This window comes from Orbicella franksi, chromosome 8 (assembly GCF_964199315.1).
Source record: "Orbicella franksi chromosome 8, jaOrbFran1.1, whole genome shotgun sequence".
NCBI classification, from domain to species: Eukaryota; Metazoa; Cnidaria; class Anthozoa; order Scleractinia; family Merulinidae; genus Orbicella; species Orbicella franksi.
In genome coordinates this window covers 10,205,412-10,269,645 of record NC_138152.1, presented here as the reverse complement: position 1 = coordinate 10,269,645, position 64,234 = coordinate 10,205,412, and the positions used below count along the sequence as shown (strand labels likewise).

The window sequence follows — 64,234 nt, the reverse complement described above, 5'->3', positions numbered from 1 at the left end:
CTCTTCATGTCTAAGGCTACTGTTATTATCTGCTTTACAGCTCTGAGATGTCCTTAAGATGTTTTTTGGGGGGCTTAGAACAGTATTCTCTTCTCCCATAATCACTCTAAATTTTCAGAGCGGCATGAGAGTAATACAACCAGTGACGTCACTAGGTTGTTTTGGTCGCGCCAAGATGGCCGCCAATTTTGGGCTTAACCAGCCAACTTTGAACGGCTGAAAAAGCAGTTTTCGCTTACCGTATGCGAAAAAAAAGCCTGCAGTGTTTCCAAGTAAGGTTGAAACTTTATTACTAAGCAAATATCTCACATACGAAAATTTCGTTTCAAAAAATTAAAAGCACAACTGTCGAGGTTACCTCTGCTGCACCCTGCCCCCCCCCCCCCCCCCGTTCCATATCCAGTACCCATTTATACATCTGGGTGAAGAGAGGCACTATGAGAGTATGAACACAATGCAATGATCGACTATAGGGGTCCATTGCACCAACCATTGGGTCATCGTGCTTCCTCCTCCATAGGGTCAGAGTGGAGTTTACCCTAACATGACAGTTACGAGTCCAATAGCCTTCTACAGGGGCAATTTGAGTGTGTTGAAACCTTTTTAACATTGCGTAACCGATAGCAACTTAAGGCAACTTTAGGCGACTTAGGGCGACTTAAGGTGACTTAGGGCGACTTAAGGCGGCTTTAGGAGACTTTAGGTCCCAGAGGAGGCCTATACAAAGTCATACACAGCCCTAGTCATACAAAGTCATACACAGCCCTAGTCATACAAAGTCATACACAGCCCTAGTCATGCAAAGTCATACACAGCCCTAGTAATACAAAGTCATACACAACCCTAGTCATACAAAGTCATACACAGTCCTAGTCATACAAAGTCACACACAGTCCTAGTCATACAAAGTCATACACAGCCCTAGTCATACAAAGTCATACACAGCCTCTACAACTATCTATACACGATATCCATACAGAGTCATAGATAGCCCCGCATATTTCCCCCCGCACGAGGCCATGCTATTAAATCTTTGCTGATGTAGTCGTTCTAGATACAACTTTACGTAAAGAAGGCGTCACGCTAGACTCAACTTGACTCAAAAAGATTAAAGAGGTAGTTAAACTTAGTGAGGCCTTATGCGTCCCATGGCGCCATGAGGACAGATGATGATGAAACTTAGTAAGTGGTGAACGTTTTAGTCCTTCTGGTGTAAATTGGAGGAGATTTTGCCTCTGAAAAACTGCAATATTTCCGCCCAAGAGCGTAAATGAGTTCATAAGTTAACTGTAAAATATTGAATCTTTAAAGCCGCATTACACAAAAACGAAGTATTTAATAGATCGCGTTCAAATGTCTCGAGTCAGTTAATTGTGCAATGATCTTTCAATATTCAGAGTAATACTTTTGCAGTTCGATCAGAAGCTGAAGGGCTTATCCTAATAATTCAAATATTATTTAAACAGAGATTCCTCTACAAAGCCTTTCATAACCACACAAAGCCACGAACAGCCCCATATAGCCATCCGTCAGCACACACACTACAGGCTGTTACCTAGTACTACACAGTCACATACATGGTCCTATATTACCACTCTAACCACAAAACTTTTATTTACCTCCAGATGCACCATCGTCTAGGTCATTAGAAGCCGTGTATAAAACGTAACGAAGTGTCCAAGTGGGTTACGCTCTCCTATCGCTATACCTATGTCTCAAACATAGCGTTCGCTATGGTTGAAATCTGCTGTCGAAGGACAACTCATACTTCATTTCCGGTGATCACAGTATTGCTATTCCTCCCGGAGACAGAATGCTAGTCCATCATAGCTTACTCCCTCCCCCAACTGCATTTTGTCAGATAATCTTAACAATTTACCGGGAACCATTTATACACCGGAGCGGAGAGAGGCCTTGTGAGAGTGAAGAGTCTAGCCTGCGTCGCAGACAGTCTGAACCGCCGGTATAGTCCGTCTGCGCAACGGCTCCCAAAAGCTTGTTCTGATATCCCGCAGTTTGTGTATCCATTTTTGATTGGCTAGTTTCTTACGCACTTTCTGATTGGATAATTCTTGCGAAAGCGATCACGTTACTGTCACGTAATGCTAAAAATAATTGTGTGCGGGTTTCCCAAGAACATTTGTACATCATTAAAGGTCAGATCTTCTTCGAGTTGGAAATAAGATGTCTGCAATAACAGAAGAAGATTGGCAAAAAGCGTTCAAATCCGTGAGAGAGCAGTTTGAAATCGATAATCTTCTACCTGAACGGGAAAACTCGCTTCGCGAATTTCTTGGAGTTCAAAATATTTTTGTAAATTTGCCGACGGGCTACGGTAAATCTTTGATTTTCCAGTGCCTTCCGATCGCTGCCGATGCTCTGTTCGAAAAGCCTCGTGGTTCCAGTGTTCACGTTGTAATATCGCCATTGCGATCGCTTATGGAAGACCATATTCTCTGGCGAAGCCGGACAGAGATAAATATGAAAACCGTGATAAGAAGCAGCATAACTTGCAACAGTTAATCACACAGCCGGGCCCGGCGTAATAATACAAAATGCAAGTAACCAACATGTTAGCGGAATATTTCAAACTTTGTCTCTCCAGAGCTAACATTTAGAGAGCTTAAAACATATCCTGCAGTACAAATGAGCCAAAAAAGACTAGCACGAAGCAAAAAACAGGTGTCAAACTCTTACAAATTACACGCGGATAACAGCGGAAACCACACAGACCTATGACCTCTAACGGCTCTACTCTTGCAACGTCCTCCTAAAAACACAGGATTATTGCTTAGCAAAATATTCAAAGATCCCCCTATCGTATCATACAAAAGGGGCAGATCCTTAGAGATATACTAGTTCGAGGAAAATTTTCAAAGCGGCTATTTATTAATACACGTGGATAGGAGTTTTGTAGGCCTGTCACTCTATTGTTAGCATTGCGTGATATATTTCGCAAGAATATGACCAATCACAAGGCGCGTAAGAAACTAGCCAATCAGAAACGGATACACAGATCCGTGTATCCATGCGGGATATCAGAATAAGCTTTTTGGGAGCCGTTTCACAGACGGACTATATCGGGGATCTTATGACACGTCCGGCTGCAACGCAGGCTAGAAGAGTCTTGCCCAAAAAAAACACAATGACTCCGGCCAGGCCTCGCACCAGGACCGCTCGATCCGAGTCCAGCACACTAGAGCTTCTCGTCACCTTTCCATACTCCGCCCGTTATCACTATAACACCACTGGACGTTCCATTAATATTTATTGTTTCTCTATGTAATCTTGAAGTGCCCATAACCTACTTTTTACCTTGCAACTTGAATCTACACTATAAATCAATTTAATTCACTAAGCTCCTGGAGCTGAAAGCTTCGGGTACAAAATCAAAGTTTACGTACTTCTAACTTTAGTAGCTTTAAGTATCACGGTAACACTCGACGTGCCCGGAAGATAACAGTCATCCGCGAATATTCCTGTTAATTCTTAGCGAATTCAAATTCTAAAAATGTTTCAGAGAATTAAAAAAAAATGTTCAAAAGGCGACACCTTTTCCAGGATTTCGGTTTATAAAAATCGTATCAATTTATTCATGGGTGAAGGTCCTGGGCGACCTTGACGATCGTTAAATGAATTGATCAGTCTTTCGATCAATTTACTTGGACACGTTCCTGCTCAAGTTTTACTTGTACTACAGGGTTAATTGGAGACTCCTACAAAAATTAAACAGGCTAAGTTTTAGGACATATTTACAGGTTAACTTTTTGAAGATATAAAATACCATACTGCTTCAAAATTTCTTTTCAAAAACTAATTTTATACTTGATTCTGTTTCTCACTTGGAGTAATATAATTGCCTTTTACATTATCACATGTAGGTCTTTTTTGAAAATGTTTGACCTTTTCCGAAACACTGAGTGTAAATTTAAATTCTTAGCGACAGCTACACTATACAATATATTCTTAAACTGAAAAGTATTAATACTTTGCGTGAAAAATATATTATCAAAGCACCCGTCTTTTGGAATGTTTTGCAAAGACTTTGTGTAGCACTGGAAGCTAAAACGGACTATTTAAAAAACTGGGAACCGTAAAACTGTAAGCTACTTCTGAAAGATAACATCTCAGCATTCCAAGACTGAGGTTATACAATGGAATCCCACTACTATCACTTCAACTACATAATAATGTGGTCGTATTCGAGGGATTCTTAAAAAAAAAAACAAAACAAACAAACAAACAAAAAAAAAAACAAGAAAATGACTGACTAAGCGTTTTCTTCTGGTCAAAAAAAGTGCCCGTAATAATGAGTTGATCGCACTGACGGAGAGGTCTTGAGGCGGGCTTCAACTGACGTTGATGTTAGAAGTTACGCTCAGTTTTAAACTAATTTCCTAGTTGTATAATACCTGTGCTACACAATGTGCATGTAAAGGTAACATAAAGTTCTTCAAACGCATTTTTCCTTCAGTTTTAAGAAGTTGCAACAGTTCATTGTTTCCTCAGGAGTTTCTTGAGTCATGTATCGCCACAGTGAAGCGGTCTAGCCTTGTTAACCTGTGAGAGAAAACAGTGTATGTAACAAATAAAGAAGTGGTAGAAAATATAAGTTACAACAAAGATTTGCCGCTAACGACCGTACATATTTTGTATAAAGAAGATTACATTTGAGCGGACGAATAACTTGTTGACAGTCCAAATTAAACCAAAACTTCTCAGCAATAATAAAGAAAAAGATACTGACCATCAGAACCGATACTGTTCACACAGGATTGGCAAATCTTTGATACAGGGAGTCGCTTGTAAAACGAGTGTTATCCCTAGATCGTTGAACTTTGCTTCCAGTTCAAGAAAAACTATGAAAAATGTTGATAACGGGGGCCAGTTGATCAAAGGGTAGATAACGCTATCCACCGGTTAAATCACTATCCAGTGGATAACTGTTGTTTATGTTGGTATTTTCAAATGAAAATTAACATAATCGTCTTCGTATATACAGAAAGTACATTGGACTTGTTTTCGTTCCTCTGATAAACGTTTCAGCACATTGGCGCCGGAAAACTAAGCGCCTCACATCTTCCACATAAATTTCTTTTCCACGACAAGACTTCTCCCACGTATGAAATTTATAACTTCTTTGCAGGAGTGGTGTAAATTATTTCCGGTTAACCTCTACATGCGACTACCCTTAAATGTCTTGTGTAAAATGAATTGATATTGGACCTTAAGAGCAAACTACGCCACCATTGAAAGTCTTACCATGAACTATTCGCCACATTTTTTGAACAAGAGCTTCGCACTGCTTCTCCCAGCTGAAAGTATCTTCGTAACTTGTTCGCAGTCTTTGAATCTCTTGCAGCCGCTCTGCTCCGTCTTTCAGGCGGACGGCTGTGATTGCCTTGGCCCACTCTTTAGGCTCGGCTGACTCCACCACAAATGGCTTGCCTAATGGTAACGAACGCAGTGCATCTCCAAAACCCGAGTTTCCACTCACAAGAATGGGAAGACCAGCAGACAAGGCTTCCAGCGCAGTCAGTCCAAAACCCTCCGTCCTGGACGGCATGATAGCAAGGTCGACCTCGCAAAACAACTCCTTCAATCTCTCCTTGCTTTGCACAAATTTCCTGACGACCAGTTGATCTTTAGAGATTCCACAGTGCAGCAAGTTGTCCGCGACGTCCTCCTCTTTTCCATCTGGTGCGCCCACAAATATCAAACGGTATGAGTTATCCTTCAGTTCAACTATTGCTTTAGCAGCAATGTCATATCCCTTGAGACTGAAGTCTTCTTGATCACCGCGGCCAAAGGTCAGCACCCTAAAGTTCTTGCTCTCCTCAGTGGTTTTCCTTGCGACTGAAAATTCTCTGAAAATACCAGGAGTCAGCTGAATGACATCTTGGTGTTCTTTGCAAGATCCCAGGTAAGCAGTGTAGGCGTCCTTCAACTTGGGTCCAACAGCTACAACAAGATTTGCTAACTTGCACAAGTCTACCTCTGTTCTGTGCTTCTCTTCACCTTTGGAAATCGCCTTTGAATAATTCTTATACATTCCCAGTTCTTCAGGTGCAGTATGCACTACCTGAACCCACTTACAACTGTGGGATTTTTTAATGACCTGGACTTGTTTACCAAGCTTCGCTCCATGACCCAGAACGATGTCAATGGCAAGGTCTTCTGGTGGGACAATCAAACATTCAAGGGAGTCGTAGCCCGCGACTCTCTCTGCTTCTCTAATGGCAATGTTGTGGCTCTTAGCGTCTATCCTTTCTTCCTCAGAGCAGGCTGACGGCGGGACCAATAGAGTGACTTCTACTTCCATGTGTTCTGCCAGCTGGAAGGCAAGCTTTCTGTTTACGGTTGACAAGCCTCCTTTTTTCGACCTCCACTCACTGCCTAAGAGAGTTACTTTTAAAACTCTCTCGGACGTCCCTGGATTATCTTGTGCTGGCTCGCCCTGAGATGTTCCGGTCACAGAGGAAAGACATAAATCCTGCAAGAAAATGAAAACGTCTTAATAAAAATGCATCGCAACCAATTGTCTCGGTATATATTGTAAGCGGACATGAAATGCACTTATCTTGCAATGTAAGTATGCATCACTTTTTTTTCAACTTGGTTTATTGGGCTGCGCGTCACGAAAACCAAAGAGAACACAAGGTAAAAGTTAACTGCGGAATTTTCACCGATGGTTTTATCCGTAGCTTGCCAGATGTGAAGAAGACAGGGAAATCCTACGACCGTTGATGGCGGTCTTAACAGATCTATAGCTGTTTGAATAAATTTCACATTCTTCCTTTCGAGTGCTGCGCTAATGGCAAGTAATGTTGACGACTATTAAGGACGGTGCCTACTCATAGCAAAGGTTTTTGCGCCAGGTTAAGACCACGCGGAAAAAGTAGATCTTTGCAAGGGCTATTGGAAACCACAAAGAAAAATTGGGGTAGCCACGCATTTTTTTTTTCCGAGATAATTAGCCTTGAATCTCAACAAAAATGCTGACATCAGCATTTCCTGAAAAAAGAACGAAAGGATACTTCTTCACAGATTTCCATAGAATTCGCCTTTACATACAGAAAAGCAAACACATTTAAAAAGATCTTTAAACTACATGGCAAATGGTAACAAAAAAACATTTTTGATATGTTTTTAATAACAAAATCGTTGCAAAAGCGCTTTTAGCGTGTGTGACAGCCTCCCTCTGGTTCAGCTAAAATACAGTCTAAATACCTTTTGTTCACAACCAGAAACTAATCACGTGTTGAACAGACTTGCCACTTCCATTTCACAACATAAAATGTGAGGGTAACCACGCGTTTTTTAAAGTTTTTTGAAAACTTTTACGGTGCCCGTTACATTTTTTTCCTGTCACCTCCTCAGTAAGTAAGAAATTTGCGTATCTCGCACTTGTTTTGCGCGCGCACTACGCCATCTGCAGGTACATGTTTACAGTTGAATTTCAGTGTAATTTTCGACAGATAAAAACTAGGTTTTCCGCTGGAAGACGTAAACACTTAGTGGTTAGCGATATGCTGCTATTCTGGTGTTCCTGGTTTAAGTACAGGTTCATTAAACTACACTTGGTCACAGCAGGAAAATTTTGCTTTCATTTTAGGCGTGTACGTGATAGCGTAGTTGATTGTGTCAATGTCAGCCCCAGCGCGCGCGTGGAGCTAAACCATGGCTTGGGTGATGCGCAGAACGTGTGCGCACTAAGAAAAGTAGGCACCGTCCTTAAACAATTATTCCACGAACGCGCGTTGGATATGAGATATTAGGCTGATTTAGGAACACGACGGGAACGTCAGATGACGACTGCAGGGCGCGCGAAATAACCTGGATTCTGTTCTAATTTGACCGTGTTTGGGTACTTGTACTGCGCACGACGTGGTAAAGTTACGGTCCCGTTCTCTTGCTAAATCAGCGTATTAGCCACGAGGCGCGTAGCGCCAAGTTGGCTATAATCGTTCCATATCCAGCAAGCGCGCGTGGATTAATTGATTTATTAGAAACGCCACCAAAATATAGAAAGCTTAAGTAAAATAAAAAACGCCCAAAAAATCCCGCGTACGCTTACCGTATTTGTAGAGCATGGTATAATAGCTTATAACTCATGATGGCGAAGCCAATAAAAACTCTCGAATTGAATTATCCAACGATCCAGTTTTTAATAATACCTGATATAGGTAGATAATACCTTTTGCGTTTAATTTGTAACACCCATGCTGAACTACGATGTCAACCACTGGTGTTATTACTTGTGAAATACATTACTTTTTATTCATAAATCATACCTGGCTTGTTCTCTGTGGGTACCACTTTTCCAAACCACGAACTGTGAGTACTTTGCCACTGACGCTTTTCATGCAGATCAAACGTCCTCCTTGTTTTATTTCAAGGAGATGCAAACAATCTTCGTGTGTGCACAAGGTTTGGCTGTGGTTTGCACAAACTTGACGTCCCTGCAGACAGTAGGGGCATGCAACACAGAACTCGTACCGCAGATTACCAAGGTACTGAAACTGCTTCAACAAATCTTGTAAAGTGTCTTCCATAAACGATCGCACACTTCTTGCTGTTTCTGGCGATGTCGAAACTGGAACTGCTTCCTCTTCAGCTCTTTGCTTGAGGGAAATCTTGATGAACTTCTTTTTGCAAATCAGAATCATATCATGTATTATTTGCCGACCAACAACAAGCCAAGCTCCATCTCGGTACAGGTTTGGGGGTTGTACGGATCCAATCTTGGAACACCAAGATATCGATCTTGAAACAAACTGAGAGAAGAATCCATGCGGAACAAAACCATCCACAAAGTGAAGATACAACGGGCAAGGATCGGTGCGCGATGGCTCCATTTTTGCAAGGTCTTCAGGTGGCGACTTAAGCTGAGCGGGTACAAAGTACTTCACATTACTTGACGAAGCTGAGAACTTGGCGATCAAACCAAATCGCTCCATCATGTGTAAGATGTCTTCCTTGACAAGGCCTTGCTGAATGAATTTGGAAAAGACACGATCGACAAGTTCCATACTGAGGACACCGCTTGTTTCTACCTCCAACCAGTGCTTAGATTCTACGGGATCCTAACAGCAAACAAAACACACTTACGTTGCACAATTCCTTTTGGATGAAGCAAAGGAAGCTTTGTAAAAACGAAGCTCAACATGTCACGAACATGTGACAAGAGAAAATCTGAGTCCCCGACGGCATTTGAACCCATTACCTCCCAGTTATCAGCTGAGTGCTATATATCTGACCTATGGCGAAACTCATGGTTAGCGAGGCCATAATTATACTAGAATTCTAAGGGATTATTTTTATAACCCTGCTGGACCTTGCGTTCTGTAATTTGTCTCATCTATGTTCACTAGCATCGGTAAAAGACCAAGAGAAAAGAAACGGAAATCGCCTCTCGTAAAGAGTTTCGTCACTGAGGTATGATGTATCTTAAGACTTCAGCCCGCATTTTACAGGTCCGTCTTTCATAATCTTCCTTAACTATCCCGGCAGCATTTTGGTTTTACCACGTCTAAGCTATTACTTTGAGACTTACTTTCTTTGAACGTAGTTTTAATCTATGGTAAATAGCTACTTTAGTAACTCACACCTCTAATGCCCTTGCCTTCGGCCAGAGGAACAGACCTCATTTAAAAGCTGTCCTCAATAAATATATACGTAGGTCCACATAACCAGGAGTTTGCTTGCATAATATGCTAGGCGTTTCGTATAGAAGATAGGCTTTTTAAATGCTAAGCATAACGTCTTCGTACCGCTTTGTTGAAGGGTGGTATGGTTATCAGCATCTTGAATAGCTCAATTAACCATTGCGCCTTCAGTATGACTGTGCTGCGGTGCTTTACAATCATTCCGAGGTCATGATAAAAATGTAGCATGGCGTAGAACTGGTCTTCATCCTCGATAAAGCACACTTCTTTGGCATACATTTGAAGTCGTTCCACATTCATATGATACACATTCTCAGCTACCAACGCTTCAACGACCTTTTCGAAGTTGAACCACCTAAAGAACAATCAAACAAAATAACTAATCAGCTTAAAACAGTATTCAAGTATTAAACATCTACCCCTTAAAATTTTTAAAAACAAAGTTAAACATAACATCTTACGACGACATTGCCAACATTCACCTGAAACTTACTAGTCACTTATTTATTGCTAATTTACTTTATTCCTAGGTATTTAGTGATTTAGTGATTTGTTCCCGCCGCTTACTTATTTATTTATATTTTTCATTTTCCCCTTATTTTGTCTCCTTACTGCCCCCCCTCACCCCCCTGAAGCTATAATGCCAACCAACTTCTTCATATAAAATAATTAATACTATTTCATTTCACTCAACTCGATTAGCTTTTAGTTATTCTGAGTCAATTTAACTAATTTTCTGTTTCAATCATCCTTTTTTTGTAACGAAGAGTTTTTATAGTCTGGTAATAAGGTGTATGCTGTATTGAAATCTCCTAACCGAAGAAAAAAGATGACATTCCAAAACATTAGAAAATTCCATGAATGGGATAATTGATAGTTCCCATAGGAAAATTTCACAGAAAAAAGCTTGGGAAATGCTATATGTTATCAAGATGACATACAAATGGAAAATTCCCATCGAAAGATTTTTACGGATATTTTCCCTGTAAAATTCGAAAGAAAGTACATGAAAAATCCCCAAGTAATACTTCATAGAAATTTTAAGTTTAATCAAATGTAAGACACTAAATTCATTGGAGGGTATTTTCTTGCTTCTCTCCACTTATATAGCCTAAATACTCTCCTCGATGTTTCAATGAATGCAGTTACAAATAAAGTATATACGTTCCAAAATCTCTTTCCAAGGATAGTATCATATTTTCTGTATTAAATGTTGGTTCTCTAAGATAGAGTTGTAAATAAGCCCTTCGAGCATTTATTTGAGGTGTAGTATTAGGTTAAGCTCTAATGGTCAAATATATGGCTGTCCAAAATGATAAACAAAAACCTTCGTTAATAAACTCAAGACTAAAAAAATGCAGTGAAAACTAAATGCCGGGTCTACGTACAAGGCCAAGTTTGAAATGATCGCCACAACGTTTAATCGAGAAAATACGGTCAGTACACAGTAATGAAAAGATTGAGGGAAAATGGAAACCCTAGTTGTGCTGATGTGATAAAATGACTGCAGACAGACAGACCCTAAATTTACTACACTAGCGATGTGTAGAACTATGAAGTGCACGAATTGGTATAAATGAAATACATAAAAAGAAAGAGACATTCGCAACCAATTTAGTTGCAAAGAAACCCAAAAAGGTCTCAATGGGAGACCATAGCAACTGAATCCTTTTTACAGGCCCCTTGTGCAACTGTTGTTATCGCAAAGGTCTGAATATCTCTTTCTCTTGCGATATCACTTTACTTGACTGGTATCTTCTTCCCCATGTATGGCTCCTTCATCAAAACATCCATGATTTTGGTCCGAAGAGCATGAATTCCATCATTACTAGCAACATCAGTGTCACTGCCTCGCCCTGTAAATTACAAATGGCAACAAGCTGTAAAGCATCCAAACGAAGTTAAGCGTCAAGTCCTAGGTGAATGGCAGTTGTTACAGATGAGCTCTTATTACCTGTCTCTTCTCTACACACGTTTGCTGATTTGTGCTACTTTCTGCTAGAATTCGAGAGCATGGCTCAGGAAAGATATCATTAAACAAACATACTCTAAAATTAATGGCTCCTTAAACGAAAACAAAAATAAACCTTTTGAGGTACCCTTGGCAGAGGATGTAAACAATGTGAATCTTTCCAGGGCTATCTGTACCGCAATACATATTCAAACTGCTCCCTCCATACAAAACAACGTCAATTCTAAGAAAGGCATGGCCAGTATTTGAAGAGATCTCGGTTTTACCAATTTGCTTTACTGATGGATTTCATGAATAAACCAAATGCAGACTTAAACCTGAGTTAGGTAATAGTCATGTATAAAATGTCTGTTCATTGTAAGCTGAAATGTTTTATTTCAATCAGTGATCCAGCACAAAAAAATCGTTTACCTGCTTGTCGTTTACGCCTTTGCGCAGGCTTGACAAACAAATTCTTCATCTTGCGTAACAATGACTTATCGCCCAGCGTGTTGTCAATCCTGAAGAATGGCCGGATAACATGCCTCTCGTATTCCTTACCAGATATTCCGTGCTGTATCTTTGATGTCGTAGCCTCGATATCCTCGAATGGTTTATCAGCATGTGTGCCTACAATGAACACTGGAGGTCGGAGATAGGGCAGCATGTCGCCTGAGTTGCCAACCATTTCCTCTTCTGTTGGTCTGATACTGTGGATTGTTACCAGCCATGAAAGCAAATTCTCCAGATTTGTTTCGTTGTTTGGGTTTTCCAAAATTTATCACGTGTTCCTTGTCGAACACAGGGCTGGGCTGGGGCGTCTAGTGCCTTGCTAAGGTTGTGCACCAGGAAATACACTGCTCGTGATGACAGGAACACAGGATAAGAAGCGTAGTACAGGTGCTGTCCGGCAAAATCCCACAAATCTACAGTAACTATGGTTTCTCTTTTGTCAGCAGCATTTTCAGCGTCACCATGCACACCTTCAAGCATGTCCTTCAACCGCTGATACGCATGTTTTGTGACGTCATCTGGAGGCGAGGTTGCATCCATCATTAATGTTGAATTTTTACTTGAACTTACACTGCTGTCATCTGGAGGGTCTTCAACGGTAGTCTTTGTTACAGCTTGCACTCGCATTTCACTCTCTGGCGGGGAAATGGTCGAGTTCTTGAGATTGCCAACATTTTCAGGAACCTAAAATGGAGTTTTTAAAAGAGGAAGCATTTTCGTTTCATTAGGACCTGCTTATTCCAGTATCTATAATTACATCTGAGAAATACTGTAGGAGTACTTAGAAAGAACTGTCACATTTTTGCCCACAAGGACTCACCTTGCATAATCTCGCCCCTCAAGACAAATTTTCTAGCCCAAGTTTATTCAAATATTTTTTGCACGCCACTTATTTTACTTTACCTCCTTTCGCTTGTATTTCTGCAGGAGTGTAATTGTAAGAAAATGCAGTGATGTTTGTGGGCTTATTTATTACGCATGCATGTTTGTCAGCTTATGCATTATGCGTGCATAAGGAGGACGAGGAGAAGGGGGAGGAGAAGGAGGAGGAGGAGGAGGAGGAGAAGATAGACAAAGACAATTTAAATGAGTCAGCTTTATCTATCTAATCTGACTACAATTCGATCAAAGCCCAAATATTGTGTATACTACCTCCTTTTCTACGTATCGTAATCCTATGTTTAAAAAATGCCTAGTTTTATGCTCTTAGAAGATAGGCACACGAGTCTCATGCTGTGGCGCCATACAACAGTTCAACCGTGCTATGTTGCCTGGGTGTGGAATCAAAGTAAGTGGCAAATAAGTCAAACAGGAAGTAGCTATCAGTCCTGTCTGGGACGTTACTCTTGGCCTGTCAGTGTTACTCAGTACTTTTATACACTGATCACTCCTTAAACTCGCACACGTAGCTACTAATAACCTCCAGCCACCAAAAGAGGTTATGTATGGTCACTTTTAGTGTCGTTATATATTAACATCGACAATACCATTCACTTTTAAACTGGAGTCGCCCCAGGCTTTAACATACAAACCTGATTCATGTCAGAGCTGTTTGTGCCCAGCTCCATTGTTGATTCTTCACCCGTCAGTTCTAGCTTTGATTCCATTCCGGAATCTTCCTTTACTTCATTGACTATCCAGTGATATTGTTTTTCAGCTAACATTCTTGATATGTCTTCAGAAAATTCCGCCAGACTTGGCTTATTCTCGCTAGTGGAATTCCAGTTTTTTACTTGTTCGACTTCAATCTCGCAGACTGAAGGATCAACTTCGATTCCCTCAGTGCTCTCTTCTTTAGGGTTAAATGGCAAACCTAAGAGAGACTTCTTCAAACTTGTTTTGCCAGCACGATCCTGGCCGACCAATAATACTCTACCACGGTAAACATTCACAGATCCATCCTTCAGCGCTTCTTCAAAGAGCAGCTTTGCAAAACCTCCTTTCGCTTGTATTTCTGCAGGAGTGTAATTGTAAGAAAATGCAGTGATGTTTGTGGGCTTATTTATTACGCATGCATGTTTGTCAGCTTATGCATTATGCGTGCATAAGGAGGACGAGGAGAAGGGGGAGGAGAAGGAGGAGGAGGAGAAGGAGGAGGTGGAGGAGGAGGAGGAGGAGAAGGAAGAGGAGGAGGAGGAGGAGGAGAAGGAGGAGGAGGAGGAGAAGGAGAAGGAGGAGGAGAAGGAGGAGGTGGAGGAGAAGGAGGAGGAGGAGAAGGAGGAGGAGGAGAAGGAGAAGGTGGAGGAGAAGGAGGAGAAGGAGGAGGAGGAGAAGGAGGAGGTGGAGGAGAAGGAGGAGGAGGAGGAGAAGGAGGAGGAGGAGCAGGAGGAGGAGAAGGAGGAGGAGGAGAAGGAGTAGGAGGAGAAGGAGGAGGAGGAGAAGGAGGAGGTGGAGGAGGAGGAGGAGGAGAAGGAGGAGGTGAAGGAGGAGGAGAAGGAGGAGGAGGAGGAGAAGGAGGAGGTGGAGGAGAAGGAGGAGGAGAAGGAGGAAGAGGAGAAGGAGGAGGTGGAGGAGAAAGAGGAGGAGGAGGAGGAGGAGAAGGAGGAGGTGGAAGAGAAGGAGAAGGAGGAGGAGGAGAAGGAGGAGGAGGAGAAGGAGGAGAAGGAGGAGAAGGAGGAGGAGGAGGAGGAGAAGGAGGAGGAGGAGAAGGAGGAGGAGGAGAAGGAGGAGGTGGAGGAGAAGGAGGAGGTGGAGGAGAAGGAGGAGGAGGAGGAGGTGGAGGAGGAGGAGGAGGAGAAGGGCGAGAAGGAGGAGGAGGAGGAGAAAGAGGAGGAGGAGGAGGAGGAGAAGGAGGAGGAGGAGGAGAAGGAGGAGGAGGAGGAGAAGGAGGAGGAGGAGAAGGAGGAGGAGAAGGAGGAGGAGGAGGAGAAGGAGGAGGAGAAGGAGGAGGAGGAGGAGGAGGAGAAGGAGGAGGAGGAGGAGAAGGAGGAGGAGGTGGAGGAGGAGGAGGAGGTGGAGGAGGAGGAGGAGAAGGAGGAGGAGGAGAAGGAGGAGGTGGAGGAGAAGGAGGAGGAGGAGGAGAAGGAGGAGGAGGAGAAGGAGGAGGTGGAGGAGAAGGAGGAGGAGGAGGAGGAGGAGGAGAAGGAGGAGGAGGAGAAGGAGGAGGTGGAGGAGAGGGAGAAGGAGGAGGAGGAGAAGGAGGAGGAGGAGGAGGAGGAGAAGGAGGAGGAGGAGGAGAAGGAGGAGAAGGAGGAGGAGGAGGAGGAGGATCGTTTCCCAAACTTTCTGTTCCCTATCACGTTTTGATCTGTAAGTATCAAAATACTTACAGTAAAAATGAAAGGTAAGTTGATGAAGTGAATCTTACTCTGTTGTTGGCGTGTATACTGGGTATGGCGTATACTACGGATATGGCCAGAGTTGATTAACAAATTTACTCAAACCCGCTATATACGCTTAAACCGGTATATACGCCAACAACAGAGAAAGATCATTGCAACAACTCATTAGCATGCAGTAGGCACATTTCACTCTGTACATGGCGTGTTTACCGGGTTTAGCGTATAAAGCGTATATGAGATGAATTAATTAACATCAACTACTACTACTACTACTACTACTACTACTAAATAAAATTAATTATTATTAGTAGTAGTAGTAGTAGTAGTAGTAGTAGTAATTGATGTTAATTAATTCATCTCATATACGCTTTATACGCTAAACCCGGTAAACACGCCATGTACAGAGTGAAATGTGCCTACTGCATGCTAATGAGTTGTTGCAATGATCTTTCTCTGTTGTTGGCGTATATACCGGTTTAAGCGTATATAGCGGGTTTGAGTAAATTTGTTAATCAACTCTGGCCATATCCGTAGTATACGCCATACCCAGTATACACGCCAACAACAGAGTAAGATTCACCTCATCAACTTATTATTGTTCATCACATCACATACGCATGAATACATTTGTTTAACTTTATCAGCTTTTTTCCGTTATTATTTTCAAAAGGAACTAACCACAAGAAATTTGTCAGAAATATCAAAGTTATTGATAGGTTACACAACGCTTATGTAATCTTTTCTTCATCAAATGTATTAAAGCATTAACTTGTTTTGGAGATTTGTATTGTGGAGTGTTTAGGTGAAAGCCATTATTTGTTTTTGAGCTCAACGAAAGAATTTAGAGAAAAAGAATATTGCAAAGCTATTGGTGGTGATCAAATGGAGTTCTCAATCTTTCACCTGTGATTTGCTCTGCTATTCTCTCCGGCGGGTTTGAGAATGAAAATTTGTTCATGTTTGTGACGGAACAGTATTCAAGGGTGGTCAGAACTTCAAACGGCTCAGTTCATGCTCATGTTCATGTGGCAAGATGAGCAAACCTTGCTCTCAGTTAAATAGCAAGGCAATAAGAGATAAGGCGGAGTGCGAGATAGTTGCGAGGGTTGAAAAGCTGTGTTCGGTTGTTGCTTTTAAGTGCGTTTGGCGGGTTAGCGACGCCGAAATAGAAAGAGCATGGAACTGGATATGCGAGAAACGCGACGAATGCGATTTAACCTTGTCAAAATTGGCGGAAATTTGCTTCTTTTTTTCGGCGATAAGTACGTCAACATTGGACAGCAAGAAGCGAAAAAGGCCACAATTGCAGGAGACCAGAGAGAGTGACGAATCGAATGACGAATCGCCCGTCAATGCGTCCCAGCTTTCATCGCCGGGAAAGCAAACATTCCCAGCCATATCTTACTGGGTGGCTTGCCAAACAAACAATGGCTGGGTCATTAATGCACTTAGAATCCAAAGAGCTGTCGCAAGTTGCGGTTTGGAATATTATGCATCAAGGGCGTCACGAAAGAAAAACTGCTGTCATAACCTGAATCAGCTGTGTCAAGTGTTTAAGGACCACAAAAACCTCTGCTTAATGCAACTAGTAGAGTCATCGTACCAGCATTGCCTCGGGTGAGTAGATTAATTTGACCAATTTATATTCTTTGAATTTCTGTTAAATTGCACGCTAATGAAAGTAAATATATAATAAACAAACATAAATAGTCAGAAAGGTAAAAAATGCTATTCATCATTGAAAAATCAAAGTAATCATGCTTCATTGCCCGGTGAAAAGAGACTGTTATTTGATTATCGATAATTGATCAATTTTTATCTTCTCATTTTCAAAACATCGCGAGTTTGATTTCAGCAGTTCACTTTCACAAAGTAATACCAGGGAGATATTGCATTGCCTTACGTAAGCAAAACCTTTTGTTTTGATTGGCAGGGCTCTGCAAGAGGAGCTTCATGGTGACTTCCACGAAGAATCCCAAGAGTCAGCGCCGACGGAAAATGTCGTTCGCCTTCGTGTCGTTCTTGAGAGTTTTCAAACGATGATGGCAGCATCCGTTTCGGAATTACGCCGAGCTGGTCTCGTGTTAGACACCTTTGGATTTGATAACAACCTGCAAAGTACATCGCAGACAGCACTACCAGATCCGCCGCACAAACCCCTATCCTGTCCAGTAACAGTCCTGTGCAACGATATACAAATTGTGATGAAAAAGCTGCAGTATGCTGTGTATCGCGGCGAGGTGTACAAGCTAGCGGCCAAATCGCAGTTCACGTTCCAGTATCTGTGTACCATGAAAACGTTCCTCCACAGCCTAATGGGAAACCAAGCGTTCAAAGACCGTCTGGTCCAGCATATTCAACGTGTTCTGCCCATACTAAGCGAGCCAGAAAGCTCTTTCATACGCCAAATTAAGATTGACAGAGACCTGATCGAAGTACAAGACGGGTGGTTTTGGAGCTTTTCCTCTGGGTCGTTCGTCCAAGGGATTATCTCAGAATCTCAGGTGAGAAGAATACACTGGACTGTTTTAACATTTAAATAAGAAGATACAATCAAATTTTCAAACCCAATCTTTACGATCTGTAGCACTGTCTGATGTGCTTTTGTTTTGGCTCTTTTCAACAGAAGGGTCTCACAACTCCACGCGCGTTTGTGGACTACGACCGACTCAAGGACCCGGAGCCAAGATATTTTGAGGCAATCCTAAGGAACAGCCTAACAGAAGATGAAATTCGGCAGTTTTGTGCAGATTTCCTGGCGTTGTTCCGTCCCAAAGAACACAAACAGCCTGTGCTGTGTGCTATTGGCTCAGCTGACAGCGGAAAGACCAGCCTCTTCTCACCTGTTTTTCAGATCATTCCCCTAAGCCGAATTGTTCGCGTCACGAAGCAAAAGAGTTTCAACAAGGCTATGATCGACAACCTGACAGAGGTTATCTTCCTAGACGAGGCATATGCCACCCTGCTCGACATAGATGACTGGAAAATCATATGTCAAGGGGGCTTCACGTCGCACGACGCGAAGTGGAAAAAGGCTCAAGGTTTCCATTGCACTGCGACCATGTACATAACTTGCCAGGTGGAAATGGATTTTGGTGCAGCTCACAATCAAGCTATGGACAAACGCCTGCGCAAGTACCACTTCAAGAGTCTTCCTCGTGTCGAACCTGAAGCAAACAAGTGGCTGAGGAAACATGCTATGGATTGCATTGTGTGGGCGCACAATATCGTAGGAGACAGCCCGAGCAGTCAGGCCAGTACAATGCCCACTGTGCACGAAAGTGGTATGCCTGAGGAGGAGTTGCGCAACATTTTGAGCGTTTCTTTAATAGACGAAGAAGTCGACGAAACCGCCCAGGGCGATTGTAGACGAGAACAGAGTTGCGGCCTTCTGACAGAACCGCAATCCCGAGAAGAAAGCTCTGAAGAGGACGCCATTGAAGATGTCGGCGATTCCGATGAAGACGAGACCCTGACGACCTTGAAAGCTAGGCTGGCACAATGCTCACCTGGCTCTCTACGTCACCGCCAACTGAGCCACACGTTAGAAAGTCATCTCGCTGAAAAGGAAAGGCTGAAAAGGGTTGAAGAAAGGTGCTATAAGAAGAGGCAACACTTCTTACAAACGAGGGGAGTGTCGGTGGAGCACGTGTCGTTGCTCCCGCACGACCATAATCAGCCGCTGCCCACACCGATTCGAAGGGACCTCGCTGCCTTTCAAGAAGATCAGGAACAGGTAAGGATCAGAACAGCATTTGGGAAGCCGTGGCTTTTAGCTATGGAGAAGGAAATGGCTGAGCAAAGCGAAAGAATGAAAGATCCAAGAGACGAAGAAGAACGAAGAGTGATGCAAAGTCTCCTGGAAATCAATTGCGAAAAACTGCGCTGTTATCACGAGCGTCATGGAACGCTGAAACTACCGGCTGCCCTGGCAGAACGCAAGAGGCTCTGCCTTAGCAACGAGCTGGTAGACCGTTCTTGCGTGAATTTCATACGAGACCTGTTCTCTCCGCTGCCAGTGAGAGTCTCCCCACCCAGCCAGCGTCCAGCAAATCTGCCTGCCAGAAGCAGGAGCTCAGACGAAGACGACGAAGAATGTTGGTCGGCGGCACCAAAGACACCAATGTACATTCCGAATGACGACGTGGAAGCTATCTGTCCACCGTCCCCAGGCATTGCTCGAGCTCACAACCCTGTAGCAGCTACGTCAGTGAAGAGGCCGCACTTTCAAAGCCAGGCGCATCCATCCAAGAAGCAAATGACGCTGACTCGTTTTATGCAGACTAGTACGCAACCGTAGATTGGTAGTTTCATGGGCTTGTAATAAGACAGCTTGCGTGCGACTTATTCTTTCTATGTTCATATTTGCACATGTATTAGTGTGTGCATTGTTAAGGAATACCACGTTGCGCTTATGCTACGTTTGACTATTTTGCACACGATGTGAATTAAAGGAAAAATATTATGGCTATTAGTTACATTAAGAGATTATAGTTCTTGAAAGCACTGTGAACTAGACAGTCGTTATGCTACAGTGATATTGACAGTGGCGATAGGCCAGTTCCAAAAGAATATAACATGTTTGTTGAGTTTGCTGTCATCTGGAGACAGGAAGATGCATTTACAATAAAGCAATTGATTTTTGTCTGTTTTGTGTACAACAAACTCTGCTTACACCCATCAGCTTTGCATTGAAAGTCAGTGTCCACACTTTTCCAGTCTCTTTATCAAACTAGCGACATTTTCATTCCGACCCTTTTCTTTAGCGAGTCCGCCGTTCTTCCGTCTTGAAATGCGAAATCGGAATCTCTCAAAATAGCTGTCCACTGTCCAAACCCGTGCTTAGTTATCCCTTCCTTCAGAAAATCATCCTCTTCTTTCGTGAATTTTAAAACATGACGAGTTTTCCTCTGAAGGTGCAAGTTTCTCTTAGGCAGGGTATCCTTTATGGGGGTCGAGCTGTTTTTATTCTGAGCTGTCTCAACTGAAGGCCCGGAGCTGGACGTTGAACCGCCAAGTCTTGCGTGTACGTCATCGTCTACCTCGGAACCCTTGGTACCTTGAAGTTTTTGAAGACACTCGTGACCCTTCAGGGCAACTTCTCGCGATCGTTGCTTTTGATAGTGAACTTTAGCAACCGCAGAACTGTGTTTCTGGTCCTCAGACAAAAACCTTTGCTCTTCGCTAGTGAGCTGATTGAGGCTTTGCGTTTCGACGATTTGGCGATAACGTGTGGGAGGAATGTATTTTCCAATTGCATCAAAAACCAGTTTGCTCATAGTTTCGCCCAGTTTGCCATGCTGACCTCCATTTCTGGTGACGAGAACGAAATCACACTGGGGCTTAAGCAACGGTCTAACGTTCGAGATGTAGCCGTTAAGAACGTGCATGTTTGCGTCGGTCAGAATCAAAGAATCGAAGCCATATTTTCCAGCCGTCTTGAACGTTTTCTGATCGATAAATCCACCGTTTTCCTTAGCTGTGGCAATCATGTCCACCGTCAAATATTGGTACGTCATGGGCCGCGATCCCTTCACCTTGATGAACAGATACATGGCTACAAATTTTGTGGCAAATGTTAGGTCTGAGGGGTTCACTTGGGCTGGACTGGTTTTGCACATTTTCACGGTATTTTCGTAACGCGGCAGATGAAATTTCACCACCTCCAATAACTCCTCCATTGTTGCCCAGTGCCCTCTTGCTTCCAGAGTCTCGATGTCTAAATCTCGTGTCCACTGCAATCTCATCATCTTTGCAACTGTTTTTCGGGCTCTCTTGAGGTACAACTCTGTCGTAGAGAACTTTCTTAGAACTGCTTCTGATGCGCCATGAAGTTTTCTGAAGTCGATCAATTCAGAAATAGCATCTATGTAGCCCAAACGCCCACCATGACCGAGCTTACATTCATCTTGTAAGTAGTCGATAAATTTAAACAACAGATTTGGAGAACACAAACTAAAGTCGACCACTTCAAACGTTAACTCCTCTTCATCTTCACAGCAAAATCTAAGAAACTTGAAGCACCTTGTCACTATCTGTTGAGCGGCACGATCTTTCTTACAACCGTCAGCACTTCCTGTCAACCATTTCGTGAATACTTCGCCAATGTTACATGATAATGGAAATGAAGAAAGTAACTTCACGTTGTGCTTTGTGGTCTCGCTTGTCTCATCTTCATTTCTTCCAATCGTCAGCGACTTTGTTACTTGTTTAGAATCGGGCCTTTCGTCAAAATAAAAGAACCAACTGTGTTTACTGCTAACGTGTTTTCTACAGCCTCTCTGACTTTGAAATCCATCGTGTTCACACTCTTGTATCGGGCAATGGTAAAAGCTGTCTGCTTCATTCTTTTCCAAGTGAAGCCGCTTTGGTTTGGGTGATGCTCCTTGGACATCTGACCAATTGACTTTGCACTTCTTGCTCATTTTTTCCCTTTAAACAACATGTGGCTAGCACAATCGCCTTTAAATCTTAGCCGAAACAAAAGGACGTTTCAACTTGCCAAAACATGCCCTTGCTTGCCCACACTCATTACTATTGTGTAAAATTCATGACAGTGAGATACAACCCAAACTTGCCCAGGCAGGTCTGTACACGCCTATTCAGTGACACAATACATAGTTAACGGATCGATAAATCGGAACAATAAAGTCCAAAACTTGTTCCTAATGACCAATTTCGGAACAATATATTCCATTCACAGATAGCAAAATCGGAATAACACAGTCTTTCTTTATTAATTTCGGAACAATGTGTTCCACGCACAAATAGGAACTCGGAACAAAACAGACCTAATTTATCAAGTTAGGAACAATGTGTTCCATGCACAAATAGGAACTCGGAACAATACAGACCCAATTTATCAAGTTAGGAACAATGTGTTTCATGCACAAATAGGAACTCGGAACAAAACAGACCCAATTTATCAAGTTAGGAACAATGTGTTTCATGCACAAATAGGAACTCGGAACAAAACAGTCCTAATTTATCAAGTTAGGAACAATGTGTTCCATGCACAAATAGGAACTCGGAACAAAACAGACCCAATTTATCAAGTTAGGAACAATGTGTTCCATGTAAAAAAAGGAACTCGGAACAAAACAGTCCTAAATCACTCATTTGGGAACAATTTGTTCCACTTGCAGTTGACAACTCGGAACAAAATGTTCTTGTCTTACCTTACAGTGAACGCTATGTTCCTACTCTGTAAAAAGCTGGTCCTCTTAAGGTTAATAGGAACACAAAAATGAGGAACACTCGATCCCAGAGGAACGTTCCTTTACAAATATCGGAACAGCCGAAAAAACTTAAAATTTGTGAAAAATAAACCAACAAGTTCAGCTTTAAAGCTAAAAAAGCATCTATTAAACGTTTAGGTAAAATAGAACCAAGCTTCAAAATCTAGAGCACTTTGATGTTCTCGAAGGCAGTAAAATAAACCCTGTAAAAATTTTGGGAAATGTGGAGGAGGAGGAGGAGGAGGAAATGCCCACACCAGGATTTGCACCGCAAACCCTTTCATCCGACTTCCAATTCCCTGGCTGAATCCTTACCACTGCGCCACCCTGTTATAATTCATCAATTGTGAGGGAATAGTGTCGTAAGTTAAAGAGAAAAAAGAAAATAAGTAAAAAGAGTTGAACTCATAGCCTCCCGCTCACAAGGCAGATATCGTCTCCACTGCGCCACACTGACAACTATAATATTATGGCGAAAATATTGAATTAATCGTTTTTTACCGAAGCTCTGGGTAGTTAAAACAGCAGGCTCAATTACGTTCCTAGCACAAACCTCATTTATTCTTATACTTTTATTTTTCTAGTAATTGCCTAATCGTAAGACTACAATACTTCAACCCAATGAATAAAACTAGCTATAAGCACACAAGTACGCATTGCGGACCTATTTTTCTGATTGCGAAGGCTCTATATAAGGGAATTATTTTAAATTGGTTGTTGTTGCATACTTCAATCACAGAGGTTTGCAAGTGACCGGAAAGTAACAAATAAGCACAATCTGCGATCATGATCGCGTATCTCATTCGTAAAATTCTAACATAGCTTTAAGGCTTAGGAAACTAAAACAAATTAAAGAAATAACACTGAGGTTGAGGCACGAATAAACAATTTCTTTTGTTTTAGTAAGGTTTTTTAGAATTGACCCACTACCACTAACTTTAAGAAATATGCAGCCATACCAGTTCTATGCTAGACCATGATGCACCAGTGCATGAGATAAGGTAAATGGTCATATTTAATGCTAACCTGCAATGTCTATTGACATCCCTTGTGGTTTCAAATCCATTAGCGTCATGAGCCGTTCAATTTCTTCAAACGTCAAGGGGTTACCTGTCACGGAGAGCTTTTCAAGACGATGTAAGTCCACGATATATTTAAAGACTTTTTTCATTTTGTTGTTCCTCAATTCCAGCTCCTCTAGATTTTCCAGATTTTTCATTTTTTCCGGTAGTGTTGAGAGTTCATTGTCATTCACAAACAAGTGCGTCAGGTTGATCAGAGTAACAACAACTTCAGGAAACTGTGTTAGCTTGTTGTGGTTCAAATTCAGCTTTGTAAGGTTTGACAGGTTACTTGTACTACGTGGTAACTTTGCGAGCTCATTGTATGAAAGATTCAGTATTTCCACCTCCGTCATCAGTTCTGTGACAGCGTATGAAATCCTTAACAATCTCTTCCCTTCCAGATTTAAAGCCCTGCTATCTTTACGAATTGTCTCCGTTAAAGTAAGTTCCCTCTCCAACTGGTGCGCTACAAAAAAAATAATAATAATTTCTCATTCAGTTGTTTTAGATAAAGGTTTCTTTTGTCAATTTAGGACTCAGCTCTCTCTGATGTGCGGTATCAAAACTGCAAAACCGAAACATGCATTGTCAATAATGCCTCAGTACTATTTAAATCCTTACTGGACACGAGGAAACCATGTCAGCGGTTTAAGCTTAAGCAGCAGAATATTAAAAGCAATTGCGCCGCACCAGCAATGTGGTGTTCGCCAAAGATATGGAACAGCGACCCAGGACAAGTGTCAGACTTTACAATGCTTTTCACATCCGGGCCTTACAACAATGACTCCTTGCCATCAATCCAAAGAATATCTGAAGGAATTGGAGAAATGGTACAAGCAAAGCAGTCTTAGAAGACTCTGTTGAGGTTAAGGACGCAGGATAAGGATGCGTTTAACACTACACTTTTCGCCAACTCACAAAAGAGCTGGAGCACAGACATAAGTCAAGGGTGGTACAACTTTAAAAGTCACAGGTTAGGCTGTACTGAAATTTTATAATTTGGCTAGTGACACACCTTGCATACAGTGGCTACGCCCGCATTACGAGCGGCAGTCAAAAACAAGCTGCCCTTAAAATAGTCTTTTTCTTCGTAGTTAACAAAAATAGAGAGAATGGCAAGGTTGCTTTGGCCTCTTCTCAAACTTCACTCGAGAACCTTAAGTTTAAGGTATCAGTATACTCCAAAATTGACCATTTTTCAAAAAAATTGTTTTTCGCTTTTTCCGATAAATCTTATTGCGATCTTTCATTTTAAAAAAAATTATATGAAAAAAGATTGACTCTAAGCAGTTATGAACGAAAAACCCTTCTTTGCATTACCTCTAACTGATAGCTGTCAACGGGTTGTCACGAGAAGTACATAAAAAGTTGCGTGACAGATTGCCGCGTAGTACGATTGCCTACATTTGTGTTTGGTAGTCGACGAGCTGTTCTGAGTGTTCTCCGTTTGTAGATTGTTGATTTGAGCTTAAATATGTCGTCGATGTCTTCACTTGTCCATTTGCAAGTGCGAAGAAATTACTACATAGCAAAATGCCAGGGCAGAAATGTTTCCAAAACAATCGATCAGAATTGGACCGATGTTTTAGCTGGCCAGCGACAAAGGCTCCTGCTACGAGCAGGAGCAGTTTCTTGCACTGGACGAGGAAGATATTTGACATTCTCTAAGCATTACTTCCTTGGCGCCGTCCGAAGAGGTCACGGTAACATATCAACTCAATCGAAATCTCGTGGGTTTCCTTTATGTTGTTTACGAGTGCGCTCTTTCATTGCCTACGGCATCTCCAAGCAAATGCGTTATACAGATCGAAAAGAAGAAACAGAACCGAAAAATATTTTCTTACTAACCTGGGTACACGAGCGGTGGAATTCAGATCTTGCAAAGGATATATCCCGCCGGAGGCAACATTTAAAGGGGTAACCCGAAAACACTGGCCCCCGGTCCGCGGATCCTCACTACGGACCGGGTCTGCGGACTACCTATGGACCAGTCCACGTACTACCCCTACAGACCCCCTCTAAGGACCACCCCCAAAATAGAATAAAAACAAAATCGTGTCGGCGAAATTTCAAACGTTACATTGTGCAAATATAACAGACTTGGGTTCAGGCTCGGGCGCAAGTTATATCATTACACATTGCCATTTCCTTCGGTGTGGCCATTCAGTATATGAAAGACCGGGAAGCCTCCGGGTAGCCTCAAGAAAACCTCTGGGAAGCCTCGAAATTTGTGCTCTTTCCCCTCTGCCATTTTGTTTAGCCCATTCTCCCGTGGGTTCGTGAACTCGTTCCAGGCTTCACAATCTGCTCAGCGGAATTACAGATACAAACAAGCTTAAAAACTCAAAAACACATCTTATATAGCCAGATTGAGCCACGAATGGAAGGTTACAACTTTCGTTCTTTTTGCCATCGGCATCTCCTTACACTGAAAACAGCTTTTAGGCATTTTTTTTGGGGGGGGGGGGAGGGGGTGTTAAAACCCAAGTCTCTTAAATTTGCACAGTTTAACACTCGAAATTTCGCCGACACGATGAATCTATTAGACAACCCATAAGTGAAATCTATATTTATTATCTTTACACTATTTTGGGGTGGTCGGTAGAGGGGGTCCGTAGGGGTAGTCCGTGGACCGGTCCGTAGGGTAGTTAGCGGACCCAGTCCGTAGTGGGGGTCCGCGGACCGGGGTCAGTGTTTTTGGGTTACCCACATTTGAGCCCCCTTTGTAATTGATACGAACTCCATTGGTAAAGTAAAATGAGCCTTCACTTTATTGATCAAGGCGTCATTATTTTCACACCTTTTGTGTAATTATCTCATTGCACCGCAAGAACGCCCTCAAGTATATTTTCCGAGTGAGGCACACCTTTTGAGTTCGTTTCCAGCGAGTTTTTAAGGTTTTTCGCTGAAATTTGGAGAGAATGTTGTCCGATAAACAGGCAAAAAAAAAAAAAAAAAAAACAGGTGTCGGGAAATTTTTAGTTTTCGCTTCTTCCAAAAGTTATGACTATTTTAGTGAAGAGAATGCATGTTTTATCAACTTTCAAAGTTTAACTGCGTGTCAAAAACAAACCCGACAAAAAATTATTCTCAACTCCGTTTTTTAAAGAAAGGTGTCAAGAAGACATAGCGATGTCAATCCTGTCCTCTCGCTCAAACCCGATCGGAAACGAACTTGATTAGTGAACCTCTGTACTTTGGGAAATAGAGCGCCATATGCGCTATATATTTTTTTTATATTATCTTAATAAATATACTTTCGTAATCTACAATTCTTAAACTTTCAGAAAATATATACTTTACTGGAGTTTTCGTCAAATGTCCGACCGTAAAGCGGCGCAAACGAATGATGGTTGTTTGGGGTATACTGATACCTTAATTTGACGAGGAGCAACATATTTTGCTCAGAATAGCACAACTAATATGCTATCTGGCGACACTCGGTGAGTTAAGTGGCAGTCCCGCTAAAAGCGGTCCACTCGACTTCGGGACCAAAAATAATTTTCCTTCATTTTTTGTCAGTGAAAAGGGTTTGACACATATATATAAAAAAGCAATTTATTATTCTCCAATTCTTTATTTTTGCTTTGCTACGAGCCAAAATTGAATTTTGGCCGAACTGAGGTTGCCGACCGTGATCAGAAAGGTAAAATTCACCGATTTTGTGAAGCGTGCTACGTCGCCTAAAACGCAGCTCACGGAATTTCGTTTTCATGCGAATTTTAAGGTACATTCATTACTTTGACTGACGAAATATGGAAACTTTTCGAAAAATTCTAAGCTTACCAGCGAGGCTGGAAGACACCCTACTCCGAGGCCTTTGATCAACTACTAAAATTTAGCCAAATTTGACGGGGAAAATCTCAAAAGTTGGGTCTAAATGAAGCCTAAAATGCACATCACAGTAAGTTTCATACCTTAATAAACCGTTCTATAAGTTCAAACCGGTGGGTATCTCCTTGGATTGCACGCGAGAACGGATTAAAATCTGCCACAGTCAGTATGTTTACAGAGGTATCGCTCGTGTCAAAGCTCATTTGCATAACCCTAACATCCGGTGAAAATACGTCTTCTTCCGATCAGGTTCGTTTGTTGACCTTCTAAGTAGTGGCAAATAGCTTCCTTTAATACTTGTGTACACCCTAGATCCAGTTTTGAGGTGAAGGTTGCGTTAAAGTTGATCAATTCTCAAGACTTGCGAGACTCCAAAAGTAAATAATGGCGCCGGTCTGCAGAAATTAACCGTAGCCGTCGTCCTGACCCTTCAATAAATTCTGCCGCAGAGGTAGCACTAGGAGAAGAAGAAAATCGTAAGTTTTCGTTTACCGTTTAATGGCAACTGAATCCTGTACTACTGCCAAGACTACTGGGAGCTTGAGGGCTATATGCCCGAATTTGAGGAACAACAACAACGAACACTTGCCGGTTGCATCGCTGGGAAATGAACCTGAATGAACACGACACGCTTGAATGGAACTATGTTTTGCGATGAATGATGGGCTTTACTTCTGTTTTATGCTTGATTCCTGTCTTTTAGTATCTTGCAGAGCGCATAAAATAACCTTCGGGATCCGTTTATCGGACCGTTTATACAACGAAAGCTGACGAGCTTCGTCAAAATGTCACACAAGTTGTAGCGTGACCAATTACCCGGGAGGGGGGTACTCCCTTATATGGGCTATATAGGTATCTGTATGTGAGGCCCGAAAGGGTAGGGTTTTTCAGCCGTTTGGGTCATAAATAGGGTATCGATTTTGGCCATTTTGGTTATAAATTGGGTATGGCTTTAGCACTCTAGTCTTGAATTGGGTATGTTTCTTAGCAGAAGCTACTTTTTCATCATTATCAATAAGACCTTCAACAAAAGCCCTTCATAACGTATGTTTAGGGAAACTGTGTCAGCCGCAACGGTCAAAAATAGGCTATCGAATTTTTGGTCAGGTCATAAATAGGGTAGCAAAAAACGCAGATTTTGGTCATAAAGAGGGTAAGGGCTTTGGGAAGTGGGCCGCAGACCCCCACTTAACTTTTCTGGAAGTAGCCCCCTGGACCAATTACCAGGGGCCGAGGACAAATCCCCTACCCCGCGCGCGCCGATCACTAGATTTGGCAAGATTTTCTCATTTCAATATTGATAATGAAAAAGCCACCCATTAATTTTTTGGACTAGTGCAATCTTTTCAGCATGACCGATCGACGACAATCATTGCACCTTTTCAATTTTTATCTACCTTTCCTCAGAAAATATAAGGAGTTGCTAACACATGAGGGCGGAGGAAGCAGACATGGACCTAAAATTCACTTTTCCTTTCCAGTTATCAGCCGTTCGTTTTTCATAGAAAACACAATGGAAGAAAATCAAAAGATGGGACCAAGAAACCTTCCAAAAAAACGTCCACATCGAAGCGCATGCAGATGTTGAAAGGCCGTTTTCTCACTTTCTGTTTATAGGACTACTAACCTTCCCGTTATGAAGGGCTTTTGTTGAAGGTCTTATTGATAATGATGAAAAAGTAGCTTCTGCTAAGAAACATACCCAATTCAAGATTAGAGTGCTAAAGCCAGACCCAATTTATAACCAAAATGGCCAAAATCGATACTCTATTTATGACCCAAACGGCTGAAAAACCCTACCCTTTGGGGCCTCACATACAGATACCTATATAGCCCATATGAGGGAGTACCCCTCGTGGGTAATTGGTCACGTTACAACTTGTGTGACATTTTGACGAAGCTGGTGCAGCTTTCGTTGTATAAACGGTCCGATAAACGGATCCTGCAGTTTATATTATACGCTGTGCAAGATACTAAAAGACAAGCATCAAGCATAAAACAGAAGTAAAGCCCATCATTCATCGCAAAACATAGTTCCATTCAAGCGTGTCGTGTTCATTCAGGTTCATTTCCCAGCGATGCAACCGGCAAGTGTTCGTTGTTGTTGTTCCTCAAATTCGGGCATATAGCCCTCAAGCTCCCAGTAGTCTTGGCAGTAGTACAGGATTCAGTTGCCATTAAACGGTAAACGAAAACTTACGATTTTCTTCTTCTCCTAGTGCTACCTCTGCGGCAGAGTTTATTGAAGGGTCAGGACGACCGCTACGGTTAATTTCTGCAGACCGGCGCCATTATTTACTTTTGGAGTCTCGCAAGTCTTGAGAATTGATCAACTTTAACGCAACCTTCACCTCAAAACTGGATCTAGGGTGTACACAAGTATTAAAGGAAGCTATTTGCCACTACTTAGAAGGTCAACAAACGAACCTGATCGGAAGAAGACGTATTTTCACCGGATGTTAGGGTTATGCAAATGAGCTTTGACACGAGCGATACCTCTGTAAACATACTGACTGTGGCAGATTTTAATCCGTTCTCGCGTGCAATCCAAGGAGATACCCACCGGTTTGAACTTATAGAACGGTTTATTAAGGTATGAAACTTACTGTGATGTGCATTTTAGGCTTCATTTAGACCCAACTTTTGAGATTTTCCCCGTCAAATTTGGCTAAATTTTAGTAGTTGATCAAAGGCCTCGGAGTAGGGTGTCTTCCAGCCTCGCTGGTAAGCTTAGAATTTTTCGAAAAGTTTCCATATTTCGTCAGTCAAAGTAATGAATGTACCTTAAAATTCGCATGAAAACGAAATTCCGTGAGCTGCGTTTTAGGCGACGTAGCACGCTTCACAAAATCGGTGAATTTTACCTTTCTGATCACGGTCGGCAACCTCAGTTCGGCCAAAATTCAATTTTCGCTCGTAGCAAAGAAAAAATAAAGAATTGGAGAATAATAAATTGCTCTTTTATATATATGTGTCAAACCCTTTTCACTGACAAAAAATGAAGGAAAATTATTTTTGGTCCCGAAGTCGAGTGGACCGCTTTTAGCGGGACTGCCACTTAAGAGCGAGTCGCCGGACACGCCGGGGAAAGCTGATTTTCGGCGCCAAATTAAAAGCTTGGAGACACAAAATTTTGCATATTTTTCACTTGTTACAATCTGCTGTGGCTTTCGAAGTTATAGTTTTCTTTATGTTAATATTCAACGCTGTCTCTAGTGAGAAAAGTTTGCCGACTTCAAAGCCTTTCCTGTTAACAAACATTGACATCGACAATGGTTTTCCCCGGTCCTGCTGAATCCTGATTGGTCAATTCAAATTAATAAAATAAATCACTTTATTACAGTATAAAAGTCTTTAGCACGACTATGCTAATTAACGACACTGAAATGAGTAAACAAATATTGTGAATTGAACAGAAATATGTTAAAAATCCAAAGTGGCGGGAGACTGAGCAGTTGGCTAATTACAAAGCGTGGAAGAGTTGAATCTGGGACCACCAAACACAAATCCATCTAGTGGAAGGGAGGAAATTTGAACTGAGGACCTCCGGATGACAAAAAAGTGCCAACCTACTTCACGCCAACTTCACGTCCTGAACTAATAACAAATGAGCGGAAACAAGTTTTAACCGATTTGAAAGCGAATTGGTGTCCTGACTGACTATTAAGGAAGTGTCTCAACAATAAAACAAACCCAGACAGTCACAGGAGAGGGCACTGGGGTTTGCGGTGCTTCCTTATGTTAAGGGTGCATCTGATCGTTTGGGTTGCGTCCTCCAAAAATTTCACATTTGACTATCTTATAGACCGCTAAGAACATTACCCCATAAAACGCCCAAGGACCGACCAACGATCAACCAAGTCCTAGGGATCGTATTGTGAGGAGAGAAAATTAGATGATTAAGTACGTTTTGCATATTCGCTTTCGCTATGAGAAAATATGGAAATCCAACATAGATATATTTGTTTTAGTTCGTTTTGCGTTTCTGAGTTACAGGTTACTGTTCCAGTTCATTGACCGTACCAAACACCTGCTGTTTTGTGTAAGATCATAACTGTAGTTAGAACCGAACTGTAATTACTACCTGCGATAGTCTTTTGTTAAACTGTTATCTACCTGTATTGTTTTGAAAGTTATTAATCTTGTAAACCTCGAATTCCGTTATAGCCAATCGAGCTTTCGGAAATGTATTAGATAATGTTTAGTTGAGAATTTTTAGTAGCTTTACGTAATCCTTTGGAATCGTGTTTTCGGCTTAAATAAGCCTGCCTTGTAAACTATTCTTTGGTTACGTTCTGGTTATAGTCGGGTACGTTCCGAGTACCTTAGTGGATTAAACTCTACTGTTGGACCCAAGAACTGTGTATTCTCTGTCTTCCCGTTGGATTGTTTTGCTGTAACAGATCCCGAGTCCTCTAGGAGTCTGACAAACTCCGTCGCTGCAAGCGTGTTCCCTCTGGATTGTTGTAACAAGGATAACACCCGTAAGCGGCCCCAAAAACCTGTTATCACAGTATACAAAGTGAGGTGCTATAACTGTTTCTTCGCCTAGATTATGGAGAATACTCGTAAGCGCTCGTGAAGCTCGCAAGGAGCAAAACATGCGAGCAACAGCGAATCAGCAAATAAACAACGTACTGAGTCCAGGGATAAACAACTGATAGATGCCTGGGTCTTCGAACGCGGTGTGACCAAATACCACAAGACGAGTTACATGTAGGAGTTAGGGCCACGATGACCTTAACGAGGGTAAAACGTTCCCTCGCGCTTACGCATCTCTAATTCAAATTAAAAACGACAGCACACAGGTTTGTAGCACAAGCAGTAACGAACCTTTTAACATTGTAGCCATGATGAAGGTGAACAGAAGTTACCAAAAATTTAGTAAAACAAAACCAGATCGTTTTATAACTCACCTACTGTTAAGAACAACTTTTCCACATTCTCACCGGTTAATGCTGACACTTCCATAAATAGATCCACATCATTGTCATGTGCACAAGACTGACCATCCTAGACAGTCAAATTCAAGAAACAAAACCCTGTTCAATGAGCTGAACCTGTAGTTTCAGTAGCCTAGGAGGGAAACTGGATTTACACAGGTACACTGTACACAGATAACCATAGGGCGCCGTTTGTAATGATCAATTATTTATTCTACTTTTGGTCGTTTATATTTTCGTGATAACTTGGTTTATTTATGATTATTCATTACTGACCACCCATTTACAAACAGGTAACGAATCCTGCAATCTGATTGGTTTTCAGCGCGGTCCGGATTTTTCTAAATCTCTACCCACGGTCTTAAACTTTTGTCTTCCACTTTACAAGATAAGGAAAAATAAATAAGTTATTTAACGGCTTACAGTCGGTCCGTATGGTGAAAATCTGTGACCTCGGCCTTGAAAATGCTGCCCCACGCCGAATATGCTGTCCTTTGCTACTTGAATAACGATCAATAGATTATAAGAAAAAACTCTTCCCTGATGATGGTGTATCAGTTCTTCAACAGATATGGCTTCTCTAATTGCTCTTGTAACGGCTGTACACAACCTCGCGTTCTGACCTGATCCGTACGCCATGTTTACTCAACCGCGGAGATCAAACTCTACGCAAACACTAAGCGCCTTCTTTATGTTACAATACTGCTGAGCGACATTTGAGCCCATCGAGTTGACACTAAGGTTATTTCAAATAACCAATTTCATAAAATTGAATTTGGCTATTTGAAATAATAGCGTTAACATCGTTCAAAACGTAAACAGGACAGGCCAAAGGGTTTTTAGTTGTAAGATACCCAAAAAAAAGGTTCAGGGGATACGATGGTAAAAGTTTCAACACTGAAACGAAATAATGGTTTAATTCGTCAAATAAATATCCGAGTAACGACCTCAGTAACGCCACAATGGTTTTATCTAATAATTAATATAAGCAACACAAAACTGGTTCTGACAAATAACCAAATAACGCAAGATTGGTTTTATCAAATAACTAAATAGCGCAACATTGGTTTTATCAAAAAACAAAACCATATAAGAATGGTTTTATGACAAACCAATACATAGATGAATCGTTTTATGAAATAACCAAATGTTGTACGTTGGGTTTTAACAAATAACCAACTGTAGTAAAACCTTTTCTTTGTGTGAAAAGGGACGGTCAGTAGTGAATTGTGATAAAAAAAAAAAAAAAACCAACACTAATTTTAAAAAAAACCAACGGATAAACACTGAGATCAATCGAAAAACGACCGAAAAGTAAAATAAATGAAAAATTTACAAACGGTGCCTCATATATAACTGGAAGCGAGGAAAATAAAACTCTGAGCAACGTCTAGCAAGTCATAGAGTTTATTGTGTGGAAGACCAAGAAGTGCGCGATGAAAATGAGAACTCTGTGTCTATATTTGCCGTGGCAGATCGCAGGTAGAAATCCTGTAATGGAACTTGATACCGATTAGCTAGGAAACTTATTAGAGTAAATATCAGACCGATGTAATGCAATGTATGTGCAAATTAATATAACGGATCTACTGAAGAACTTGTATCCCTACGGTGTGACAGAATTGGATTTGATAATATAACTGCAGATTTTACACCTGACGTAAAGCTATGGCTACAAACACAAGTTACCTCAAACGTCACCTTCCTGTCGCTAACAAGATCTGCTTTGTTTCCTGCAAGTGCTTTGAAAATATTTGGACTGAACTCACTCCGACATTGGTCAAGGCATTCCCTTGCAATTCGAAGCGAATCTTGCTGTGTTATGTCATACACAATAATAACAGCATCCGCACTGATCACGCCAAGACTATAGCTAAATCTTCTAATGCCAGGAGTGTCTCTTATTGCAAGGTACACTGCTCTGTCATGATCGAGATAAACTTCCCTTGACCAAATGCGATCTAGAAACAGTTAAATTAAAGTGGAAAAGATCTAATAAGTCAATATTAATTCAACTCGTTATATAAAATATGGTGGGGTCAGAATATCTCATTAGTCGAACTCGGAAGATAAAACTGAAGGAGTATCGGCTCAAGATCGCGACAGTACAGACCGAGCGCAGTGAGGTCCATACCAAAAAATGAAAGACCGATATTTTCCTAGTATGGTACCAAGCAAACTTGGTTAATAAACGATTTACTAAAAATGTCATAATTACTCGGGCTTCCGTAGGAAAGCCCGAGTCTTAAAATGCTAGCGTTTTGGTCGCCAAAAGGGGTGTCATGGTCCCAGGCGTTCCATGCGTAGACCATGGAAACTGGGGACGAGAAAGGCGAAATTGCTCGTTCTTCGTGACAGAATGCGGTGTTTTGCGAAGAAAGTTTCGGCAAGAATCGCGCCCTATACATTCATTTCACATACAAAGATGTCGATCGTTTTCAGAAAGGGTCGGTCCACGAATTATACTGCTTGAAAACCAGGCAGGTAAGCAAAGTTCACGCTCGAAACGTTCTCGTGAGATAACAACTGAGCCGATTGCGGTATGAGTTCAATCTACGAAACACTGGCAAAAAATAGGTAGTCAATGACGGTATGTGGCTACTGCTGTTATTATTTAGAACATTGCAGTAAAGCAAATCATATTGCAATAAAACGAGCTAAACAGGAAAACGTTTTTGGACTCGTAGCTCATTAAAAACATGCGACTTGTTTCTTGCACCGCGCAAAATATATCGATCTCCAAAGTTGTAAAGATAAGACTTCCGGTAACTTGAATTAAATATCTTACCTCCAAGTTAGTTGGCTTTCTAGTAGGGTGCAAGAAAAAAAAATAACGTGTGAATTTGGAGGCACATTGTGCAGGAGAATTAAACCTTCGATTGTGCGGGGAATTGTGCGGGATTATTGACGAATCAATGTTCTTGCCAAGTCCTAAGGAAAATCTGCATTGACGTTAGTTTAGCCAGTTATTTCACCAGTAGTTCAAATATATTTAGCAGTCTTGGCAATCGCCAATTCTTTAAGAAAAACTCTGTCTGACTGCAAAAGAAAATCATGTTGCGTGACATGAACTAGACGAGCATGAAACCAAAATAAATAGCAAAACAGAATGCCGCATCTTCCTTTATAAATGAGAGTCCTTTTTAAAATACTCCTGCCTTGATTCAATAAAAATATGTAGCTTGAATATTTCTTCATAAACTGCGTTAAGGTTCGCAAATTCTGGGAAGTTATCCGCAAAATACCCCGGGCAAAATACACAACTTGAAAGTTTATGCAAATTATGTGCAATGCAATTTGCGCCTAGTCACAGGACTGTTGTTTTCGCGAAGGAGTTTACCATGATTCGTTTTGGCTCTCTCGAAAGGGATTATTCGCTCTCCAAAGGACAAACTTCGTACAATTTCTGCTAGCATGAGCAAAATAATCGCCATAAATTGTAAAAAGACCTCGAAAATTCTTTGCAAACAACTTCCCAATCAATGCGTAGACAGCTGTGCTTCATTCTTGAACCAAAATGGTTTAAACTCACAACTTGCGATAGGATGAGGAGGATACTCAACGAAGCAACTTGAATAGTAAATATCTAAGCGGAACTCTTGTGCTAAAATATCCTGATTTTTTAATTTGCTTTTATTATGTGCAATACGCGTTTTCGTATGGTACGATTTGATACTGTGGTACGAAGCCCGAGTAAACGCTCTTGGAGCGTCTAGTTGTTTAGAAAAAACCTCGAAAGGTAATATAGACACTAAACGACTGAAAATCAAAGGCCCTTTGGGCAGCCTCGTGTCACTTGTTTTAGAGTGCGAGGAAATCCACTACCAAACTAAACTAGTGCAATTTAAGCGGACTTCACGGCAGAATGTCCTGTCACTTAATTCTTCGTAGCCGGCTACGCAATACGTAGAAACTCATTAATTCAAACTGAAGTATATAATTTATTCATGTTACAAATAAATTGCGCATGCCCGTAGTCACCCATTTTCAGTGAAGGGCTCGATGTCCCAGGGTATTCTGCAGTTACTCCTGCAAGTGTAACGCTAGCTAAAGTAAACAGGAGCGCATTTTCACTTCCGGTAGTTTTACGAACACAATTCGATCTGGCACAATCTGGCCCTTATTGACAGTTATTTTTTGTTTTGTTTTGTTTTGTTTTACACCTGTTTGCTTATTTTCAGAAAGTGCGCATTATATGATAGTTTTGAATCGGCTCATTTCCATCTCTAGACTTTTTTTCATGTTAGAGTGGTATTTAGTTTTTTGAGACTTCAGCTTTTACGACCCTTTATCAACTAGCGAGACAATCTCAGTTAGTGCAGAGCGTAATTGATAGCTCTGGTACAGTAGTCCCATAAGTACTCACCCCTGCTCGGTTCACTTCCGGTTTGTGTCTACCTTGGTAGTCTGCTACGGCTTTTCCCCTTTGCAGTGTGTATGTTTCAAGGTTGTATTTTCATTCAAGGTCCAAAACTTACGCACAAATTAATTACTACTGGTGTTTTACGTTGATTTTCGTTCATTTCAAATTCAATAATACGCTGAAGCAGCAAACGTGACAATTTAGCTCTTCACGCCAACTTTGTAACTTGATACTTTTGTTTTCCTCGCAAAGGCATGTAATGTGACACCCTTGTTTTCTCCAAAACATACGGAAGATGTCCTTGTTTTTTGGAGATAAATGAAAGAAAGTTAGATATCTGATGTGGTGATGAAGAAACGGAACAGAAGCGATGTTGTTTTACTAAAAATGCAAATTTTTACCGATGAACAAGAACTAATTTAAATGTAAAAAAAATGTAAATGTAAATGTAATTTGTTTACCCACGGAGCACCAAGGAGTTCACAAGAACTCGTTCAGAAATGTCCGTGCATTCAAGGATCGAATTATCAGATAGTCACGAAATACCACTTTCTTTTTCTGTTGCCACTTTGTTGTTAACAATAAAACAATTCAAAATAAACACGCAACGATATTGATGGCTGAGAAGCATTTCAACGAAAAGTATTGAAGATAAACAGCGCTATTTGGCCGATATGAATGAGTCTCCCCAAAGACTGATTAAATCAATTTGCGCTTTCATTAGGTGCCACGGCGTCTGCAGCAACATTTGAGCATTTTCTTGGTTTCTTTTGTTACAAATTTACAATTTGCGGAGTATTAAAGCCACTAACTTGGGAACTTTTTGGTCTCTCTTACAGACACAATTAAGGCAAGAAATAAACAAGCCGCTAAGGAGAAGCAATACATTTGAATCCTGACAAGCACACTATTGTAGATTGAAAACAGCAGATGATATTTGTTGAACCGACCTGTTTGTAATTCTAAAAGCTACGCAGCCACAGTAACGTTTCACTTTTGCAATAAAAAGGGACAATTGGCGCTACCTGAAAAATAACTGCCGTCCTTGGTCACATGACATGATATATAAAATACCGCGTGGAAAGATAGTGTATAACACTAGCGATGCTAGAACGCATGCGTCTTACATGTTGAGCTCTACCATAAGGAAAACCACTCAACATTTGTGCATGATTCTGTATGCAATGTGTCCTTCACCTAATATAGGAGCCACGAACGCTAACTAATCTACGCATGCGTTTAGGACAAATTAGTTTTGTTCTAAGGAGAATGGTACCACAAGGAGAGCAAGGAGTTACCTGAAACAAATATATAGCTTTGCGATGTTCAATGCTAAGTGACGGCGACAAAATGTGTTTTACGTAGAGTACACATGTACCTTTCCCACCCTACCCCCATTACTTCCTTGCCTCTAGACTAATTAATTAATTGAAATTAATTAATTAAACAAACATTAAAGTTTACACCTTAGTGCCATAGTACTTTACACTAACTAGTGAGACAATCTCAGATAGTGCAGAGCGCAATTGATAGCTCTGATACAGTAGTCCCATAAGTACTCACCCCTGCTCGGTTCACTTCCGGTTTGTGTCTACCTTGGTAGTCTGCTACGGCTTTTCCCCTTTGCAGTGTGTATGTTTCAAGGTTGCATTTTCATTCAAGGCCCAAACATTACGCACAAATTAATTACTACTGGTGCTTTAAGTTGATTTTCGTTCATTTTAAATTCAACAATACGCTGAAGCAGCAAACGTGACAATTTAGCTCTTCACGCCAACTTTGTAACTTGATACTTTTGTTTTCCTCGCAAAGCCATGTAATATGAAACCCCTGTTTTCTCCAAAACATACGGAAGATGTCCTTGTTTTTTGGAGATAAATGAAAGAAAGTTAAATATCTGATGTAGTGATGAAGAAACGGAACAGAGACGATGTTTTACTAAAAATGCAAATTTTTACCGATGAACAAGAACTAATTTAATTATCAGATAGTCACGAAATACCACTTTCTTTTTCTGTTGCCACCTTTGTTGTTAACAATAAAACAATTCAAAATTAACACACAACGATATTGATGGCTGAGAAGCTTTTCAACGAAAAGTATTGAAGATAAACAGCGCTACTTGGCCGATATGAATGAGTCTCCTCAAAGACTGATTAAATTAATTTGAACTTTCATTAGGTGCCACGGCGTCTGCAGCAATATTTGAGCATTTTCCTGGTTTCTTTTGTTACAAATTTACAATTTGCGGAGTATTAAAGCCACTAACTTGGGAACTTTTTGGTCTCTCTTACAGACACAATTAAGGCAAGAAATAAACAAGTCGCTAAGGAGAAGCAATATATTTGAACCCTGACAAGCACACTATTGTAGATTGAAAACAGCAGATGATATTTGTTGAACCGACCTGTTTGTAATTCTAAAAGCTACGCAGCCACAGTAACGTTTCACTTTTGCAATAAAAAGGGACAATTGGCGCTACCTGAAAAATAACTGCCGTCCTTGGTCACATGACACGATATATAAAATACTGCGTGTAAAGATAGTGTATAACACTAACAATGCTAGAACGCATGCGTCTTGCATGTTGAGCTCTACCATAAGGAAAACCACTCAACATTTGTGCGTGATTCCGTATGCAATGTATCCTTCACCTGATATAGAAGCCACGAACCCTAACTAATCTACGCATGCGTTTAGGGCAAATTAGTTTTGTTCTAAGGAGAATGGTACCACAAGGAGAGCAAGGGGTTACCTGAAACAAATATATAGCTTTGCGATGTTCAAAGTTAAGCGACGGCGATGGAATGTGTTTTACGTAGAGTACACATGTACCTTTCCCACCCTACTCCCACTACTTCCTTACCTCTAGACTAATTAATTAATTGAAATTAATTAATTAAACAAACATTAAAGTTTACACCTTAGCGCCATAGGGCCATAGTGCCTTAGTTCCTTAGCGGCAGGCAACCCCCATAACCATCCCAATAGTGCACTCTGCACTAAAAAGGGTTTTCTAAAATAGATTCCATTTCAGGGACCTTTACGTGGCCCTGTAATTAAAGCCAACTTTAAGTTTAAATATGTTGTTATTTGCTCGGATTCATTTCACGGATTCAAATGATACAGAAGAGTCAAAAACCAGTCAACGCGAATCAGTTCCGTGTGATTTGTCTAGAGTGATTTGACCTGCTTCTGAGTTTAACCCAAGTAGCGTGATGCGATGATATGCTTTCATGCTGTTAATAGAATGTCAAGAAAACAGAATACAATCAGAATTGCGAAATATCCTTACACAGGAATCTTCATTAGGATCGGAATGGGAAGAATCCTTACACAGGAATACAGCAAAAACCCTCCATATCCTCGTGTCCACGTGACTCTGGTCACGTAAGCGCGAGGCAAAACGGGGAAAAGTTGGAAGAAAACGATTAACAAGCTCTGACATGTAAGTTATTTCCTATAAACAGATAAGCCATAAGCGAAAATATGGAACAGCGATAAAGCAAACTAATTGGTTAGTTTTGGTTATTGGCCTTAACTGGACTAACTTGGTCATGTAATAATTAAACTTACTCAATTTAAATAATGCTGTTTAGAACTAAACATGCATCTCACCTTCAGTAGTGGGCAAAGTATCAGGACTGAAACCAGCTGGTCCTTCAAAATATGTATTACACAAACATGTTTTACCAACAGCAGAACCACCTGTTCAGGAACAATTTAAAAGCTAAATTCAAAACTTAAAGGACAACGGAGGCTAGATATCTTATCATATTTTACTTAATCACTGAAAATTACGGAAATTACTAAGATTTGTAGAAAACGGCAAAAGAAAGAGAGTTTTTCCTATAGCTACCAAAATGGAGGAGCAAAGCGAAAAGCCATGGCAGTTATTCAAAGTGCCCAACAGTTTCACAGTTCACCGGTAGGCCCCGGGCTACTGTAGTTTACACTGCATCACAGTTCCCTTAAACAAGATTACGGGTACTCTTCTTAGAGTTGGACACTAGTCCACAACAGGTAACTGCTTCCCCAAAGGCAGTTATCCAAAGTGCCCAACAGTTCCACAGTTCACCAGGCAGACTGGTACACATGTATATATGTTCTAGTTTAAAATGTTTTTTTTTTTTTTGGTCAGGATGATTTCAAACTAGTCTAATTTTCATCAAAGGGGTTGGGGGAGTCTGGAAACCAATAACTTATTAGGCCTTTAAATATTCAAAAATTTGTAATGATTGCTTGCATAGCCAAGTGGAGATGAAAGTGGACTACAAAGTCTGAGATTGGGTGAATCTAGGTGAGTACAAAGTAAAAAAGTGGGGGTTAAAATGGTATCCTGGCAGGGTAGGGTACTGGGTGGACTTTCATATAAAAACGATGAGGATCTTGGTACCTCTTAAGGGTTCTTTTCAAAGCTGTCAATGAACAGCGTTAACCCTATCCTTTTTATTTTTGGTGTCTCCTTAGGGGTAGGGTAGGGTTAGGGACAGTCAGGGAGATGGGTGGTGGGCATGTTATTCTTTTTTAGGAAACCCCCAAACGTGAAGAAATAAATAAAGTTATTTGCAAAATCTAAGCTAAGTTAAAACAAAATAACCTGGCTTAAGACATTCTTACCTAAAATACATTATGTTTAAACTACAACATATACATGTACACCCTTGCATCCAGTCCTCCTTGTATCAAGAGGTGTTGTGAGGGCAAACTATCTTGACTAAGAACAACACAATGTCCCTGACCACTTAACATTGACCATCCAGCCCCAACTCACTCACTATCGGCCACCCGATCACCACCCGTGTTACTTTCAAGAATGTAAAACATCTTTTGTTGTGCTTTTTTTTTCCTACTAGCTCAATTTTTAGCTTCCTTTGCTCAATTAGTATATAATAATGATATGATAAAACAAAGAGTACAATTGAACCCTAACTCATACAGCCTTAACCGTTTCAGATTAAACTGAATGACTTAATTTGAAAGGTACATTGTGTAATAATTAAAGATCCTACAAACTTTAACAATATAATTACAACAAACACCATGAGCACTCACCCAATAGTAGCACTTTATATTTCCTATATCCCCCTAAAGGACTATAAATTATCCTGGTGTCCACCATGAGACAGCGCAAGTGTCAGAATTTATCCTCAGGATAAAACTGTTGTACAGCTGCAACTGTTAAGTACTTTCACCTAGAAATACAACGCAAACAGTGGTATTCTCCATTTATCTACTTGTAAAATTCATCGCTAGTTCCAAAGGAATGGATCCAATGAAAAGACACTACTCAGGTCACACGAATGGGCTGCAAACCTAAATACAAATTATGCATTCTATAATTTTTAATACAAAAAAAAAAACCCTTCTGTATCATTTTGAAAACAGAATTACACCAACTGATTACATATTTTGATTGCTTGCTTTTAAGCTTGAACAACAAAAATTGAATATCCGTAAATTTCACAAGTCTTATTCAGTGATCATGTTCGAACTCACCACTGTAAACACCTGTGCAGATTGGCTGCCTAAATTATATTTACCACTAAGTTTAACTGTTGAGAACAGTGTCACTCCAACAACCGCATTATTATGACCACTTTCAGGCTGTAACAATTTAACCCTGCTTATATTTTGGCTGTCATGAACAAAGTTCAGTCATTTCTTTTTATACATGTAACATATATGCCACAGTGGAACCTGTGTTAAACGGACCCTATATTAAGTGGACTCCCTCAATTAAGTGGACACTAGCTTGAGTCCTAAAATTTTCTTCCATAATTTACTGTAAAATAAACCTACATTCAGTGGACACCTCTGTTAAGCCGACGCAGAAACCAATATTATTAAGCCATTTTGTTTCACAAAACCTCCAATAAACGGACACTTCAAAGGCTTTTTATTTCTAAAAGCTCAGCTCACTCCCTTAACTTTGTTCAGTGATGTCATTTTAAACGTAAGTAGATTATTCCAGATTGATGCATTGACTGACTGAACATTGTGCTTTAAGCAGTCTTTGATCTTACATTGTGTACTTACAAAAGAGTTAATAGTTAACTACAGTGTATCATTGCACTAATCTATATTAGAACCTGTTTAGAGCGGACACCCTCTACTAAGTGGACACTAGTGAGTGTCCCATGGGTGTCCACTTAATACAGGTTTCACTGTCAGTAGTTATATAGCAAAGCCATGCTATCTGTTACATAATCAGCTCGTGTAGTTCTATTCATTCTGTCACCTTTTAGGTATAGTCCTAATGTAGAGTGTTTGTTAATTTTATGGTACAAGCAACATCAAACTCTTTCATCATTCCTATTGGCAATTAATTTATTGAACACTGCCCCAGTTGTTCGAAGGCTGTATAACACTATCCAAAAGATAAATCCCTATCCAGTGGATAGCACGGTTCGTTTTGCTGACACTTATCTGCTGGGGAGTGATTGATCCACTGGATATGAACATTATCGAACATTACCCAGGCCAGATGAACTGGAAAAGTTCAGGGTCACTCTAAGCCATACCTCAAGTAACCCTTATTAGCTTCTTTCAAACTCTCCTACCAAACTGTCAAGCACATGCATTGTAAGTCAATGACGCACACTGAATTATGTATCAATTTAAAGCTAAACAGGCTGCCGACCTTAATTCTTTACGCCAAAAACACATGCTGGATCTCTGAATTCCAATTACAGACACTTCTCCCATTAATGGCTGCATATACAAATCTGAAGTAAAGAGTAAGGGTGAGCTTACAGCCACAAACAGGCAGAAAATCAAATGGGAACTCTAAGAAAGCATGAAAAGAGACAATGGGACAATTATCATTCCCAACCGAAGGTAATGGAACATGAAGGGAAGTGTTTTTTGAGGTCCTTTGAGATATTTTTTGATACAAATTGAACACCATAATTGAATGGCTTGGTGCAAGACTGACGTAAGTGACTTTTTCGGGTGAAATTTTTTTTTCAAAAGTGCCTGAATTTTTGCATGTGCTTTTCAATTTAGTAGTATTATAACAACAGCTAAGGATTAGGTGCAAGGTCTGGAATCTCGGGTAATGGGTAGTGCACAGTTCATGCCCCACTGTCTCTCTCCCCCCCCCCCCCCCCCTTAACCTACATGTTGGTTACCATCAATAATTTCCATCTTTTTTGGGTACTGCACGGGTCAAGAGGGAGAAGAAAAATTAATTAATACAACCAATTTCAGTCTTTCATCAAATATTTCCCTCACTTTTTTTGGAAACGGTTAGATGTCAAAAATTAAGACTCAGCAACATGTCTGACAGTGCACTGCATGATAACGTGTATGTATGCCATTAGGTATGGAAATCTGAATTTGACACATAATATAAAAACTAATTATATAAATATCTCATTTCCCGAAGGTATCCACTTTATATAAAGGTTTAACTGTACTCAGTTACCAAAAACTGAGGAGATATTGAAAATCACAAACTTGATGAGCCACGTGACTTTTCATATTATGATTCAAGCCGTGATTAAAAGTTTTGGACGATCAACAAACAAGAGAACTGAAGAGAATATTTCGAGCGTGTTTCACCATTATTTATACAGTATTGTAAATAAATACTTCAAAGATGAATACAGACACGGTACAATGATATGAACAAAATAGTTGATAAATAGAAAAAAAAAACATTACACAAGACTGGCAGTTCAGCAGTCACTAATATTGCCTTTGAAAGGGAAAAAAAAAAAGAAAATATTATAACATGGAGTATTCATATTTGGTAACCCATCCAAGCAGGAACCCCACCAAACAGGGCTTAACTTTGTTGAGCGGAACTTTGTTGAGGGGACAACCCGCAGTGCTGTGCTTGTGGTATTATGACTCTATGTTGAAAAATGTTTGTTTAGTTCAAAGATCTCTCAAAAGGTAACAAAGAAAGAAAAAAATCACTTATATTGCCTGGGAAAATAAAGAACGAAAAAACAAAAGAATGAAAATGAGAATCCAATTATGCTTGCTTTGCTGATCAGACAAGAAGCCATACTTTCTTTATAATTGTCTCCAATGAGGATCACGAATAAATTCATGAATGTGTTCAACAGTGTTACATCCCCTTCTGTATTCTCTTACCGTTGCATTTTGCGAGTGGGCTTTAACTTTAACTTATCCCACTAATTAAAACCTCAAGTCAGAGACATCAAAATTGTCATTGTTTACGGGCGATCCATTTTCCAAGTAGAGTGGCTCATAGCTACTTTGATTGAGATTCAGAAGGGCTCTTAGGTCTTAGTTTTTGAGATTCGGAGGGGGCCTTTGGCCTTAGTTCTTGAGATTCAGAAGGGTTCTTAGGTCTCAGTTTTTAAGTTTCAGAGGGGGTCTAACAGGTCTTAGGTTTTGAGATTCTGGGGGGGGGGGTCTTACATCTAAGGTCTTAGATCTTAGGCATGAGGTTTTGAGACACCAGGACAAAAAGTTTGTAACCAAACCCCATCCCCACCCCCACCCCCCCCCCCCCCGCCAGACAAATTATTTTGTCCTTGCTAGACAAACCATCTACAAGTTATGTGCTGACAGGTTTGTTTGTTAAACTTTGAAACAAAAAGTTTTGTTCTCAGTGTGGACAACTCTAATTAAGTTTTTCAGTTTTATAGCTTCATGTGTTTTTAAAGTAAACAACACATAATACAAAGTAGTTCTAGCACTTGAGTAACTTAAGCTTATGTAAATACCAGCACCCAGGGTGATCATGACTGTGCAGGGAAAATAACAAAATTCATCTGCAGCGAGCAGATCTGTGCTACACGAGCTTAACTTACGTTAATAACTTTTGTTTCATGAGGCTCGTGATCTTTCAAGCCTTCAAACAGCCTCAACATCTAACTTTATTAAGATTCTGGAATACAATTTGCTGCGTATCCTATTTAACAAGCGTGCGTATATTTATTTATGAAATACGAGCTGAGTTAAACAAGTATAAATACTTTAAGGCCTTCAAACACTCGGGAAAGAACGTTGCAGGCTACTGACCATCACCATTTATCGCCGATTTTTGGAAAGAATGGTCCTAGACTACCAAACATCGATTAAACAAACATGTCGCATCTTGATGTCGCATCGCCTTCGTAGCATTTGCTGTGCATGAATGAACAGCATTTCCGCAATCTCTCATTCGCCCCACCAGCACCCACTCCCTCGATTTTTTGCTCTCGCCCCAATTTTCAAGCGACCAGAAGGCGTAAAACGCAAAACGCCTTCAAATGACTAACGCGAGTCGAAAGCAAAACCGTATTTTTATCACACCTCGCTATTAGTTGATTTCTTATTACATGGCACTGGCTAAATGTTTAACTTTTTCGATTTCGTATAATTTCTTCAATCTGCGTTTCAACTCGTCTGTGTATCAAAGCGTACGAACTTTCAAATAAAAAGGACGGGGTTGCTCATCGTATCTTTTAGGGGTTAAACAAGCGGTTTTGGTACCTCAATCTTAAGGTGTCCAGCCTCAAAAGGTCCACACCGGGAGCTTTTGCCGTACCTTTTGGTGTATTGATCCGAAAATCATATAACAAGAGATAATATGTTGTTTTAGAATTGGTACCTCTTAGGGGTGAAAAACATTTAAGCCACGCCCACAAAACGGGATCTTGGTACCTCTTAGGGGTTCTTATCAAAATCTCAGATGAGCACCCCCATCCTCTTTATATGGGAGTCCCCTCCCCTCCCCCCCCCGGGAGGTTTGGATTTCCCTAAGCATAGCCAGGTCTAGAGACAGATTTACAATGATAATTGTTTTGACCAAAAACGCAGCAAAATTATCCTGAGTGTCCATTTAATTGTTGATTTAAACCTCCGGTTGCGACTGCCTCTCATAAGCGACCACCTCTCCTCGGCGACCAGCTTTCCAAAATACCAAAAGTTTCCCCATCAAATCACTATATTTGGAACCTCTTGTAAGTGACCACCTCTCGTAAGCGACCGCGACCACTTTTGAAGCAAAAAGTCTGAAATTTTCTTTCGTTTTTAACCTCCCGTAAGGGACTTCTTGACAGATAATAGAGCAGAAATTGGATAATAAGGTGTTGTCACATTATTGCATTCCTGGAAAGTGCCAGATTTTTCCTCGAAATTGATTTTTCACATGAATAAAACATTGAATAACATTATGGCTACTGTTGCCTGGGAACAGTAGCCACGAAAATTTAAAGAAAAAATGCATGTTCACTGTATTCTATCAGTCTGTATTCTATCAGTCTTAAAAAAGACAACCTAAATGTAAAATTTTGACCCAATATGGTCTAAAAAAAAAAAACAATTTTCAAAAGAAGATGGAAGAAGATTATAGTAATAGTGATGCATGAAAAGTGCATTGTGAAGGACAACAAGATCAGTTAATTTAACAATCTCTAATTCCTTAAAATGAGGCTCAGAGTGTTCATCTGGTTTCAAGAAAGTTATAATATGTATAGCCCTCTTTTGAAGAATTACTAAAGGTTTAAGAGTAGAATTGTAAGTATTGCCCCAAATTGATAAATCATAGGTGAGGAAGGGGTAAATAAGTGAATAATATAATAAAATATTAATGTAATATTTTATTCCTGTTTACATAATATCTAATTTTAGATAATACTCCAATACCTCTTGAAACTTTCTTGCTCAATTTGTGTAAGTATGGTTTCCAGTTCAAATTGGAAGAAAAAATAGGAGATCTGAATCACTGAAAGGCATTTCTTCAATATTGTTTACAAGAACTATTCCTTCCTCTCCAGGTTCATTAAGTGCAATTTTAGCTTTCAACACCATTACAAGTGAAGAGTTACTTGTATTCTGAAGTCCTAATGGTGTATTGTGTTTCTCATCTGAATCACTGACAGGCATTTCTTCAATATGGTTTACATGAACTATTCCATCCTCTACAGGTTCATTAAGTACAATTTCAGCTTTCAACACCATTACAAGCAAGTGAAGAGTTCCTTGTATTCTGAAGTTCTAATGGTGCATTGTGTTCCTCATCTGAATCACTGACAGGCATTTCTTCAATATTGTTTACAAGAACTGTTCCTTCCTCTCCAGGTTCATTAAGTTCAATTTCAGCTTTCAACACCATTACAAGCAAGTGAAGAGTTACTTGTATTCTGAAGTTCTAATGGTGCATTGTGTTCCTCATCTGAATCACTGACAGGCATTTCTTCAATATTGTTTACAAGAACTGTTCCTTCCTCTCCAGGTTCATTAAGTTCAATTTCAGCTTTCAACACCATTACAAGCAAGTGAAGAGTTACTTGTATTCTGAAGTTCTAATGGTGTATTGTGTTCTTCATCTGAATCACTGACAGGCATTTCTTCAATATGGTCTACATGAACTGTTCCATCCTCTGCAGGTTCATCAAAACTGCAATCAGGCATGTCTTGTTGGTTTATCTGTACTCCAACTTTGCCATTGTCCAAAGATATAATAATCACTCTTCTAAATGCATTTTCATATGCATGTCTGTGGGCCAGTTTCTTGGCATATCCAAGCAATTCAAGTCTTTTGGCGGGGTCTTTTTCTGTGAACCATAAAATTTACCAGGAATTTGAAAGTTGAAAAGTCAGATATATAATCTTAATTTCCTCAAAAAGTTTCCAAAAGAAACCTACTGGCCCTGGGCTATCGGACACGAATTTCTTTCCACATGGAAGGTAAGTAAGGTAAGGTAAGTCTGCATACAAGCCAAGTGGCCCACCAGGCCGGAGCTTTATCCCTGTTTCTGTGGCATGAAGCAACTAGGAGTATTTCTACTCCCCCCTGGATGGGGTGCTAGTCCATTGCAGGGTCACCCCCAGCATTAAGTTTGCCGGTACCCATTTTTACACCTGGGTGGAGAGAGGCACTGTGACAGTAAAGTGTCTTGCCCAAGAACACAACACAATGTCCCCAGCCAGGGCTCGAACCTGGACTGCTCAATCTGGAGACAAGCGCACTAACCATGAGGCCACCGCACCTCCCACACGGAAGACTCTCACAATTGCTCTATTGACAGATTATGATACCATTGCTTAAGGACGTTCATGCGAACATTTTCCAGTCAATAGATTTTTTTGAAATTTTTACTGCAGTCAGATAATGAGTTACCTGTGTCAGAAATGCCAAAAAAATCAGGGATCAGCAACTTCATTTCAGAGATGAAGCCTGTGGAAAACTACCGTGATTTTGAAAAATTGGCGCACACAATTCAGTATCGACCACAGGGGGTTTATAGAACTTTAAAAATATCGAAGGTGAGTCAACGGAGGAAAACGATCTCGGACATATTTTGTAAAAGTGGGTCTGTTGCATAAATAATTCCAAATGTTGCCAACCTTTTCACAAAACTTAACCCTTCAAGGGGCATTTGAAACCGCTGCACAGGTAAACAAAGAGCTAAAAAGAACAGAATTTGATGGTGCAGTTTGCAAAAAATCCAAACTTTTAATAGAAAGATTTTCTTCATTTTTTTGCTTAACATAGAAAATCGGTAGAGGAAATGATCTATCAAAGGAAAAATAGGGGTCACTGAACATCCAAGATCATTAAGTCCATAGCAATGGCCATCTGCCATATTATTGTTCATTTTATTACTTAGCGCACACTTGATGCATGATGTGGAGTGTGAATTTTCCTGCGCAGTAAGGATGCGCAGAAACAATTCAGGTGAATGTCCTCAAGCCACTGTTTGAATTAAAAATATCAGTGTTGACACTTTAGCCCATCAATCTGTACTAACCTTGCTGTATCATGTCTTGATCTCCACCATGCCCAGTGCCGTCACAAAAGAATTCACAATCTTTAATCTCCAGTCTAACCACACATCTATACAAAGAATTGTTCTTTTCCTGACTGTCACTGTTATCAATTTTATTCTCCAGCCTCTCTAGCTGAAAAAAGTGCAACAGTAAAATCCTTTCAGATGAACAATAATATTTCTTTTGCATGTTTCTGTTACATGAAGGGGAGTGGCTCCTCACGTGAAGAGTTACAGTAAGTGCCTGCACTGATAACACATTGTGGTGACCCATATTACCCAAATGGGAGTGTTTAGACTTGACTGAGGTTCTCTCAGAAAACCCAAATTCACACAAATTCAGAAATCATACATCAGAATTTTAACATTAAAAATGACTTTATTTTACAAAATAAATTAATTCAGATAATTGACCTTAGTAGCCAGTAATTAGCAAAGTTATTATGTAGGTAATCTACCCTAAACAAAAGATTTAATGATGTTATTAATTTTAAAGCTCAAAGAAAAAAAAATAATAATAATCAGCACTTCTGAGTTACCATAACAAAATGAAGACAGGAAGATTTCATTACCTGAACAATTTTTGTTGACCATCCATTAAATCCAAAGTAATGATTAGCAAGCACTGTACACTTTGCCATGTACAAAGGGTGTCGAACAACTTCCGTGAACTTTTTCCGTTGAGCAAACTGGACCTGTATAAACAATGCCAACTAATAAATTCTTAAAGCTAACTCAGATAACACCGAACACAGGTAATTAAAAACTCTGCATCGGACCTAGAGGCCCAATTACCAGCAGAGCACATCCTGGTTTCTGTAGCATTAAGTGCTCAGGAGTATTTTGACACCTCCCTGATGGGACAGTATGTCAATCAGAGGGTTTACTCACCCCCACCCCTTATGGCATTAAAATCACCTGTACCTATTTGTACAAGTAGATCTAATCTATGTAGAGGGAATCACTGTGAGAGTTAAGTGTCTTGCTCAAGGATACAACCCAATGTCCCTGGCTAGGGCTCAAACGGAAATAACTTGATCTGAAGTCCAGCACACAAGCCCTCTGGCCCGGGTTGTTCGAAATGTTGATAACGCTATCCACCAGATGAATCACTATCCGGTGGATATCGTGGTTGGTTTTGTTAACACTTATCCACTGCATATCAATTTACCTCATGGATAGCACTATCCACCTTTCAAACAACCTGGGCCTGGCTTCAAAATTATGCAACAGTTGGTGAAGAACATTATTGCCATGAGAACTCTGCCACAAGGGAAAACTAAAACTGACCTTTAAAAATTGGCCTCCTAAAAGTCTCTTTCCATTTATTCTTTCTTTTGCCTTTTTTGCTGCCCTTGCTGAATAAAACTTGACAAAGGCATATAGAGAACTGTAGTTCAACTCAGAACAATTCACAGTGGACTCCTCAGGAGCTGATGGCAAAAATGATAATTTTCATGTTATTAGATAATCACTCAGTTAAGTAATAATCAACTTTTTGACTTTAGTTTATTACATGCAGCCTTGATAAGATTCCTTCTCATGCATGGTGGTGAAGTAATCAGATTAAAAATGAATCATCCCAAGTTGGCTTGTTACGACAGTTTAAAACAAATTCACACGTTGAAATTATGTTTATAGTGGTCAATGCTCTTAGCTACACCTACAACCCTGCAAAAAACTGTCGAGATAGTATCATCAATGTTCTAATTGCATGTGATACCATAATGTAATCAAACCACACTGTAGTCCCCCACTACCTCCATTCAATGTCGTTTTATTGGTCTCAAAACCAAAGGATAAAGTTCTTGTGTTATTCCCATCCTCACCCAAAAAAAAAACATGATTACAAACATTACAGGAGGGGAGGGGTAAAGGCTCCATTTATTTAACAACATTTTGGAATCTACTCAGTGCAAATGGAAAAATGATAATATTTTTTCAATATATTTTTTGTCACAACTAGTTTAGACCATGGTTGTAGCTCGTTCAGCTAAGGCAAAACACTTAAACAGACAGACTGGTAGTGGGTTCTAGCAGAAGCATATCACCTAGACTAGGTGATAGGCTTCTGGCTCTAGCAATACTTATTATTCTTTAATGGGTTTATCATTTCCATTATTTAGCAGTTGCTGTTAGAGTGAAAACCTCAAAATTTTCTGACATTTAAAATGGCTCTGAAATGCCTCCTTTAAATTTCAAGTGCTTATGCTGAGCAAATTGTAGTCGAAATCATGTAATCACCTAAAAAAAATTAATACGCTTACTGTATAGGGCCACTCCATTTAATGTCCACACCTCCACCCCTCCACCCCTCCACCCCCTATCCCTATTGAGGACTTTTGAATTTTACCCCCTCAGAAAAGTAAACTTTTTACTCCCCAAGAAGGGAAGACCAAAGTTCAGACACACTCCCCCCTTCAGAATTTATTAAAGACCAAAGATCCCAACACTGTTGCCATCTCAGAAATGGCCTTTGAAGACTCCCCCCTCCCTCTCTAATTTCCTAGGTCATCAATAGAGGGGAACTGCAGATAAAAATGGAAAGGCCCATAGAATTGCTTCCAATTGGTCAACCTTTTTTCACAATAACTGTCTAATTTCTCGCACGCTGATTGGCTCATTTTTATCATCAATGGGAGTACAGACGGTCAGTTTTTTATGTGTCTGTCCTCTTATTGCTGATAAATTGCATCATAACATTGGCAAAGTGGCTGTGGAACCACTCGCCTCGGCGTGTGGCTCCGCAGTAAACTTTCACAATGTTATGACGAAATTTATCATCAAAGAGAGGACAGACACATAAAAAACTGACGTCAATTTGTTAAATTATCCAAGTCTTCAGTGTTCACAGTTCTGACGTTAAAAAGAGTTCCTACGATCAGAAAATTAGAACAAGAAAAATAAGTTACCTTCTGAACTATCTGATGAATCGATCACTTGTACTTCATACACCAATCCAAACTGGGAGAATATTTCAAGCAGTTTCACCTGAATCATTGAAAACGACAATTCTTATTATTTAGTCAACTTGTACACCATTATTGTCTATATTATATGGCAAAGCATCTTATTATACACAAAGAAATCCTTACTTGTACCACTTCTTTCTCCAGCCGTCTTGAAATGTTGGTGACATAGAGATTAACTTCATTCTTATGAGGACGAAAAAACTCGATAAGTTCTACTGATGAGTCCGCCATGTTTGTTTTGAACTTCCCGCGCGCTCCCGCGTATCGTCCGATCACTCAGCGGTATTTTAGTAAAGAAATTGCATCGTGGTGTATCAATCATATAGTGGTTTTCTATATACCTTGGGCTTGAAGGAAAATAATTTTTAAGGTGATTTCTCAGTATTGCATTGCGCATCCCTACTGTGCACAATTTTCGCGTCATTAGCGCCTCAAACTCTTATTTGTTGCGCACGGAGATTACCAAAAGTCACCTAAATAACCGTATTTGTCAGCATTGTGGCATGAAAACAAGCACGGTGACCCCTCTTTTTACAACGCTTTTGATATCTCCTTGTCCTGTAACAACCAAATTTCATCGGAAATCTATGGCCGGTTCTTTTACTAGGGACTCACCTTGAGCGCAAAATGACCCAGAATTGAAATTTAATTGGGGTTTTAATGTTTTTCAATGTCATTGTTTTGTGGAGCTTAGAGTAGTCAAAGTGAAATGTATAGTGCCAAAGAAAACCAGTGAAGGTCATTCAAGGATACCTCCAGGATCAAACTTTGAGCAGCCGGGCCCGATATTGCAATGGAGGGCTATGTGTACCTTTTACTACTGTATACAGAGTTGCTCATACTCAATTGTCCCAAGAGCGTATAAAACGCAAAATGAGGCCCTACGTCAGGTGAAACCCTAGGGAGGCCAAAAACATCATGGCGGAGAACTCTCGAAATTGAGATGAGACAGGCCTTACATGACCAGAAATGTGGAAAGCGGCAAAAGATCGAAAAATGCAACCTCGTTTTCAGGGTCCTCTCTCTTCCTCGAGAAAAACCAAGGGAGGAAGAAAGAGGACCGTAGGAACAAGCTTAGGAAAGTTGCGAGCTTATGCCTCACGAAGGGTTAAGAGGACGAGTGAGTGATTACCCTGTATTGCATTTATAACTGAGGGCTATAACTGAGCCAGACATGAGTTACACAGCTACCCATAGACTACGAGGCTCTTCATGGGAAAGAAAATAGGAAATGAAAAAAGGAAGAAGAACCTGCCCGCATCACTTAGAGCCCAAGAAACTCCACTGATGCGACGCTGAGCGAGTTGTCAGAAATCAGTCAATCAGCGCTGGAACACCAGATATATATGGATTGACACGTTGTCCACGCGATCTGTGTCGCGCTAGAGGATATTGGGGTACTGGATCGCGACGACTAATGCAAAATAAAATTTGACAAGGGAGAAAACATATGCCAGAAAAATTCAAACGACTATTGCAAATGTTTCAAAGCCTCATTGAAAATCTTGTCCACAGAAAATTTGTTTTGTCCAGCAAGATGGCGTTTAGATATATTATTATTATCATTATTATTATTATTATTATTATTATTATTGTTACTATTATTATTATTATCATCTAAGTTTAAAACAAGGGAATGAATGTAGGAAAAAATTCTCATCTGTCACAGAGAGTACGGCGTAAACCGTGAGCAGGTAGAGAGAAAAGACAGAATACCGTAAATCACAACTGCTGCCACATTTCGGCTGAGCAAAATAGAATTGTCTTTCAGGATATTCAGCGATCGTTGCTCGAACACTCCCCCAACCCCACTCCCTCTCCTTCACCATTGAACGCCTGTCACGCAGGCTATATTACGTTCAGACAGGAGCGCAGACATAATTCACTGGTCTAATCAGCCTATTCTATAACCCTGTCTTGAATGTCACTTTCGTCATGGGGGAGCTTATTGGAATAGGGGTGCTTATTAAAAAAAAACGGCGTTCATCTAGGGAGCGCGTATTGGAAGAAGGGTGCTAAATGGAATCCTTATGTTCGCCTTATTAGATCTAGCACGCTTACATTTATATCTTTTATTCTTTACAAGTTAGACAACTTTGTGAATCAGTCGCTGTCCAATCATCTTAGAGCAAAGATTCTTTCCTGAAAGTAACAGCCCTCTGACCGCGTTTTGTTTTGGGCCCAGGCTTCGCCTCGCCTTGTTTCGTCAGCGCTAGATACCAGTCAGGATTGAGCATGGATTGATACGAAGTGCACTCGGTCCCACAAATCTCTTTGAAGACACATTCTGGCCGAGATGAGGAGGTCTGTGGAATTTTAAAAAGAGTTACCACAAAAAAAGTAATGTAATAGGATTGAGTGGAGCAAGATCAAGACTCAAAGAGTATAAAGAAAAAAAACTAGTACCTTCTAATTCCACCCTTATCAGTGATATTGCTTTTGAGTCTCTACCCGGTTATTCCGAGCACTATATATTGTCTTCTAGGCAATTCAATTCAAAACCAGACAGTTCTTACTTACTGTGGTATATAACTCTCCGTTTGCACCCATCGCAATGTACTGTCCTGCAGCTTTTCCTTTTATCATGGCCACACCGGCCTCGACGAACTCCATTACAAGAAAAACTATTGACAAAGAAACACAAGAAATAGCAGCTGCTGCTGGGCCACAACTGTCATTGTTTCACTGATTCCTGTTTGTATATTATGGAACAACTGGGACCTGTTGCCTAAGTACAGTGTTAGTTCGGTTTTGAATGGAATGCTAGTGCTGCAGGTTTCTTTTAAGCGTCAACAAAGTTAAGACAACGACCACTACGCAACATGGCGGCCATACTCTTGCTAATAAGTTGACCGAAACATGCAGCCTTGGTTTACAGCGTACATCTTTGATATTGACATCCAGGTTATGGTCAATTGACGCCTATAAAAACAAGTACTGGTTTTCGATTGGATCGCAGGCTCAAGCTAAGTTAACGTCTTAAAAGAGTTGGGCATCGTTGGCCATCGTTGGAAAGTGAAAAACCTAAATTAATCACCGTATTCAGTGATAGAATATTTGTCTAGCTAGTTTTTTCATTTTCTGATGACTTTGTGCGAAGCATCGATACACTTTAATATTGTAACTGTATAATAAAGCTACCAAAGGACACGAGTGCAGTGTAGACAAGTGCACACAGGGAGCCCAATATTATAACGGGACTACCCAATTTATTTAAGATCGCCTTCCAAGTATTCCATTTAAAAAGAACAGCGCAATGTACGGCGAATTACAAAAAGTGAAAATCATCAAAAACGAATTACGATTTTGACGTTCCACCAAATTATCTAAATTAACATTGAAAGCGGAAAACTGGCCGACAATCAATTGGTCAAAAAATAAGTTCATCACCGTCATTGAGTTTTTCTTTTCCGTGTCTGGCTACACGTAGACAATGCTATATTTTCAGTAACAGTCAGAATTCCTTTTCTTTTAGTTTCAAGACGTTGTAACTCAGTGAAGTTCACATCAAAAATACATTTTTTCATTGACACTCGGCCTTTTCGAATGCAAATCTCGATTTCTTGAAACTGAAAACTGCTTAAAGCCATGTAGACTTAAAGAAGTTATACTCCTAACTGACTATTACGCATTTCCTTTAATGTAAGTTTAGAGAATATCGCTCTATATGAAGGCGACAACCCTTCCTCGCTTGATGATCTCCTCACCTGCCTACTTAACAATGTATCAACATCGTAAAGAGAAATTAGAAAATGATCGTTCTTGGAAATAAATGGTAAAAAATGCGAAGGAAACGTTTCACTTAAGTTGTGGCTGGGTTATAATTCTTAGGCGCGAACGTAGCCCGCAGGCATTTTGTAAGTTATACGTTACATTATAATTAGCGAAATAAATTTCTCTACTCACTGTAAATATCATTTTCGTCCCGGCTTCCCTCTACGCTGTTCTCGTTTACTCTGAGATAGAAGCCATGACTGCATTTTAAATGCTTCAGTGACCACGTGTTGGGCGTGAAATGAACCATGTCGTTTGTTGTTGATGTAAGTGGATTTGCGATACACTGAAGATATTTTGCGTGTACTAGTCTAACTTTATTGCACACCTCGATTACTCGTGATTGACGCCTACCAATTTAAAAGAATTTCGTTTCACTCACCCTGTCAATTCCCTTTGCATTTTCTTTTTGTTTGGAACGGCACGTGATTTTATCTTCTACATCGTCTCTTTTGGCCAGCGGTAGCTTATTGAAGAACAATCTCGCATCCCTGTTGGTACCAAACTTACACTGACGTGCTTAGCATTTGAGACGCCGTCTTAGACCTCGACAGTGAGAATTCCCTGGTGCCGAGACGGGATATGACTTTTACCTCTGTTTCAAAATGAGCTGCTCTTTGCTTCTGTTTCAAAATGAGGCTCGGCGCAAAAACTATGGCTATAGTCTATGAGCCCTCGACAACAACTCTTTATATGACAACAGGGCACGATCGCACACACGACATTTTGAAAGGGAAATTTTTCCTTAAACGATACCTAAGAAAAAAAAAATTTCCTGACCGCTCATGAAGTATGAGCGAAAGTCAACTGGCTGGGCCTCGTCGACAAGGAGCTCATAGAAAACCTAGGGATATTGTCCAATTATTAACGCTTACTGATGGCCTTTGTGTATCATCAAATATTTTCTTATATGTAAGTTATCGGTGGAGGTGGCTACCTTGAGACGTGGGTATTTCCTTTTAGTGTCTCGTTTTACAAACGCAGCCCTATTTTTGAATAAAAGTCGAAGTTTCCTTCCTTTAAGTTTTAAGACGACAATTACATGTAAACTACTTGTCATTGTAATTTCATATTGGGCTTCTTCTACATGCTATGAACGCCTCGTTTTTGAAACTGAAAAATGCGTGAGTAATGGGAAAAGGAAGTATATGTTAAATGAGATGATAGGAAAGTAAAAACTCTACTGTAAATATGAATTTTACAAAAAAAATACAAGAACCTTTTCAGCAAATAAGTAAAATCAGGCAGGGTTTGCAAAGTTTCAAATACCGTTGCAAATAACTAAATATATTCTTTACCCCGTTCTCAATAATTGGAAGGTGGAAGTCATTGTTGGAAAGGAAAAACTTTCAGTCTCGTTTCAAAAACGAGGCCAAATTTGTCTCAAAATAAACATGGCACACCTTAATATAATATTCGTATATTTTATTTTAGAAACGAATATTCAACCCGTTTACGTTACGCAAGAGTGGAAATTCACTTTAACACAAGGAATGAATTCGATTTCCATTCAGCTTTCAAAATATAGTTTTTGCCAAGACATTATATTCTCTTGCTTTCACTCAGAACAATGCGGAGAAATGCGAAATTTATTGCGCAATAAGATTGTTTCGAAAAATACAGATTCGTACTTCCATGACTGTCTTTACTTTAATCCACTTCTATCGCTCTCACGATTTATCATCTTCCCTTGCTAAAGGATTTTTGCATTTTGTCACGTGCTGTTCTACAGATTAAATCAAACCCTCTTATAATATAATAATACCTTAGAACTTCTTCAAATATCAAGGGTGGATCTAGGGGGAGGGTGCAAGGGGTGAACAATTTCCCTCCCTCCCCCGTCTGAGATGAAGACCCCTTCGTATTCGCTTTTAAAATTTGTTTACCTGACCAGTCAGTTACGTCATTCCTTAGTGACGCACCCCTCCTAAGAAAAATTCTGGATCCGCCCATGAACATCATCTATTTTACTTACACTCTAGTCCAACTAAAATAAAGTTATTGCGCTATTAGCATTATCAAATGCACCAAGAATTTAGTATCCAGTGGAAAATCCATTAACAGATTAAACTCTTCTTGATAAAAATTCCACGGATCTCTGGCCGGATGCAGCTTTTGGACCCAGGCTTTGCTCTGCCATCGTTTGTCAGTGCAAGGAACCAGCCTGCGTGAGGCTTGGACTCAAATGAACTGTAGCCATTCGTGTTATGATGTTCTTTAAAAAAACAATCTTCCACCAAGGAGCTCTGTTGAAAGTTAAGGACATAGGTTAAGTTAAATGATCTAGATTCGATCGAGCGAGAGAGCGAGCACGTAAGTGAAGGAAGGAAGAAACGAGGAAAGGGAGGCTGGGTGACCGCGCGCGCGTGCATTAATTCGCGCGCGTTGCGTGCGTGTATGACTAAATCCTCATTGGCATTAATCAGTGACATCATTGATACTTACGTAGGTCAAGAGGTTTCCTTTACTGTCCATCCCGATATATCTATTAGATACTTCTCGTAACACAATTTCCCCTGGCGCAACAGATATCATTTCAAGGGTAGCTGCAAATCAATTTTAGAATGAACATTTCTCTGTCAACGGCTCTGGCAAAACGAAGTCAAAGATAAATGTAAGTTGGTAAACTTGTGTGTACTTCAGCGCGACCCCGTTTGGCAGCTTATGTGTGTACATCTATGCTAGCTTTCCAATGCAACGAGATCTAAAAGTTTATCTTGATCTTTAACTCAAAGCGCTGTCAGACAAGCAAACTCTTCTCAAAATTCTTTTGCGATACAATTAAGTTGCCAAAGAAATTGCTTAGCGTGTTGAAAACACCCTTGAAAAATGAGAACATTCATGAAACATACAGCAAGCGCTACAAGCTCAAATCTTAGCAAGAAAATCTTTGGTACTGCTCATGCGCGGTGTTTTCTTATAAAATGTTTATTTATCATATAAAAATATAAAACAAATAGAGTCCATGATATGTTGCCGTGCGTCTGTTCAGTAATAGATCACAGATGACGTCAAATGTGGTAAGGAGATCAGTGCACAAGCGGCCAAATCCGTCGATCCGAAAAACTATTCACGCCCCTCAATTCACCTCTCGCAAGATATCAAGATATAGATCAAGGTCTTATGCCTCTTATTAATTGGCCTAGTCTTTGTCGTAAGGTAGGTCAGGGACGTAGCCAGTGCTAGGCAAACCGAGACACTTGCCTTAGCCTTTTCTTTTTGTTTTTGTTTTTGTTTTTGTTTTTTTCGTTTTGGTTGTTTTTCTTTTTAAAGGGGGAAAGTAAAACATTGCTAAATACCTAGGAAAAGAATTTGACCACAGACATTACCTCACTTTCTGGGTAAGGCCCTGTAGGGCAGGCCTTTTGTAGCAGTAAGCCAGACATAACAGTGTTTTGAAGTCACTTAACATTACAGTCGATCACTGATTTTTTTTTAATAAATAAATTAATTCAAAACTTCTCGTCAAACCACTCGTCTGCAAAATTGTTTCGCCGCGCCCAGATATCGAATTTTCCCAATATAACGTAATTGCTATCAGACTATATTCCAAATGACAAACACATTTGCTTAACATTTGAAAAAAAATTATTTGATGCTTAATATTTTCACTTTTGCAACAACCCTAGCGCGACTTTAACTTGTCTTGCAAGATTGTCACGTGACTCTCTCAGAAGCGGTGTGATCTTTTTCAGTCCAAAAGACGGCCGAGATGTAATGTGGCCTTACACAAACTGGTATACCTGTTGAAAGCGCTTTCACCTAATTAAGACAAACCTTCCAAGTCATCATAATTCTCCACAAATTCTTAAGGACTTTATGAAGAGAGAACTCCTTTCCCCTGGTTATTTACGTCGAATCTTCGACACAAGTTGTGAACAATACAAACCGGCAAGCATAAAATGATCGAAAATTAAAACTTTAAAACCATGAAGCCGGGCTAATTTGTTTATCCTGGTTTGTTTAATTTGTTTATCTTTCATTAGCGAACTTAGTAGGAACAATTGCACTCGCTGTTTAAGACCTGTTGGTTTTACAGTGTGTACGATACATGTGTGTGTAGTAAACAGAAGAATTAAACTTACTAGAAACATCACCGATTCGTTGTTGACTCCCCTCAACTGTGTCATCTGTTACTCGCAAAAAGAACCCGTGACGGGAGATCAATTGCGTCTTTCGGGAGACGTTTGTTGTGGGCTGAAGAGAAGTCATGGCCGGCGCTGCGATCTGTACACAGTTTCAGGCAGGGCCTTTCACTTTCAAGGGTGAATATGCACAGTTTATTGGTGCAAACCTAACAGATTCCTCTTAGCCGTCAAAGCTGCCCAATTCATTTTCTGTGCATTACTTCAATCACCAAAATAAAAACCCAGGCGCCTTCCCACGAAATTGTTTTAACCAGTATGTCTACAACCGTTTGCTGTAACCTTTAGTGGAAATTACAGTACCTTGGAAAACAATTAATAGCTTTTCCTGCGGTGTCTGAGATAAAAGCTTTTCTTTTGATGCTTTATTTAAGGGTGGTTAATTTGCATGTTGCATCAGTTGATCAGTCATGCGTGCGAGTATTGGGACGGTGGAATTTCAATTAGGTGTAAAAATACTTCACAGATGACTGTGACTTTAAGAGGATACTTACTATATCGTACATGAGTTGATATCGATGACATTACACTGATTTGCATGAGACGTCAGACTTGACAAGCGGTTTGAGCGATAAGTTAGGAATGTGCGAATCTGACGCTCTCCAGAGGCCGTGTGACGTCATAAAAGCATTATGTCAAACGTTAGCAGGATGGGAGTGCCTGGGTAATAGTACTTCGTCACAGCTTTGCCTTTGGGTCTCTTTCTTTCTGAAATCTCTGTTAAAAATGGCTAACTCCGTGAGCGGGCGAGATGAACCAAATACTGTGATGTGATTGGCTATCCTAGCGGGCAAGATGGCACTATTTGACCCGCTCGGAATTTTCGCTCTATCCCGCAGGAAAAATTTCCCCGAAATCCATATAATAAATCCCTTATTGACCAGGCATGTAAAAAACATGTAAAGTGTAATGTAAATCTTTTTATAGTGGCCATGCACTTAGCTATACAAACACTAAGCTTAGCTAGTTTACAGGCATGCCACTAAAACAACGGAAACAAATATTTCAAATAAAGGTAACATAGTTAAGAATCCCAACTGGCAGGAGGCAGACCAGTTGGCTATTTAGGTCAAGATGGCACAGTGCGTTCGTTTGTTGCAAGTTTACCTCGACTCCGTGTCGGTCTATAAACATGAATGTCCAGCCATCTTGACTTCACGCTTGGTCAATAACCCATATTTATCAGTTAAATTTTCGGCGATTTCTCGGCTATCGGTTAACACTTCTCAGTTATCACGAATTTCTGCAGATCTCAGATCTTTGCCATCAGTAATTAAAAAGTTTGACTAATTCTCAGTTATCAGCTGAGCCCCGTTATGCCCTCACACGCGCATGCGCACATTCCCCGATAGCGATCATGGCAACTAACGGGAAAGTTGCGCGAATGGAGATTTGGAAAGTGCTGAGCACAGCGTCGAAGTTGAAAACCGTCAAGAAGAGACAAATACAGGGAGCGGAAAAAGAACAAAGCATCAAATAAAAATGCGCAGAAAACATTCGGTCCATTAAGCGTCTTAGTCTCTCTATGTTATTTTAGCAGAGTGGATCACTTAATTTAATTTGATCCTCTGTACCCTGCTGAATTGATGGTTCTGAAACCAGTTGTCTCTGTTTGTTTGTTTCCTGTTTAGACTGGAACTTGTCGCGTTTTGATCATCGGAAGGACTTGGTTTAATCACACTAGATTGTCTGGATTATGCTATTTCGAATTAATTACCAGGGCCGGGTTAGGATTTGCGAGAATTTTGATTTTAGTTTTGTAGTTTTTCGCTGAGGTTTTCTGTTCATGGATTGTCTAGATTAAAGGAGCAACGTCACAGTTTGCGCGTCTCGAAAAGTTTAACCTAAAATTTTTCAAGTTAGTCGTTTGTAATCCGTGTCAATCTTGTCCATCCCTTACCATCCTTGTTCAGTTATGGTTTACTATTATTTCTTATGTGTTTTTTCACCTTAGTTAACTAGTATTTTCAGGTTTCGTTCAATTTAAAGGTAATTTTGCACGTCCAAAATAACACAAAATACCATGAATGAAATCCTTTAAGGGAAGCTTTTTCGAGTTAATTACCAGAACAGTGTCGTTCAAAGCCCGGTTAAGGTAACCCAGGAGATTAGCGAGAATTTTAATTTCAGTTTTGCAACTCATGTGTTTTGCAACTTGTCACTGACGTTTTCTGTTCATATTGTTTGCCCTACACTTTTGAATTAAAATAATCTCAATTTATACAAAGCATAAGCAGAGAGAAACATTTCTATACAAAGAAAGATTAATATGTATTTCGGTTAACTTTTAATACTGGGTTAACGTTTAAAAGCTGGCTTTCGAAGCGGTTTCCTCTATAAAGTAGTTAGGACTGGGAAGACGGTGTGAGTGAATTTTGATAAAAGTAAATGGAGAAAGCAGTAATTTATAATCAAAGTGATCTACAGTTTTGCCATCTTATTTTGAAACTAAAAAGCAATGTGAACAAAACTGTGTGACACCATTTTTTGCTTCCCTCTTCAGTCAGGAAGCAATGTCTTAGCACTTCATTGACGGCCGAAGCTTAAACTAAGAACCCAGTGATATGGTCTCGGGACGCCGAGACAACTTCAGCCTCTCCCTGAGGCAACTGCAGTATCGAGAGTTTATATGTGAAAGCGTAGTCCCTGTAGGCCGAGTCAAAGTTGACCCAGCATGATTATTCATAACCCTTATTGAATAATTAAATGTGCAAATATCCCTCTTTCTTTGAGTTTCCCTCGGTCATTCGATCACGGTGGGTTTTGCCGAGTTAATTTTCACTTCTATGATACGAATCTCTGCTTTAAATCCTAAATCTAGGCATTACGTGACACTCGCCACGCCAGGAGTTGTCCCGGTTAGGCGAGCCAAAGCGTTTATATGAAGAAAAGTTGTCCCCCTTATCAGGGTTACCTTACCTGCCAAGACGAGACAACTCGCTCATCCGAGTTGTCTTGCCTCCCGAAACGGGTTCGCGATCCTCTTGTAAACGTTTGGTTGAATTTTGCAAAGAAATGAGCTAAAAGTTACCTCTGCCAGGGTAACTCGGGAAGAGGGTTGTCTCGGGTATCCGAGACCATATAAATGGGGCCTCAGGAAGTAACGAAATTTTTCGTTTCAGAAAAGAAAGCCACGCCAGTTTTAGTTCTGGGTGTTGAAGCGAAACAATAAATATCAGAAGTCGTGGCTCCTATAAATATTGAATACTGCTTTTATATCATAAAGGAAAATTGAGTATTGCTTCAAGATCGTGCGTTAAGGATTGAAATGTACTTCGTTTTTCAACTCAGAAACAAAGAATGTCTGTCAACGCGAAACAAATCAAGACGACATAAGCTAACACGAAATACAAATTATTCGTGAACTTCTAATTCGGCTACGAAATAAGGACAGTAATGCAGCGAAGAAAATCACTTGCTGCGTTCGACAGAACACAGTTCTAATCGCGTAATGCATAAAAATTCGAGATATGTGTATCTATCTATCTGGGGACACTAATTTACGCTCCCCCCCCCAAAAAAAAAATTCTTCAGGGGCAAATGACGTCATCTCTTTGTTCATCCATGTACTTTCTTTCGAGTGTTGCGCAATATTGTGGACTTTCGAGTGTCGAGGCAGCTTATTGTAGACTGTAGCGGATACTGAAGTTGGTTATTTTTAAGTTCGAAGTCAGTGTTAATGGCATTTGAAAATCTTGCAGACGTGTCTTCACGAAATGTGTAAGACTTTTCGAGGCAGCTTATTGAAGAC

At 40.4% G+C, this 64,234-nt stretch overlaps 3 protein-coding genes, 1 long non-coding RNA gene and 1 pseudogene across 5 annotated transcripts; 1 reads left to right on the top strand and 4 right to left on the bottom strand.

The window, feature by feature from the left end:
* Positions 1–4,474: 4,474 nt before the first annotated feature.
* On the bottom strand, positions 4,475–42,983 carry LOC145495878 (uncharacterized; annotated as a pseudogene). The gene is made up of 12 exons (XR_014050483.1): positions 41,911–42,983; positions 40,474–40,563; positions 34,182–34,453; positions 32,466–32,562; positions 23,678–24,181; positions 13,665–14,086; positions 12,052–12,816; positions 11,413–11,524; positions 9,774–10,023; positions 8,295–9,086; positions 5,263–6,493; positions 4,475–4,560 (listed from the first exon to the last, which is right to left on the bottom strand). The product of XR_014050483.1 is annotated as an uncharacterized LOC145495878 (transcript).
* On the top strand, positions 15,740–19,713 carry LOC145495653 (uncharacterized). The gene is made up of 3 exons (XM_081475277.1): positions 15,740–17,030; positions 17,320–17,917; positions 18,040–19,713. Exons 1-3 carry the CDS (start codon positions 16,447–16,449, stop codon positions 19,711–19,713), a joined length of 2,856 nt encoding a protein of 951 aa, XP_081331403.1. The 5' UTR covers positions 15,740–16,446.
* LOC145495943 (uncharacterized) lies at positions 42,028–47,888 on the bottom strand. Its single transcript, XR_014050490.1, has 2 exons — positions 47,467–47,888; positions 42,028–42,050 (listed from the first exon to the last, which is right to left on the bottom strand). It is a non-coding gene; the product is annotated as an uncharacterized LOC145495943 (long non-coding RNA).
* A 95-nt stretch (positions 47,889–47,983) lies between these two features.
* Positions 47,984–52,828, bottom strand: LOC145495916 (RAD52 motif-containing protein 1-like). Its single transcript, XM_081475518.1, has 6 exons — positions 52,688–52,828; positions 52,505–52,583; positions 50,883–51,025; positions 50,165–50,287; positions 49,575–49,725; positions 47,984–48,377 (listed from the first exon to the last, which is right to left on the bottom strand). Exons 1-6 carry the CDS (start codon positions 52,793–52,795, stop codon positions 48,073–48,075), a joined length of 909 nt encoding a protein of 302 aa, XP_081331644.1. The 5' UTR covers positions 52,796–52,828; the 3' UTR covers positions 47,984–48,072.
* Positions 52,829–54,274: 1,446 nt separating this feature from the next.
* Positions 54,275–60,562, bottom strand: LOC145495940 (fibroblast growth factor 2-like). The gene is made up of 4 exons (XM_081475540.1): positions 60,424–60,562; positions 58,784–58,884; positions 58,471–58,584; positions 54,275–54,756 (listed from the first exon to the last, which is right to left on the bottom strand). The coding sequence occupies exons 1-4, from the start codon at positions 60,548–60,550 to the stop codon at positions 54,688–54,690; spliced, it is 411 nt and encodes a 136-aa protein (XP_081331666.1). The 5' UTR covers positions 60,551–60,562; the 3' UTR covers positions 54,275–54,687.
* Positions 60,563–64,234: the final 3,672 nt, after the last annotated feature.

What these genes read in the sequence shown, in the direction of transcription:
- LOC145495653 (XM_081475277.1), top strand. Translation starts at nt 16,447, where the DNA reads ATGAGCAAACCTTGCTCTCAGTTAAATAGCAAGGCAATAAGAGATAAG. An exon ending in TCGTACCAGCATTGCCTCGG is followed by an intron (nt 17,031 to 17,319) that starts GTGAGTAGATTA and finishes TTGCCTTACGTA; the next exon opens with AGCAAAACCTTTTGTTTTGA. An exon ending in GGATTATCTCAGAATCTCAG is followed by an intron (nt 17,918 to 18,039) that starts GTGAGAAGAATA and finishes TCTTTTCAACAG; the next exon opens with AAGGGTCTCACAACTCCACG.
- LOC145495916 (XM_081475518.1), bottom strand. Translation starts at nt 52,795, where the DNA reads ATGGCGGACTCATCAGTAGAACTTATCGAGTTTTTTCGTCCTCATAAG. An exon ending in TGGAGAAAGAAGTGGTACAA is followed by an intron (nt 52,584 to 52,687) that starts GTAAGGATTTCT and finishes TCAATGATTCAG; the next exon opens with GTGAAACTGCTTGAAATATT. An exon ending in TAGGAGGCCAATTTTTAAAG is followed by an intron (nt 50,288 to 50,882) that starts GTCAGTTTTAGT and finishes TTGTTTATACAG; the next exon opens with GTCCAGTTTGCTCAACGGAA.
- LOC145495940 (XM_081475540.1), bottom strand. Translation starts at nt 60,550, where the DNA reads ATGACTTCTCTTCAGCCCACAACAAACGTCTCCCGAAAGACGCAATTG. An exon ending in AAGGAAACCTCTTGACCTAC is followed by an intron (nt 58,585 to 58,783) that starts GTAAGTATCAAT and finishes AACTTTCAACAG; the next exon opens with AGCTCCTTGGTGGAAGATTG. An exon ending in CACTGACAAACGATGGCAGA is followed by an intron (nt 54,757 to 58,470) that starts GCAAAGCCTGGG and finishes AAACAAGGCGAG; the next exon opens with GCGAAGCCTGGGCCCAAAAC.